Source organism: Ovis canadensis, chromosome 3 (assembly GCF_042477335.2).
Source record: "Ovis canadensis isolate MfBH-ARS-UI-01 breed Bighorn chromosome 3, ARS-UI_OviCan_v2, whole genome shotgun sequence".
NCBI classification, from domain to species: Eukaryota; Metazoa; Chordata; class Mammalia; order Artiodactyla; family Bovidae; genus Ovis; species Ovis canadensis.
Window position 1 is genome coordinate 85,722,411 of NC_091247.1, and position 72,089 is coordinate 85,794,499.

The 72,089-nt window shown below is 38.7% G+C and overlaps 1 protein-coding gene across 3 annotated transcripts; it reads left to right on the plus strand.

The window, feature by feature from the left end:
* Positions 1–3,536: 3,536 nt before the first annotated feature.
* On the plus strand, positions 3,537–42,568 carry HNRNPLL (heterogeneous nuclear ribonucleoprotein L like). 3 transcript variants are annotated; one of them, XM_069583521.1, is made up of 13 exons: positions 3,547–4,393; positions 17,209–17,327; positions 21,213–21,450; positions 22,865–22,945; positions 24,737–24,838; positions 24,928–25,000; positions 29,261–29,332; positions 33,580–33,797; positions 36,592–36,713; positions 37,194–37,395; positions 38,132–38,189; positions 38,280–38,378; positions 40,874–42,568. In XM_069583521.1, the coding sequence occupies exons 1-13, from the start codon at positions 4,205–4,207 to the stop codon at positions 40,927–40,929; spliced, it is 1,629 nt and encodes a 542-aa protein (XP_069439622.1). In that variant the 5' UTR covers positions 3,547–4,204; the 3' UTR covers positions 40,930–42,568. The 3 variants fall into 3 exon arrangements, with proteins under 3 accessions (XP_069439624.1, XP_069439622.1, XP_069439623.1); XM_069583522.1 differs by having other exon boundaries at positions 3,767–4,393; positions 22,865–22,950; positions 24,742–24,838; XM_069583523.1 differs by lacking the exon at positions 29,261–29,332 and having other exon boundaries at positions 3,537–4,393.
* Positions 42,569–72,089: the final 29,521 nt, after the last annotated feature.

The following is a 72,089-nucleotide window of genomic DNA, read 5'->3' on the forward strand; positions in this document are numbered from 1 at the left end:
TTACAATTATACAGTGCAAGGGAGAAACAGATTTAAGGGACTAGATCTGACAGAGTGCCTGATGAACTATGGATGGAGGTTCGCGACATTATACAGGAGACAGGGAGCAAGACCATCCCCAAGAAAAAGACATGCAAAAAAGCAAAATGGCTGTCTGAGGAGGCCTTACAAATAGCTGTGAAAAGAAGAGAAACCCAAAGCAAAGGAGAAAAGGAAAGATATTCATTTGAATGCAGAGTTCCGAAGAATAGCAGAGATAAGAAAGCCTTCCTCAGCGATCAATGCAAAGAAATAGAGGAAAACAATAGAATAGGGAAGACTAGAGATCTCTTCAAGAAAATTAGAGATACCAAGGGAACATTTCATGCAAAGATGGGCTTGATAAAGGACAGAAATGGTATGGACCTAACAGAAGTAGAAGATATTAAGAAGAGGTGGCAAGAATACACAGAAGAATTGTACAAAAAAGTTCTTCATGACCCAGATAATCACAATGGTGTGATCACTCACCTAGGGCCAGACATCCTGGAATGTGAAGTCAAGTGGGCCTTAGAAAGCATCACTACAAACAAAGCTAGATGAGGTGATGGAATTCGAGTTGAGCTATTTCAAATCCTAAAAGATGATGTTGTGAAAATGTCACACTCAATATGCCAGCAAATTTGGAAAACTCAGCAGTGGCCACAGGATGGAAAAGGTCAGTTTTCATTCCAATCCCAAAGAAAGGCAATGCCAAAGAATGCTCAAACTACCACACGATTGCATCTCACACACTAGCAAAGTAATGCTCAAAATTCTCCAAGCTAGGCTTCAACAATACGTGAACTGTGAACTTCCAGATGTTCAAGCTGGTTTTAGAAAAGGCAGAGGAACCAGAGATCAAATTGCCAACATCTGCTGGATCATTAAAAAAGCAAGAGCGTTCCAGAAATACATCTATTTCTGCTTTAGTGACTATGCCAAAGCCTTTGATTGTGTGGATCACAATAAACTGTGGAAAATTCTGAAAGAGATGGGAATACCAGACCACCTGATCTGCCTCCCGAGAAAATCTGTATGCAGGTCAGGAAGCAACAGTTAGAACTGGACATGGAACAGACTGGTTCCAAATAGGAAAAGGAGTATGTCAAGGCTCTATATTGTCACTGTGCTTATTTAACTTATATGCAGATTACATCACGAGAAGCACTGGGCTGGATGAAGCACAAGCTGGAATCAAGATTTCCGGGAGAAATATCAATAACCTCAGACATGCATCGGAGAAGGCAATGGCACCACATTCCAGTACCCTTGCCTGGAAAATCCCATGGATAGCGGAGCCTGGTAGGCTGCAGTCCATGGGGTTGCTAAGAGTCAGACACGGCTGATCGACTTCATTTTCACTTTTTACTTTCATGCACTGGAGAAGGAAATGGCAACCCACTCCAGTGTTCTTGCTTCGAGAATCCCAGGGACGGGGGAGCCTGGTTGGCTTCCATCTATGGGGTTGCACAGAGTCAGACAGAACTGAAGTGACTTAGCAGCAGTAGCAGCAGATATGCAGATAACACCACCCTTAGGGCAGAAAGTGAAGAACTAAAGAGCCTCTTGATGAAAGTGAAAGAGGAGAGTGAAGAAGCTGGCTTAAAACTCAACATTTAGAAAACAAAGATCATGGCATCCAGTTCTATCATTTCATGGCAAGCAGATGGAGAAACAGTAGGATCCAAAATCACTAGAGATGGTGACTGCAGCCATGAAATGAAAAGACGCTTACTCCTTGCAAGAAAAGTTATGACTAACCAAGCAGAGACATTACTTTGCCAACAAAGATCCATCTAGTTAAGGCTATGGTTTTTCCAGAAGTCGTGTATGCATATGAGAGTTGGACTGTAACGAAAGCTGAGTGCCAAAGAATTGATGCTTTTGAACTGTGGTGTTGGAGAAGACTTGAGAGTCCCTTGGACTGCAAAGGGATTCAACCAGTCCATCCTAAAGGAAATCAGTCCTGAATAGGGAAGGACTGATGTTGAAGCTGAAACTCCAATACTTTGGCCACTTCATGTGAAGAGCTGACTACTTTGAAAAGACCCTGATGCTGGAAAAGATTGAAGGCAGGAGGAGAAGGGGACAACAGAGGATGAGATGGTTGGATGGCATTACCGACCTAATGGACATGAGTTTGAGTAAACTCCAGGAGTTGAGTCAGACAAGACTGAGCGACTAATGTCAACTGAATCCATAGGTTGGATGTAGGCTTAGAGAACTTAAATATGTTCACTATCACACAAGATATTTGGAAAGTTTGTACAAGGCCATTGGGCTCTGCTCATTGTTCTCAGTGCTTCGTCAATGTTTCTTTATCTGAGGTTCCTCTTTGATACGTCTATTTTCATTTTATTGTAGTAATTAAAAAAATAAATTCCAATTGTTTTTTGATCAGCGTACACCTGCAGGCGCACATGAATTTGAGTCTAGCTGTACTGTGTTGTGAAAAACTTGCAATTGGATCCTAAAATGACAGCAGTGTAAATTATAAAGTACAAAACACTGTGGTGAAAGCACTGTCAGCAATAAATAAAAATGGCTTTCTTTGGGAGGAAATAACTGGAAAGAGAGAGAATAGGCTGGGGCAGGAAATGATCCACACCATTAGGAAAGGAAGAGCCATATTTAGGAAAGCATCTGAGGGACAAGGACATCTGAAACAAGTGAATTTTGGTCTTAGGCACTCCTCCAAGGGTTCAAGTCACAGAGGCAGTTAGGTTGCCTGAGCTTTGCCATTTCCTCTCCTGAAAGACATTGGACTTTTATTTCCCAAAGCCCGCTCATTCTGTTTTGCTGAGAGCATAACTTCTGTACAGGGGCCTGTTCAGGAACTGGCTTTGCAAAGATGAAAAGAGCCAAGTGCCTGTCTCCAAGCGCTTCTCGGCCTTAAAACAGAATATCCTAATAGGTAGGTATAAAGGGCCCTATTACAAGATGAGAAGCTTGCGGATGCCTCAGGTTTCCACAGAGGAGATGAGCTCTGTGTGGTCCAAAAGGCAGGCAACTCTTGATAGGCTTTCTTATCTCCCCAAAAGAATAAATGATCATGTGAAATATGAAACAAATAGATCGCCCAGAAAGGAAAGGATTGGGATGAAACTTTATATGGAAGTTTGAAATAAGTCCTCAGTATCTTCAGGAAAGAAGGGTCTAGAAGACCCAGGAGTGCTAACTGATCAAAAGGACAGTCTCCCCAGTGGAGCGTCTTCCTCAGACTTGCACCTCAGGAAATGTTGACTGTTCTGGAATATCTAATTAGGGGAGGTGAGAGAGTCCACCCACTTGTATCAGATTTGAACATAACATGGGGAGAAGGCTACTTTCACGATTCTAAGCTCTTTTCTCTCTTCACCCCCTGTAGTTTCAGTGCTGTGTGAGGTGTATCGGCAGGAATGTTCTCTTTTGAAGAGAAGTAATAAAAGCATTTAAATTAGCGGGAGGGTGGTTAACACCCGCAGCTCTGGCCCCACAGCACGCCTCCTCGTCCGCTGGGGTTCACTCCGCACCTCCCCGAGGGCTGGCAATAGCGCTAACGGCCGCGGAGTAGCAACGGTTCCCGCGCAGCGCGCGGCGGGCGTTACGCGGTCAGGACTTGCAGGCCAGCCGCGAGTTCAGAAGGGCTTGGGAGGGGGTAGGGGGACGAGGCTGGTCCGTGGGCAGCTTTTGACGAACAGTCCTTACAGCCAATTGGAAGCCTGGTCGACTTTTCCTTCTGCCAATAGGGAGCGAGGCCCGGACTGGGGAGGGGGGCGCTTCCCGAGGGCTGCGGCTGGATTCGATCCCGGGCTGCTGCCTTGAAGGCGGGGGCGGAGGCTCGGCCTGGGCTGCGAGGAGCGGATTAGGGGAGGAGGGAAGACCGGAAGCCACGGTCGCGTCCCCATCCTTAGATTCGCTCCTCCGGGCTGGGAGCGGAGACGCAGGAGGAAGGAGAGGCTGGATGTCGGCCCCGTGATAAAGGGGAGCGGCTGCTCCGGAGCCTTTTCCCGGGGCGCCTCCTCATCCCGCCAGCCCTCCGCAGCCACCCGGCTCCTGGGCGCGGGGCCCCCGCGGACGATTCGTCCGCGCAGATCTTTGCTGGAGAGGCGCTGCCGGTGACGGGTACTGGCCGGCGGCGTCCGAGGCCCGCGCCCCGCCGCTACCCCCACCGGCCTGCCGGCCGGTCCCTCTGGCCGCCGCCATGTCCTCCTCCTCATCCTCCCCCAGGGAGACGTACGAGGAGGACCGGGATTACGAGAGCCAGGCCAAGCGCCTCAAGACCGAGGAGGGGGAGATCGATTACTCGGCCGAGGAAGGCGAAAACCGCCGGGAAGCGACGTCCCGGGGCGGGGGCGATGGCGGCGGCGGCGGCCGGAGCTTCTCACAGCCGGTAACAAAGCGTGGCGCCCCGTCAGCTGAGTCTGGCGGCTCCCTGGGAAGCAGGGCTCCGCGGCTGGGACTCGGCCTCGGGGCCTCTCTCCCTCCTCGTTTTCCCGTTTTGCGGCGCTGACCGGGTCGGGAAGCGCCGACTCTTCTCTTTCGGGCTTTTATTCTTCGTCCTACCTGTTTCCAGCATCCCGAACGCGAGTCCGGCCCCGGCCTGGCCGCAGGCCCCGCTGCGAGTCCACTGCCGGCCCTGAACTTAGGGAGGGTCGCGAGCGGGGGGCGGCGCGAGGCGTTGCTTCCGCTCTGGGGGGCTCTGATGCGCGAGTAGCCCTTTGTTAGTTTAACTCCTCAGGCGGTTGACGGGCGTCGGACAACCGGTTCCCTTCAGCCCCTAGCCCCCAGCCTGCAGCATCCGCGCGCTGGTCTAGATCGCAGGATGGTGGCGTCGGTTCCGCCCAGGGATCTCTAAGCCTAGATGCTGAGGAGAGCCTCGGCTCAGTGACAGATCACGCTGTGGGGCTCACAACCCAGTTCCCCTCAAGGTTTAATTAAAATTTTTTTATTCCTGCTAGGCCTGGCGCGCATGCTTTGCTCCCCAGTTTCATGGTTATTGCTCAGTACAGTTTTCGGCTCTTCGATTAAAAATAAAATGTGTTGGCAGGTGTTCGCACACCGCTACTTTAAAGTAAAAGGAATCTTAAATCTCAGTTTTTCCTGGGCAGTTTGTTCCCAATTTGTTCCATAAAACTGAAGTCAGAACTGCATCAGACACACGTTCCGAGATTCTTGTTTTTCGCATCAAAAAGCTTAAATAGAGGCAGAAGGAATGTGAAAATCGTTTCATCCGGAGCAAGTGGTAACTCAACTTCAGTTGAATGGAAACTTTAAGGACGCGAAGCAAAGCAAAAGTTTCTTTTGCCATTTTTGGTGGCACGTAAGCTGTCCTTATGACTTAGGTGTTCTTTAAACTTGTAACACATTCTGATTAAAAAAAAAAACTGCCTGAAATTTTCGAAATTGTGCACATATGTTCTAATATCAGATTAAAATGTTTTTCACCTTTTATAAGAGGCAAATTGGAAGTCAGAAGTCTTTCAGCTCTTGTTTGCATTTTAACGTAAAAAATTCTGGTCAGTAGAATGTAGAGTTTACAAAGAGGATAATGTTGCAAGACATTTAAAAAAGGAACTTTGTCTTCCTCTAAATAGTTTTAGTATGGCTAGATACTGCTTTCAACTTCTGTACCTAGCTATTTGGAATATTCAGAGTGTAACTTGAAAGTGTGAATAAAAGTGCATTTCTTCTTAGGAAGTTTCAGTTCAAAATCAACTCCATCGTGGAAACTGAAAACAGAAATGTTGGAATATTATAACTGATATTTAGATGCATTGAATCAGCATATTTCTTTTGCCAAAAGGCTTGGTTGAGTTTTTGTGCGGCGGCGTGAAATGTCTTCCATTGAGAGTCTTCAAGATACTTTAACCAGTTTACGAAAAATTGTTTTTGAAAACAGATTAAATATTAAGCCAATACTATTATTTTAGATGTTGGGAAGAAAATAATGTATAATTAATACATTCAAAGTGAGTTGTATTTAGTAGTGGAAGTAGCTCTGGGCAGGGCTTGGGGAGTCAGAAATCTTAGCTAGTATACAATGTGTGACCTTGGTAAAGTCAGTTAACTACTATTCCGAGTTCTCTTTGTAAAATGTGAAAGTTGAACTTCGTGCTTTCCATACCTGAAGTTGTAATTCAGTCGTTGATCTAATGCAGGCAGGAACTAATGTATGTAGATTGAGTTATAAATTCACATTTTATCTGCTTTTTTTTTTCTTAGGAGAACGTGAATTGCTTTTATTTAATAATAGAGCCAATACTGCACTGTTGAATCTAATGAAGGATTATTTTTCCTGTTTTTAAACATTTTTCTTCATGTAATTTTGGAAACTATTTTGAAATCATTGCAGTTGGGGAAACCTGTACATAATAAAACTTTACTAGGACAGGAATGCCCTGAATAGAAATTTATGGTCTAGTGCATCATCATTCAGAAATATGGTAATTCATCTAACTGAGAAGGGTTTGACTCCACCTCAGCCTAGCCCCAGAAGACTTCGTGATCAAACTGTTTAGATAAATGCAGATTAGGTACGATGATGGGTAACCTCTTCAGCACTAGCTGGAAGATTGTAAAAGTGTGCAGTAAGACTTCAGAGATTTACATTGTTTGGCTTTTCGTGGGTTTTCTTGATTCTTTAATAATAACTAGGTTTTATGAGGATGTATTTAAGAAAAAGTTTATACAAATGCTCCTGATTTAAAGATGAATTAGTCACTGTAAATGATGTTTTTAAGGTGTAAAGAGAAATAAGTTTGTAGTTTGGATATGGGAAATTAAGACACTTCAAATTTGTGTCTTTTGTTGCTCTGAAGAGCAAAAACTCCCAGAGTGTTTTGCATTCTTTGGGTTACATTTTGAATAAAGCTTATGGAGGTTCATGCTGTATATTATACAATTACTTTATCCTTGTAGAATAAATTGTGTTCTTAAATTTAGCAGGTATGACCTTCAAGATCATATTAATAGTAAATATCTTTATCTGCTTCAGTTCAGTTCAGTTGCTCAGTCAGGTCCAACTCTTTGCGACCCCATGAACTGCAGCACGCCAGGCCTCCCTGTCCATCACCAACCCCTGGAGTTTACTCAAGCTCATGTCCATTGAGCCGGTGATGCCATCCAACCATCTAATCCTCTGTTGTCCCCTTCTCTTCCCGCCCTCAGTCTTTCCCAGCATCAGGGTCTTTTCAAATGAGTCAGTTCTTTGCATCTGGTGGCCAAAGTATTGGAGTTTCAGCTTTAGCGTCAGCCCTTCCAATGAATATTCAGGACTGATCTCCTTTAGGATGGACTGGTTGGATCCCTTTGCAGTCCAAGGGACTCTCAAGAGTCTTGTCCAACACCACAGTTCAAAAGCATCAGTTCTTTGGCGCTCAGCTTTCTTTATAGTCCAACTCTCACATCCATACATGACTGCTGGAAAAACCATAGCTTTGACCAGACGGACCCTTGTTGGCAAAGTAATGTCTCTGCTTTTTAAGCTGTCTAGGTTGGTCGTAACTTTTCTTCCAAGAAAAATAGTTAATTTCATGGCTGCAGTCACCATCTCTAGTGATTTGGGAGCCCCCCAAAAAACTTTTCAGAAAGCAGCTAGATTTCAGAATGTTAACTCTTCACTTGACAAAACCAATTGAAGAATTGGGAGGTTACTTAGAAATAATTCTGCTTTTATAAAGATTGGTATCAAAAATTTATGGAGTACTAATTCACTTTAGAGACTTTAAAATTTTTCTTTTACTCCATTCTGCTAGTGACTAAAAAGACAAATCAAAAATTGTTAAAAGTGATTGGTGATGAGGTGAAAGTTAAAGTTTCTCAACTTTAATAAATACACCTGTAAGATGGCAAAATGCCAAGGTAAAAATAAGGATCCAGGATTTCCAAACAGAATATTCTGTCTGCCTTACATAAAGAATCTCATTTGAATTTTAGATGCACTATTATCTTAAGCTTTAATGATCTGAATTACAGTGATGATGCTGTGATGGCTTATTGGGATGAATATAGAATGGGAGATGGGATGAAGCCACTTCGTTAGCTCCCACAGGAAGAGTTTAGGCTGTGACAGTGAGCATAGTAATTACACTCTGGAGAATAAAAAAGTTCACGGATGTGTACCTCCGAGGTAAGTGCCAGAGCCTTGAGGCTTCTGTAGCAGTAATGTCCTGTGTCTTATTTAGCTAAGCTGCTGCAGTACAGTGAGAATTTTAGGTTTAGTTTTGGGAAGTAAATGAAAAGTAGTAGGTTCTGGGACTTCCCTGGCGGTCCAGTGGCTTGTGCTTCCACTGTAGGGAGCTGGGGTTCAATCCTTGGTCAGGGAACTAAAATCCCATGTGTCAGGCAGCAGAGCCAAAAAAAAAAAAACTGGTAGGTTTTACTGCCTTTTGGTTTTAACAAGTGACTGTTTTTTCGTGTTAGTACATAAAAGTGAAAAGTGTTGTGAAGAGAGCTGTAAGCCCAACCAAAGCAGGTGTCTTGGCTCTGCTACCAGCATGCTTTGTGACTTAATCTCTTTGGAACTCAACTTGCTACCTATCACATGAGATGGTTGGATTAGAAATCCAACCAGATGATGATCACTGTGATCTCTTAGCTCATTAAAAAAATAATACTTGAGCCCTATCATGTGCTAGGCGCTGTTCTTGGGGATATACTAGTTAAAAAAATTCCATATTAAAAAATGTATGATTCTGCATCATTTAGCACTTTATTTTCCCTCTGTGAAATTGAATACAACTTTGAAAGCTTGCAGTTGCAGCCACAGCACCAACTCAGGTGAGCTTAAACAAAACAAAAAGGGGTATAGGGAGTTTATTGGTCTATATAACTATGAATGCCAAATTGTGGCATAGTTTTAGGGATTTTGTGATCTAGGGATTTAGATGAAGTCATAGGGACTAGATTCGGTGTCTTTCCATGTTTCAGCTCTGTGACTCTGCGATCCCATAGACTATAGTCTACCAGGGATCCTCCATCAGTGGCATTTTCCAGGCAAGTGTACTGGAGTGGGTTGCCATTTCCTTCTCTAGGGGATCTTCCCGACCCGGGAATCAAACCCAGGTCTCCCATTGCAGGCAGACACTTTTACCCTCTGAGCCACCAGGGAAGCCCCTATTTCCTCTATGTAATGATAAAATTAGACCTACATTGTTTTCGCTAGCAAATAAAGAGAACACTGCCTGTCCCTCAATGTCTGTAACTATCCCCTCTGATAAGCCATTTTTTAAAAAAATATCTCTCTACTCCTGACGAGTCACTGGACTACTTCTAAAGTTGGGAAGTTACGACTGTGTGAGTGAGAATACCAGTGGAATAATGTGGGACCGGGGTGTTTTTATTTGCTTGTTTTTGTGTTTAACCAAAAGGAAAAAGAGTTTTGGGTAGACAAAACCATAGAATTTCTACCATATGAGCAAAAAGATAGATAATTTTTTAAAAAGTTATTTGAATCATATGACTCTTGATTTTTAATCTTTGTTATATGATCAAATGTACCTTAAAACTGAATAGGAAAATTGAAAGACTTCCTGTATTTGGGATCTGCTTTATTGTAAGGAAAGAAAAGACCAAGCGATGTGATTGTTTGACTTGAAGACCATGTACTAATTAACTCTAAGCATAACGTAAGTTAAAAAAAAAATACTTCCAAAAAAAAATACTTGAAACTAGTTGGTCCTTCACCTATGTGAAGTATCCAGAGTAAAGGGGGGGAATAATCTTAAATATCTAGACATCTGCACTCATTTCTTGGTACTACTTTGATAAATTCTAATGTATCCAGAAAACAATTACCAGAATAGAGAAGATACTCAAGATCATAATCATAAGAGGAATGACAAGAATCTGGGGGATATTTAGCCTGAAAGTAAACTTCAGTGTGATTTCAGAAATCATTTCAAATAGAAAGGTTACGTAAAAGAGGGACATGAAGATAAGGATGAGGTGGCAGTGATTAATATGTATTGAGCTTTTGTTCAGTAACTGCATCTGGCACCGTGCTCAGCATTTTGTACTTGTCCTTTTTATTTGTTGTAATTTTAAGTGAAGAGGATTTCGTTTTCTTATTTTTTCACAAGTGAAACTAAGGTTCAGAAGGGTTAAGTAAGTAGTGTAAGATCACAAAGCCTATAAATGTCCAAAGACTCAAACACTGGTCTGACTTCACAGGCCATTTTGTATAGGAAGCTACAGGGAGACAGATTTAGATGCAGATTATGAAGAACTTTCTAAAAATGTTATAGTCCCACAAGGTTTTTCCCTGTCATTGAGGGTGTTTAAGGAGAGGCTTATAATCATCAGTTGCAGTGGTTCTGTGCACATTTGGTTTTGGAGGATGAATTACTCAATTTGAGGTTGTTCATTTTTAATCCTATATAGGAGGACAGAGAATGTTGTTTGGTGTTGCACGTATGTTATGCATGGAAATGTTGGGAAAGCAAAAAAAGCCTGAAGACATTGAGCATTGCCTTTATGAGTTTACAGTTTCACTGTATCGAGAAATGTTAATGGACCCTTCTCATTTCTCTCATTGTAGAAGCTTTATTTGTACTCTATAGAGCTTCCTTTCTCTTTAGTCGAGCCTGGTTTTCAATCAGCAATAGTCAAAATTAGCACTCAAGGTTGATATTATTGGAGTTGTTCTTTGAGGTAGCCTTTGGAGAGGGGCAGGGTGTTTGTAACTGGTCTGTAGCTTGCCGTGAGGACCAAAAAATGCCTCCATTATAGTTCACACAGTTTACCTAAAGAAGGGGTTGAGTGATTAAAAAAGAAAGCAACCACATGTAAATTGAAGGCATGCCTCCATTTGCTGGGTTCTTATTCAGAATATTGTTTTTAGTCTGATAAATAGTAGATATAAATAGACCAGGAGAGAGCCTAGATAACTAAACATTTGAAGTGGACAGAATGAGCTTCTGTATGAGAAACTCTTTAAGCTTTAGAAGACATAGTTAAAATATTAATATGTGGATGGGGTAAACAGTACTGACTTAGCAATTTAAGATTCAGATGCATAGTATGATGCTTAAAGGAAGTATTTTTAGGGTAGCAAAAGAAGGTCTGAAGATGATTTCAGATTTCTTATCACCAGTATATAGTATAAAGTATTGATTTAAGAAAAATGTTAGTATTTGGGGGGGAAATGAGGGGTATAGTGAAAATATAGTTTGAAAAGATATCTTTAATACATCAGTTTTACTTTTGGAAACAACCCTAGGTTTTTGTTTTTGTTTTTTTTTTCTTTTTTAAATAACAGAAAGGATGAGAAAATTTTAAGTTCAAGAAAAGGGTACTAATTTAGAGAAATGTCAAGGTAGGTAAACTCATGAAAGGCAGAGTCATTGAGTGGGAATAAGGGACATATATAGGGGTTATGGGATATGTTCTCAGCCTTGAGGTGAGATATCTCAGATATGATCATATCTGAGATCATATGATATGATCATATGATCATATCAGATATCTTAGAGATGATTATCATATCTGCCTCTAAGTATCATACTGATTGCATTTAACATCATTCATATTTTAAAGAATGACTAAAATTTTGATCTGTTTAACTTCAGTTCAGTTCAGTCGCTCAGTCGTGTCCGACTCTTTGCGACCCCATGAATCGCAGCACGCCAGGCCTCCCTGTCTATCACCAACTCCTAAAGTTCACTCAGATTCACGTCCATCGAGTCAGTGATGCCATCCAACCATCTCATCCTCTGTCGTCCCCTTCTCCTGCCACCAATCCCTCCCAGCATCAGAGTCTTTTCCAGTGAGTCAGCTCTTCGCATGAGGTGGCCAAAGTACTGGAGTTTCAGCTTTAGCATCATTCCTTCCAAAGAAATCCCAGGGTTGATCTCTTTCAGAATGGACTGGTTGGATCTCCTTGCAGTCCAAGGGACTCTCAAGAGTCTTCTCCAACGCCACAGTTCAAAAGCATCAATTCTTCGGCGCTCAGCCTTCTTCACAGTCCAACTCTCACATCCATACATGACCACAGGAAAAACCATAGCCTTAACTAGACGGACCTTAGTTGGCAAAGTAATGTCTCTGCTTTTGAATATGTTATCTAGGTTGGTCATAACTTTTCTTCCAAGGAGTAAGCGTCTTTTAATTTCATGGCTACAGTCACCATCTGCAGTGATTTTGGAGCCCAAGAAAATAAAGTCTGACATTGTTTCCACTGTTTCCCCATCTATTTCCCATGAAGTGATGGGACCAGATGCCATGATCTTCATTTTCTGAATGTTGAGCTTTAAGCCAACCTTTTCACTCTCCTCTTTCACTTTCATCAAGAGGCTTTTTAGTTCCTCTTCACTTTCTGCCATAAGGGTGGTGTCATTTGCATATCTGAGGTTATTGATATTTCTCCTGGCAATCTTGATTCCAGCTTGTGTTTCCTCCAGTCCAGCGTTTCTCTGTTTCACTTAGGAAATGTAAAATCAGATCTTCTGAGAGATTTAAAAAGTGGTCCTATAGTTCATTTCTTTGTAAGAAGACCAGTTTGAAAAATACTCATTTTTTATGAGTTTATTTTCCAGATACTTGTTATCTATGTTGGGAAGGGAGGTAGGAAGAAGAGATGTGTTCAACTGATTTGGCAGTATTATGAAAGTAGGTGTTGAGTTAATGAACATTTTTTATATTGTTCTTCATACTATTTTGTAGGGCTTAAATATTGTTCAGTCACTCAGTCATGTACGACTCTTTTTCAACCCCTTGGACTGGAGCCTAGCAGGCTCCTCTGTCCGTGGGATTTCCTAGGCAATAATATTGGAGTGGGCTGCAATTTCTTTGTCCAGGGGATCTTTCCCACCTAGGGATCGAACCCATGTCTCCTGCAATAGCAGGTGAATTCTTTACCACTGAGCCACCTGGGAATATAAGAATTTCCCAACTTTTAAAAAAGTGTAAAATGTTTAATTACAATGTCCTTCCTCTAGATTCAGTAGTTTTTAACATTTTACCCTTTGAGATTTTATTTCTATATACATACTTTTTCCCGTATACTATTTAAAAGTAAATCGCAGATATCATGATCACTTCAGTCGCTCAGTCTTGTCTGACTTTGCGACCCTATGAACTGCAGCACACCAGGCCTCCCTGTCCATCACCAACTCCCAGAGTCCACCCAAACCCATGTCCATTCAGTCGGTGATGCCATCCAACCATCTTATCCTCTGTTGTCCCCCTTCTCCTGCCCTCAATCTTCCCCAGCATCAGGGTCTTTTCCAGTGAGTCAGCTCTTCACATCAGGTGGCCAAAGTATTGGAGTTTCAGCTTCAGCATCAGCCTTTCCAATGAACACCCAGGACTGATCTCCTTTAGGATGGACTGGTTGAATCTCCTTGCTGTCCAAGGGACTCTCAAGAGTCTTCTCCAACACCACAGTTCAAAAGCATCAATTCTTCGGCGCTCAGCTTTCTTTATAGTCCAACTCTCACATCCATACGTGACCACTGGAAAAACCATAGCCTTGACTAGACTTGGACCTTTGTTGACAAAGTAATGTCTCTGCTTTTCAATATGCTATCTAGGTTGGTCATAACTTTGCTTCCAAGGAGTAAGCGTCTTTTAAGTTCATGGCTGCAATCACCATCTGCAGTGATTTTGGAGCCCAGAAAAATAAAGTCAGCCACTGTTTCCCCATCTATTTGCCATGAGGTGATGGGACCAGATGCCATAATCTTCGTTTTCTGAATGTTCAGCTTTAAGCCAGCTTTTTCACTCTCTTTCACTTTCAACAAGAGGCTTATAAGGGTGGTGTCATCTGCATATCTGAGGTTATTGATATTTCTCCCGGCTGTCTTGATTCCAGCTTGTGCTTCCTCCAGCCCAGCATTTCTCATGATGTACTCTGCATATAAATTAAATAAGCAGGGTGACAATATACAGCCTTGATGTACTCCTTTTCCTATTTGGAACCAGTCTGTTGTTCCATGTCTAGTTCTAACTGGTGCCTCCTGACCTGCATACAGGTTTCTCAAGAGGCAGGTCAGGTGGTCTGGTATTCCCATCTCTTTCAGAATTTCCACAGTTTATTGTGATCCACAGAGTCAAAGGCTTTGGTATAGTCAATTAAGCAGAAATAGATGTTTTTCTGGAACTCTCTTGCTTTTTCCATGATCCAGAGGATGTTGGCAATTTGATCTCTGGTTCCTCTGCCTTTTCTAAAACCAGCTTGAACATCTGGAATTTTATGGTTCACATATTGCTGAAGCCTGGCTTGGAGAATTTTATGATAGTTCATCCTTAAAAACCACAGCTTTCCTAAGAATAAGGATATGCTTTTCATATAGCTATTACCATCATAATGGTACCTTAGATAGTCAGTGGCTTCCCTGATAGCTCAGTTGGTAAAGATTCCTTCTGCAATGCAGGAGACCCCTGTTTGATTCTTGGGTTGGGAAAATCCGCTGGAGAAGGGATAGGCTACCCACTCCAGTATTCTTGGGCTTCCCATGAGGTCAGCTGGTAAAGAATCCTGCAATGCAGGAGACCTGGGTTCGATCCCTGGGTTGGGATGATCCCATGGAGAATGGAAAGGCTACCCACTCCAGTATTCTGGCCTGGAGAATTCCATGGACTGTATAGTCCATGGGGTCAGAGAGTCGGACACGACTGAGCAAGTTCCGCTTTTACTTTTCAGATGGCCAGTACTTCTATTATTTAATATCCTGTCTATAATTCAGTTTCTTCAGTTTTCCCTAAGATGACTTTTATAGCAATTTTTATCTTATAAAATGAAACCTCACATATTGCGTTTGGTTGTCTGTCTTTACTCTTCAATCTGAAGTCTTCCTTCCACTAATTTTTGATACTTTTTGAAGAGCCCAGACCAGTAGAGTTTTATTTTACACTTTCACTTTTGCCAGCTCATTTCTAAGGATCAAAGGAGATAGCTATCTTATTTCTTGTTGTTTAATTATTTTTAGAGTAAAACTTGTTATTTGTATTTTGTGTTGTCTTTAAATTAGATTTTTAGGTATTATTTAGAGCTTTCTTCCTGAATTATTGTCATCCAGTAGTATTTAAGAGCTTAATGATGATAATGTCCATTTGGTTGTTGAGTTTCACCGAAACAGTCTCGTTTCTTTAGGCTGCTAATAGAATGTAGGTATACGTAGGGTGCAGTTAAAATGATTCGTTTCAGACTTAGTGGCATGTAATGAATATCGGTTTTACCTTAGAAAAGACTCAGCATAAGCAATTCAAATGAAATTCCAAGGACTGAATTAATATTTTCAAAGGACTCAATTTTGACAAGAGTGTCAGAGTAATCTCATGGTTACTTATATACTTAAATTAGATCTTTAGATAATTAGTTGGGCACAAGACTGTTACAATATTTTCTAACAGCCTTTATAATAAAGCAAAGTTGGTAGGTCTTTAAAAATAGCCATAAAGGGATTTAATTTTCTTAAAATGATTCTTAAGTTTTAATGGTAAAACGTGCTCTTATAGATTAGAAGGAAAAACCTTTCTTGCCTTTTGTGGGAGAAAAACCTTTTCCTTTAATAGATTTTTTGGTTCTAGATATGAATTGCACATGGGTTTCATTCCTTTCATTTTAAAAACTGTTAATTGGAAGATAGTTTATGTATAGCATTGTGTTAGCTTCAGGTCTACTTCGTAGTGAATTGACTTTGCATACATTGTGAAGTGATCACCGTAATAAATCTAGTAACCATCAGCCCCTTACAAAGTTATTGTAATATTACTGACTATGTTTTTTGTGCTGTATATTATGTCCCATGGCTTATTTATTTTATACCTGGAGGTTTGTACCTTTTAAGCCCCTTCACCTATTTCACATTCCTCCCCTCCCAACATCCATTTGTTCTCTGTAACTGTGAGTCTGTGTTTTTGTTTTGCTTGTAGGTTTGTATTGTTTTTTTAGATTCCACATAATACCCTTGAGCTCCATTCATGTTGTCTCAAATAGCAAGATATTTTTTTTTTGCTGAGCCTTGGGGCATGTGGAATCTTAGTTCCCCGACCAGGGATCCAACCTGCACCCCTTGCAGTGGAATCATTGAGTCTTAACCACTGGATTGGCAGGGAAGTCCCCAAAGTTCATTTTTATGGCTGAATAATATTCTTTATCCATTCATCTGCTGATGGACACTTACGTTGCTTCATTTTTGAAGTGATGTAAGAGTGGTGCCCAGTGGCTATTTGTATATATAAATCTTTGATTTATAGGACTTCAATAAGTAAATGAGAGCTATTTTCATTTTCAAGCTAATTCTCCTACATGGTCCCTTTTAAAATTAAGTATAAGACTGTATATTTTAAAGCTTCTTGCTGGGCATACTCAAAGATACACAGTATTTCACAGAAGCCCAGAGAGGCTTGTGTTTTTTATTTGTTTTTGGCTGTGCCTGTGCAGCTTGTGGGATCTTAATTCCCTGACCAGGCCCTGGCAGTGAAAACACCCAGTTCTAACTATTGGACCAACAGGGAATTTCCAAGGCTTGTATTTTTGAGTACTCCTTGTTCAGCAGGAGATGGTTGTTGTCGTTCAGCTGCTGAGTCGTATCCAACTGTTTGCGACTCCGTGGACTAAAGCCCACCAGGCTTCCCTGTCCTTTACCATCTTCCGGAGCTTGCTCAAACTCATGTCCATTGAGTCGGTGATGCCATCCAACCATCTCATCCATTGTTGTCTCCTCCTCCTGCCTTCAATCTTTCCTAGCATCAGGGTATTTTGTTATGTGTAGGCTCTTTGTATCAGGTAGCCGAAGTATTGACGCTTCAACTTCAGCATCAGTCCTTCCAATGAATATTCAGGGTCGATTTCCTTTAGGATGGACTGGTTGGATCTCCTTGCAGTCAAAGGAACTCTCAAGAGTCTCTCAAAAGCAGCAATTCCTGGGCGCTCAGCCTTCTTTATGGTCCGGTTCTCACATCCATACTGGTACTTCAGCAAAGATGGTACCTTGTATAAATTTAAGTTGTCAAGTGTATAGAGTAACTTCAAATTATGGTGGAACTAGAAAATCAGTTAAACAAGGTCAAAAGATGATAATTAATCTATATTGCAGGAAAAATGGAGTGTATACCCTTATATTAATTGGGACTTTCTGTTCAGTTTTTGTGATTGCAGTTTGATTTGGGATTTTTATATAAGTGTTTGCTTTTTAATGCAGAGTTGGATTTACTAAAAGATGCAATTTAGACTTCTAACTATAAATTATTTTATCTTGCTAGGAGGCTGGTGGAAGTCATCATAAAGTTTCTGTTTCACCCGTTGTCCATGTTCGAGGACTCTGTGAATCTGTGGTGGAAGCAGACCTTGTGGAGGCCCTGGAAAAATTTGGGACAATATGGTAAGGCCAACAGGGACTCGATATAGATGTGGAAACAGTGCAGTAGAGCAGGCTTTGTTTTCTTGCTGCAAGCCTTGATGCTTAGCCATAGAATATATTCTTTGCCTATAACTGTATTTCTTTGAAACCTTCTTAGTCTTTCTGAGATTAATTTTTAATTTTTCTGAGGTGAATTTTTGTGGATCATGATCCCATCTCACTCCTCAACCAGATTGTGTGTAACACTAATTATTGCATCTTTCATCTGATTTTCAAATGAATCCATGATTCCTTCTTAAATACTGTTTTAAGCCATTGAGTTAATTAATCATGCCCTTTATCTTCAGAGTTTCAAATAGTAGTACTTAAATACTGGGTTTTTTTTTGTTTGTTTATTGTAGTTTGTTTTGAACTGTTTATTAATTGGCAGTGAAAAGGGAGTAGACTAAAAGGTAGGCGTGACTTGCTTAGTGTGAGTTGCTGTGATATCATGAGTGGTCAGTGTTTTATCCTAGCTTACCTTCCTTTTGTGTTTTGTAGTCAGTCATGCTCTTCCTTTGCAGCTGTGTATACTTAAGAAGACTGACTTACATGAAAAACGTGATTTGAAAAATGAATCTGCTGCCCAAAATAGACACTTAAAAAAGTGCTTTCTAAATTGAAATATGCTTGGCTGTTCTTTCTTACTATGGATAATATAGAATTTATTACTTTTTTTCTATTTGGGGTTTTTGTTATAGGCAACAGAGACTATACAGACTAAGTCATAATATATAAACAGGAGAGAAATTTCAATATATTTGCTGAGATCATTTGACTGCTTCAATTTTATAAAAATGTATGTGGAGTTTTGAGTATTGAAAGAAGATGGTGAGGGAGAGATCAGAGATTCCAACAGAGAGGAATTGTTTCTTCAAAGGAGTATTAGTAGTGTTAGGTGATACCTTCCATCATGGCATCTTCTTAATTTCTTGGTGACCTCAATGAGAGGTGGATGACTTAGCAAACTTATTACCCTTAACTTATGGACCTCAGAAACCACTGTTAACATTTTGTTTATGGTTGGAGGTACAAATTGGAAAACCTCATGGGCATAAATAGAAGTCCATTTCTTGAAGTATCACTAGGATGACTATATCACTTCTTAGTCATTTGGAGTGGATATTGGAAGTTAAGTTTGTCTGGAGAATTACATAGTATTGAAGCAGACTCCTTACATGATACTTAGACTTGCATGTTGACATTGATTCACCCAGTCACCACTTCCAGGTGGTGTGTAGTCTTATGGAGTTATAAAGAGACTCCATGAGACAATGAGGTTATCTCTGGATTTTTATTTTCTTCTGTTCTTATATATTTAGGGCTTTTTAAGTTATTTTTTTTACAGCCAAGAAATACTGAATATTGTCAGAAAACAAGTTGGTGAGCAAATGAAGTTGGAAACTTTAGGGAAATAATAACTATATTGATATTTTGATGTCAATTATGACCATGAACTAGATGTTGGGGATTAAAGAAATAGAACTGTTTGTTTAAGGCTGTGACTAATTTGAATCACTTTGAGTGGCTCGTCAATTTTTAGACTCTATACTGTTTGATATTTAGTCTGTGGTAATGTGTTCCATATATGAATTTTGTTTGGTTACTTTGCATAGTACCTCATTCTACCCTCAAGATTCATAGTTATGTGGATAGAAAATGGTGAAGTAATTGGAACAAATTAGTGTATAATTAAGAGCTTAATTGGCATAAATACGTACAATAGGAGTTTCAGTTGGTGTGAAATGATCTTGAATAAGAGGTATCTGCTACCAAAGCTGAAAGAAGTTTGAATAGCTTCCTATGAGGAGTAGGTGTTTGCTTCAAAATGTCACACTTATAGAAACTTTCCATATTTTTTTGTTTGTTGATTTATTTGGTGGTATATGTGAGGGCAAATATAAAGATTTTACAGAAACTACTTGTATTAAAAAGATGAGTCACCAAGTTCGATATATAGTAAGTTTATACTTAAAAACTAGATGTATAGGAAAGAAGTTCAGAAGAAACTGTAAGATGTTAAAAATAAGTCAGGATAATTGCTATTTTTTGTCTTTAATCAAAAGAATATTTAAAAATATATCCTTATAAGTCTCTTTTCCTCCCTTCTCTCTTTCATTAAAGGAAAAGATACTAGGTAGTGATTAGCTATACCAGTTTGAATTTTAAAACAAAACTTTGGAGACCTGATTTATGTAGTAAATCTCTTGCTTCCTTTTGTTTTTATTTAAAAATTAGTAAGTATGTTTTAAGCTATAAGCTGAACATACCTATTCTACCATATTTTTGGACTTTTTATTTTTTCTGTCTTTGGTCTTCCAGTCTTTCTTGTATTAGTACTTTGAACTTTTTTTTTAAATTATGTACCCTAGAATTTAAGTGAATTATAAAATGCCTGTGACATTCTGATTTTCCATTCCCTATCTTTATATGATGCTACTTTTCCTGGGTAACCTGTGTAGCATTTAACTCTGTGCTTCTAACTTACTTTTTATTGTATTTATAGAAAGCATTTTTTTTTTTTACTACAAACAGCTAAGTCTATTATAATAGGCCAATAAAGAATTTATTTTTTTGAACCTTTATGATTTTTCTGTGTTTCCAAAGACCCAAAGGACATTATTAACATATTTACTTGGTGATACCACTTAGCTTTAAACCAACTTAGATTTGTGAGAGGGAGAATATTTATTATTCTTAAATTTCTTTAGCATAGACCTAATTCTGGTGTTTTCTGTTTTTTTGTATACAAAACTTTAGAACCTCAACTAGGAGTTTGAGTTTCTAAAAGGAATGTTTCTCTCCTGAAATTTATATCTTGCATTTATAGTTGGGAAAACTAATCCTAGGCGTTACTGTTTCTGTGTTTTATTCTTCAGTTTTGAATGGTGTGGGCTGAAAGCTAATAAACCTCCTAGACCAAAGTATTGATTGAATACCTGTCATGTGCCAGGCTCTTTGTTTCTAGATGCTAAGGATGAGTGAGGCAAGGTAAACAGTTTATATGCAGGAACTGTAATCTTGACAGCCGTGCTCCCAGTTGTATAAACAAGGAAGCTGAAATTCTTAAGAAATTACATAATTTGCCAGGCTACAAAGTGGTCTGTTTCTTACTAAGAAATGGCTTGCCAGTTTTTGAAGTGTAGTTAGTTCCTGGATGCCTGATTGAGAAGCAGTGCTGTCACTGAGTACCTGACCTCATGTTATTTCTCTGGCCTCCTGCTCTTATAAAAAGCACATTGACTGTGTTTAAAAATATTTTTAACGCCCTTGTTTCTGTGAATAGAGGACATGGTTCCCTGTTCCTATCCGCGTGTTCTGATTTCTTGCTAACCTCCCTTCATTTCTAGTTTTTTTTGACATGTATACACTGCTTTATTTATTTTTGACTGCGTTGGATCTTCATTGCTGCGCAGGCTTTCTCTAGTTGCAGTGAGTGGGGGCTGTTCTCTAGTTGCAGTACATGGGCTTCTCATTGCAGTGGCTTCTCTTGTTATGGAGTACAGGCTCTAGGTCCACGGGCTTCAACAGTTGTGACTTCCAGATATTTTTTAATGCTGCTTATAAGTGGCAGCCTGAGGAATAAACTGGATGGGATTATTAGTAACTGATAACAGAATTGTGCTTGAGGAGGGCATGAGGTACATAAAAGCTTTTAATCACAAGAGGACCTTTCAAACATATACCATCTACCCGGTATACCACAGTTTATTTGGATAATTTAAGAGTTTGCTAACATTGGGTGTAGGTAGTGAAGACTACTAGCCTGTATGATTTGAGACATTTTTAATTGAAGTCTGCTTTTACTTGAGAAAAATGTTAATTAAACTTGCTATAGTAAAGTATTCTTTCCCTGTCTTCCTTCAGCTATGTGATGATGATGCCGTTTAAACGGCAGGCTCTGGTGGAATTTGAGAACATAGATAGTGCCAAAGAATGTGTGACGTTTGCTGCAGATGAACCTGTGTACATAGCTGGTCAGCAGGCTTTTTTCAACTATTCTACAAGCAAAAGGATCACTCGGCCAGGAAATACTGATGATCCATCAGGAGGCAACAAAGTTCTTCTGCTCTCGATTCAGAATCCTCTTTATCCAATTACAGTGGTATGTATTTTAGTAAGACAGACTAAATTAAAAGTGATTTTGGAATTTGCCTTGGGTGACTAACCTGTAGTTTTCTTCACTGCCATATAGATGTTTGAAAATATTGGGTTAAAAAAAAAGAATTATTAAAAGTAATCTTAGTTTTGACTATCATGTTTAATGAACAAAGACATGGTAAGCACTGAAGTTGTAAAGAGGTCAGAAACACAGTTGTCATAATTAAATAGGCACATTACTTTTATTTACTACTCTCACTGTTAACTCTCTTTCTGACGATAAACTATAGACAGGCTTATTGGAAATGATCCAAGAAATCTGTCACTCATTTGCCAGCACATAACACTAAGAGCATCTGCTAGGTAGTGACAGAATCCCGTGGTATAGTAAGATGTATTTATCATTATAAACTGTTTAGAGATAGCTTGTTAAAAACTTCTCTTCTTCACTCTTTAAAAAAATAATGTTAAAATTTTGAAAGGATTCATGTCCTGAACCAGTTGAGTTTTCTACTTTATAGTAATAGCATGCTGTTTAGTAATAAACTAGTGATAAGGACACTTGATTTTTGTAATGAATAAAATATCATAATAAGAGGCGCTTCATTTAGTACCATTTCTAGTAAGAGTATATGATATTTGAATATAAACTTTTAAAGCATTAGATACTATTCAAATTTAGATAGATACTATGTATCTATTTATTTTTGTGATCTATATAGACTTATTAATAAACACCATTAATATATTTACAGTATTTGGTGTTTTGTGAAAAAGAATATAACTAGTACAAGTACTCTGATTTGTTTATTATATCCTTAGTTACCTAATGGTGTGGCTCTGTAATGTAGGTACTCAAAAAATTTGAAAGTTGAAGAATTGTTCCTAAGTGGGTATTTAGGGTTCTTTGTTAGATTCAGGCATCTTGTTTGGTGAAATTTAACTCTTTAGAAATGATCCTCCCTGGGTCTTTTTTCTATAGCCATTGTCCTTGAAAAATAAATACTGAGTTGTACTACTCCTCTTTAATAAATATTTTTTATTGTAATTTAAGTGATTATAATATTAAACATTTCAGAGTCATATTTGGGAAAAAATGTAATTGGTTATAGCTTTGGTTTATTAATTGTATTATCAGAGATTCTTTTAGGTACTTAAAAATTTGAGGATTCATTTAGGAGATTATAAGTAATAATGCTTTTCAAATGTTTCATTGGAAGTTCTCTAATGTGAGTATATTGTGTAGGTGAAGAAATAGATGTAGATTTATTAAAGTATAACAGTTTTTAGAAGTTTAATTAGTGCTTAATAGAAATGACATCATAACAGGTTTTTTTGTTGTTAAACAAAACAGAGTTTGGCTTTATTATATTTCTGAATATAAGATGTGATGAAGTCTTATTTTCTTTCCTTCCTAGGATGTTTTATATACTGTATGCAATCCTGTTGGAAAAGTGCAGCGTATTGTAATATTCAAGAGAAATGGGATACAAGCAATGGTTGAATATCCTTTATTTGTAAATTTTTTATTGATGTGTATGAATGCTGTGTAATATAGATGTTACTTTTTCCTGCTTAATAATTTTGAGAACAAGTAGTATTTATTATCCCCCACCATCTAGTTGTCTTAGGTTTAAAAACAAAACTGCAGTACCCACAGAGAATTTTACCATTTTTGATAACTTCTACTGTAAAGTAATCTAGTGCTCCATCTTACAGTTTGCTTTGCCTTTTTAATGGGAAAAAAAAAATAACAGTTTGATTATATGTATACTTGTACCTTTTTGAAATTTGTCTCAAATGGACTTTTCTGAATCTCTTTAAAATAGTTTGGAAGTATCAAAACGTTGGAATCAGTAGAATATTTCTTTCCTTTTTTCACTGAATCTTTTAAATGATCATGGTTTATGTAAGACCTACTTTTCTATGTTAAATTGTTATATACATTGAGTAAAACGAGCAAGCTGTACATATAGTACAATCCCATTAAAAAATAAAAAATAAAACCCTAACCTATGTGTACATGTATATACATAGAAAAAGGTAGGGATATATAATGGTAATATATATATTACTCTGGCAAGGTATTTTTGCTTTTTTTTTATTACCACTTTTGTGGTTTGATTTTTTTTTTTAAAGAAACTTAAAGTAAATTTTTAAAGGCCAGTAAAATGAGGATAAAGATTATAAACTCAACCATCTCAGAAATACATAAAAATCTTTCGTTATTATATTGATTCTTCGTAATATTCTTCCTACTTAATTTTTTTGGCCTTGCTGTGTGGCTTGCAGGATCTTAGTTCTTGAACCAGGAATTGAACTTTCGCCCTTGGCAGTAGAAGTGTGGATTCCTAATCACTGGACTGCCTAACAGGAAATTATCTGTTCTTCTTACTTTGAGAGTACAGTATTTCCTATTTCAAGATAGCGAGCTGTAAAAATAGAGAAAGAAGGGTTCTTGCTCCTGCCCAGTTGGCTCAATCCAGCACAGAGAAGGAAATGGCACCCCACTCCAGTATTCTTGCCTGGAGAATCCTGTGGACAGAGGAGGCTGGAGGGCTGCTGTCCATAGGGTCACACAGACTTAGCAGCAGCAGCAGCACGGTCTGATCCGGAAATACAGCCTCTATATGTGCTGTCAGTGTTTCCACCAGTATGTGAAAGACGCTGGCTTCATTAAGTCGACTGAGTGAACTTCCTTCAGTGGATCATCCAGCACATCTAACTTCAGTTCAGTTGTGTCTGATTCTTTGCAACCCCATGGACTGCAGCATGCAAGGCTTCCCTGTCCATCACCAGTTCCCGGAGCTTGCTCAAACTCACATCCATCAAGTTGATGATGCCATCCAACCAACCATCTCATCCTCAGTCATCCCCTTCTCCTCCTGCCTTCTGTCTTTCCCAACATCAGGGTCTTTCCAATGAGTCAGACATCTAACTTAGGCAGAAATAATACTAGCTCTTTGTATATAAAACAAAAGTTTAAAAGCTTCAAAAATCGAAACAAAAAGAGCAAGCTGGCCTTTGATAGGGAATGCTCCATTTTCCCCCTCCCACTCCCCAATTTATAAAGTATTTCTGATGACCTAGAAGGGTTAATGTAGATACTTTGGTTGCATTATGTTTTCTTTGGTACCCTTGATCTTAAATTCTCGTACTAAAAATTGTTAGAAATTTTGTTTCATAAAGCATTTTCAGAAGTAAGTTATTTCTGACTTTTTTTAGTCCACTTCTTAGGGAGTGAATAATGATAAATTTTGGACACTTTAAACCAAATTTCCTTAATAGAGCTTATGTTTGAATCAGTCCTGTGTGCCCAGAAAGCTAAAGCAGCTCTCAACGGAGCAGATATATATGCTGGATGTTGCACACTAAAAATTGAATATGCAAGGGTAAATATTTTTTTTTCAACACTTTGCCAAAGAAGTTATTTATGCTTTGGATACACATTTTGAACGTCCTTTCTTTTTAATCTTAACAGCCAACTCGTCTAAATGTTATCAGGAATGACAATGACAGTTGGGACTACACTAAACCATATTTGGGAAGACGAGGTAAGTATTTTATGCATTTTAGATGTACTTGACATCTGCTGTCAAATTTTTACATGCAGTTAGATTCCTTTTTCCTGACATGAGCTAGTTCATTCAAATGAAAACCTTTGTTGGTGAAGCTTTTGTTGCAAAAGGCCTTGTAATGCTGGAAAAGAACCTTGAACATTAGTGCCCCCTTCTGGTATGTACTGAGTTAACGTATATTTAGTTCAACAAGGAGCCCACACATACAGGCACGCCCGCAGTTCAAGGACTTGCATTTCTCCAAGCAGCTCTCTCTCTTTGGAGGAGAGGAAACTGATTCAGAATATTCCTTACAAACTTCAAACTTGCACACTGCTTCTCTATGGAAAGGACTTTCCCCCCAAGCTGGACGAGGCATTAAGAAGGATAGAGGACTCCAGCAGGCTGACTCTACACTTCATCATGCACAACATCGGCATCAGCAAAAAGCCCTCTGAAAACTCAGACTTGCAATTCACCTTGACTGCATACTGCATGCACCATCACCCCACGTTTTTAAAGGAGGACACTTAACAGTACTTCAGACTTGCATGGGATGAATACCATGATAGACTGTGCCCATTTATTCAAGTTGTATGTATATATTGGTTTGATTTCCCTTAAGGTTTCAGTTGTAGAATTTAAAACTTTTCACTGACGGATACTACATTTTATCTACAATGTTGTAAATCTTAATGCCCATTGCTGTAACTGTTAGCAGCTTAGATTCAAATTGTTAATTGAATCCTTAATAGAGGATATAATCCTTAATAGAGTTATCTACAGGTCTTGGGAATTATAATGCTCAACCAATCCACACAGATATTAAAGATAAAAGAAATAGATACATACTTGCTGCACCTAAGATTACTTTTTTTGTTTTTGTTTTCCTCAATTGTGGACATTGAATAATATAATAATGAAAAGATGAATTATATGTAAAAGAAGATTTTCTGTGTGGTTTGATTTTTGTAAAGTGGCTGTTTATAAGTTGTCACTTTTTGTAACAGTTTAAGATTATCATTCATGTTAATTTGTGTAACTAGAAATTTTGACCTTTCAAATGTAGGTGAAAGTACCATGTCTGTTCAAGGTAGAATATATTTAAACTTTATAAATCTGAAAATAGGAGCATTTCATCTGAGATGCATTTTCACCTATAACTTATAAATGCTAGATTTCATGAGCATAGATTTGAATGATAAAATTGTTCAACTGACTGTGTGGCAATTCTGGAATATACAAATCAAATGTGGATCTTGTAAAAACAAGGGGGCTGCAGTATTGGCTACATCTCAACTACAATATCAGTGTTTGAACCATGTGTTGGGAAACCTCACCAAGATGAGTATATCTGTAAAAGTCAATAAACTAGGAAAAATTTTTATACATCTGAAATATCTTGGTCAGTAGGAACTCCATAGTGCATGTACTGTTGCCAAAAAAAAAAAAAAGAGACAATGTGATCCTTTGCATGTTCAAATATTTAGGACTTTCGGGTGATTGACCCCTTTAATTTTTAGTTCTCAGGAAATCATCTTGCCTTATGCATGGGGTTGCAAACGAGTTTGTTTCATAATGCAGCTTAGGCTGGACCCCACATTTTTTTACTACTTACAGAAATCTGCTTGGCCTGGGCTTGGTACAGTTGGATACAGTATTGAAAAACAAAGCCTTAGTACTCAAACAACAGAACAAGTGGTTGATGAGAAATCTCTCACTTCTGTCAGGTTACAGTTACTGAACATTCAGTTTTGTTTTTTTCTAAACTCATTTGAAATAGTAAGTTTGGTTATTTTTCTCTTAATGTTTCTTAAAATATTTATGGACATCCTTCTTATTTTAACAGTGTTTATTTCTATTCTTTTTAAAAGAACTGAGTTTTACAAAAGCCAGCTTAGATTAGATTTTTATACAAGAATTATAGTCAGGAAAGTTTAGAAATGTAAGATAGAAATTTAAATAGGGAAATATAATTAAAGGAGGTAGAACAGTTAGCTGTTTATACTTTCAAAGGGAAAAAATCCTTGTTTTCTGATTCCTTACAGATAGATATTTGTCTATACAGCAAAATATCGTATAGCAGTTCATTTTTGTTTTTGTAGTGACTTCAGCTTCCATTCAAGTTGATATTGAATTGTAACTTTTTCTACCAAAAACAAGAGTGACTTTATAAATATAACTTCATTTCAAAAAGTTCTTTTCAGGTCAATTTACATTTTAGTGCAAAGAATTCTTAGCCTAGACTCCGGAGAATCCCTCCAGAAATGTTCAGCAAAACTTGTGTGTGTGTGTGCATCTTTTAGGGGAGAAAAGGTCCACAGCTTCCATCAGATTTCAGACTGAATCCATGAAAGTTTACAAACCACTGTTTATACATTGATAAATTCAGTGTTTGACTCTTCCTCATACTTCTTTATATGACCTTATGTTAGTGCATTCTTCCAGTTATTGAAGAGAAATTATTAAAGAGAAATAATGACAATGTTTGGCTGAAAGATACCTTAGAGATCATCTACTCTTAACTTCTTCATTTTATACATAAAGATTGTTTCTATGATTATATAGCAAATTAGTGGTTACGTTGAAATCTTAATTGATTCCCAATTCAGTGCTCTTTCTTTCATAGCACACAGTTAACTGTCAGTAAAACTAAGCCATGAAGACTTTGTGATGGTTTTGGTTTAAGATTCTTAGATCAGATAAGCACTTACATTTAGCATTTGGTGGCATTCTTGAGCAGAGGAATGTTAGCCGAGTAGAATAGCAGATTGGATTGATAGAGTGAGACTTAAATGATAATACTGGGAAGAAGGAACTGTGAGTGTTTAGATTGGAGGAGAAATAAATGACTTTGTGAATATGGAGAGGACCATAATAATGTCTAAGCGTTTGAAAGAGTTTTTGGAGAAAGACTAAGTATTGAGTAAGGCTGTGAGGCCCTCAATGGAGTAGAATATATTTAGAGGACAAATTTCTATATAATATAGAAATTAATTTTTTCATGATTTAAGGCTAACTGAAAATGTAAGGGAAAGTAATGAGTACCTTGTTACCAGAGTTGGGTCAGCAGAGGCTAGGTGGTCCCAGTTGATAGTCTGAGGGATGATAAAAAGAGAATTTATACACTGAATAAAAGTTGAACTAGATGACCTCCTAGGTCCCTTTCAATGCTGTGATAACTTGAAATAGGTAATTAAAACAATACTTCTGTAGCGTGAAGTGAAAATTAAATTATTTCTCATCTCCCATTAACCTCATTTGTTTAGGTGACTAAGGATATGTAGAAAGCCTTTCTCTTTGAATTTTCAAAGAATGACCAGACTCTTAAGATTCATTAAAAAAAAAAAAAAAAGAAAATCTTACTGAACACCATAATTTGATCAGCAGACTTTCTCAAAATATTACACAATGATTTTTAAAGTTTACTAACATAGGAAGTACTATTTTAGAAACTTAGAATAATTTTTTTATTGTTTTCTTAGATTTGAGGAAATTGGCATGCCTCCCCTAAATATGTAGTTAGCCTAAAAATTATCCTTTAGGAGTATTGTAGTACTCTCGTCCAATAATGTAGCCCCCTTGGTTAGCTTTAACTTGGCGTATTTAAGCTTTGAGGGTGTTCCTAGTTCTGCCTGGTGTTAAGGTCTATAGACAATGGCCAATCCATGATACACAGTATGGGCCAGTGATGTGAAAATTTCCAGCTCTCAAGTCAGTAGGTGTTTGTAAATATGTGTATATACATACAAAATACTCTGTGTTTACTGATTGTGAAACCATGTAATACAGGTTGTTGTTGGCTTATGCTGAACTTCTTGAAAGAAGCCCACTTTGAAAATGTGTTGCTGTTGAAGCTAATAGTATGCATCAGGTACTGTCTTTCAAAAGTACTGCACTTAAAGCTTGTTTTAAAGACATGTATTGGTAAAAAACTTCTGTACAGTGTCAAGCTTTAGCATTGTGTACCTCACTTTCTGAAAAGTATCCATTCTTTCCTTAAATTCGAAAGTGTGATTGTATTTGGCGTTTGCCAAAAAGATATTTTCAAGTTAAGTGGCATTTGTTAGATAGAATTATTTTCTTAAACTTCTGGTGTTTGTATTTAAATTGGATATGAATGGATGTTTAACATTAACCAGGAATCACATTTCTCATGAATTGTAATGGATGTTTTGAATGGGTGTTTCCCATGTGAGAACTCTGTTAAGTACTTGAGTCAAAATTGTTAAAACCATGTTTCTACTTTTGTGTCAGATAGAGGAAAGGGTCGCCAGAGACAAGCCATTCTGGGAGAACACCCTTCTTCGTTTAGACATGATGGCTATGGTAAGTTTGTCAAGGCAGAAGGAAGGTAGTATAGACAAACTCTTAGAATTTTTGCATTTCTGATGAAGAATGGCACAATTCTTGTCTCTCTTTTTTTCTGCTCCCTTGACTTGGTTTATGGGATCAGTCCCTTATTAATATACTCCAAAGGAGTTGTCCAAAGTCCTTTGTTTTCTTAGGCTGTTGTTATATCACATAATCTTTGGGATAAATGAGAGCTCTTGTTTGGGATTGAAAGCTTTTTCACTGTTACATTTTGTTTTATTTTGGTTTTGATTAGTTATGAGCTCCAGACTGTTAGAAGACCAAAAAGAAGTATAGTTCAGTGTATTTTCTTCCATTCCAGCAGTTGATGAGCAAAGAGGAATTTAGAGTAATAAAAGGCAGAGCGAATGGGGTATTTGTTGAAAAGGAAACATGATTTTGGTTAGATCTCTTAATTCTTTTAGTTCTACACTTGGTACTTCACCTTTGGTTAAATTTGTATTTAGTTCTTTTTTTTTTTTAACTTCTTAGTTTTAATGTTTGCTATGTTGATAAATTAAGATTATGAAACCTAGATTGATAATCTTCCCCAGGAAAAAGTTAGGTATCTGGCTGTTGTCTTTATAAGCAGATGTTAAGAATTGTTGATAAAAATTTAAACTGGTTCTAAGTTCTGTGTTTTTAAATATTTTTTTAGTTTTTAGCAGTAGTTATTGACCCCACCTATTCTGTGGTTTAAAGTTGAAGTACAATTAGCATTACTATTAGAAGTGGTAGAAAACAGAAATTGTTATGTTGTGCTCTTGGGATTTATTATTGAAAAGCCACCAGTGTTTCCTGTTGTTTGAAATGTTTTCAAATAGTGTACATATTTGATGACCATTCTTTGCTGTGAGTTTTAGCTTAATCCCTAGTATCTTTTTTTGAACTCCAGGAATTAATTACGTGTATGTGTATGTGTCTAATTGTTCAAGTTTCTATGATAGCCTGTATTACAGAAGAGATTTTGAAACAATATGTTATATCAAAACAGTAAGTGTAGTATAAAGTGAAAATCTTACTACAGTCATTATAGTGTGTTCCTTGATCATTTTTCTTAGTTTCTTTAACAGTAAATATTAATATGGTCATACAAGTAGTTCTGATCCTTCAGTAAAGAAACCCCTATTAGGAATTTACTGTGCATTATATAATGGAGGGTTTCAAAAGAATGGCTCATCGAAGTTTGTAGTATAGTTGCAGATTATATAAATGTGTCGTGGCAGTCAGCTTAAGGCCAAAAATTGGTTAAATATTCTGCCAGAGGGAGTTAGAAAAAAACCTGAGAGCATACAGATGAAGGACAAAGTACTGCAGTAACGATGACACAGACCACCTTCTCAGTGTGACTTTTCAGGCTTGTCTTCACTTAATAGAATGCACGAAAATTACATTAGTAAGAGCATGTTATATGCTCTAGAAGAACTTTATATTTTCTGAAAGCCTGTTGTGAAATTCTCTGTTGGTTTCATGCCCTAAGAGTGTGTGTGTATAAATTTTAAGATGTAAGCTTAAAGAGAGATGCGAAACTCTTTGGAATGACGTTTGTTAGACAGGGGTCATTCCGGTTCTGAAGAGTCCTGCTGAAGAAGGATGGTTGTGGTGGGTTTGTGTAGGGGCACCTGCTCTGAGCTATGTTTATTGAAACATTTGTCTCAGAGGAGAGTTTGCTCTATTTTCCTAGGGAAGTAAGCAGGAGAGGGGATAGGAGATAATGACGAATCAAGACTGACTGAAGAGAGAAGTAGCATGAAGAAACTGGGGTAAAAGCAAAGATGGGAGTCAGTGCTCGTGATGTTGAGCCTTTTTTACAAATGCTTCAAATCATAGCTGTGTCCCTTCAGATCAGCAGTTCAGCAAAGCAGGTTCATTTGCATTTTGGTGTCATACCATAGGTGACTTTTCCTTTATAATAGTATGTGAAAAAATAAAGGAAAAGGTTTATTTAACAGATTTAACTTGTTCACTGGTTTATTATAGCAGTATAAATCTGTGCTTTAAGAATTCTTTATCTTTATTTGAAAGTCCAGCCCTGTGAGATGAACTGATAGTACTTGAAAAGTGGCAAAAAATAATGTACAGATTTTAAAGTGCTGAAGATGGGGAAGGCCTTCAAAGTGTTCAAAATGCCATTTATGTAGCATTTTCCCATATAAATGAATTTTTTTAAAACAGAAGCAGCAATACTTTTTGCATGAATTATTTAGAAAGCTTTTAAGAGACTTGTTTTTAATCTTCTTGATATAGGTAATGATTTAAATAGTGTATATAGCATAATTTAATCCTGCTGGCTCAGTGTCATTACAAACATTAGATAATCTTTTGTACTGAATTTGTTACCTATGACGTTAGATCTGGAGTTTTTGGACCTTGGTCAACTTCAGCAGAGTGGAAGTTTCCATTACCCATCTAACGTACATTTTCCCACTGTCTGTGAAAAAATTTAGTCATAATAGTATAGTGTCATTACTGTACAAGCAAATGGTAGTATTAGGGGAAGGGCTGGGTGGAGTATAATCTATATGTGCATTTTTGCAGTAGGGGTAAGAATAATTGATATTTAACACCACGTTATATATAATAGTCTAAATTAGAGGCTGAAATACAGATAATTACTTAACAAGTAACTCACCATGAGCTATATTGATTGTTTTGATAAACTAGATTATCGACAATAAGAGCAGTTGAAAACCTTGACCAATTTAAGGCAACACTGATGATGATATATTGATAAAGTATGCCTCCATAAAATTGTAGGAATTTACACTATATTTACATGTGCTCAGTGATAGTATTTCTGTGTTGTTATGAATGGCAGCTATATTTAGAATATTGAATGTTGAATCCACATAAGCTATAATAATGTGCTATGATACCAAAATATAGTAGTTTTTAGTAACTCACTCTACATGACAAGTGTTCCTTAGTCTTACATAAAAGTGAAAGCTAGTAGCATTACATATTCTTTATTTCTTGAAAAATGAGGGAAGGACTTGGGTTTTTGGATTGGTTTCTTGCACAGTAGGAAAATCTTTATATGCACCCCAGAGTATGCTTCTATAATGACTGACTCAGCCCAGTCGGTAAAGAATCTGCCTGCAGTGCAGGAGATCAATCCCTGGGTTGGGAAGATCCCCTGGAGAAGGAAATGGCTACCCACTCCAGTATCTTGCCTGGAAAATCCCATGGACAGGGTGGGCTGCAGTCCATGGGGTTGCAAAGAGTCGGGCACGACCGAGTGACTAACACTTCACTTCACTTCACTTCAGGAGCACTACGATGTGTGGGTTTACGTTTTTAAGTTACATTGCTCCATCTTAGTTGCTTGTTCTCAGTTCTTACGCCTCTCTTCTTCCTTCTGTAAATGTGCCCTCTGCCAACTTTTAGTATCAGTTTCTCTGGACTCCTTCATTCCCATCTATTCCATTCACTCTAGCTTTGTTTTTCCTGTTGCTTCTAATCTTTTATGGATGGGAAAACTGAGTAGATTGAGTTACTTAGAGCTACTCTAGAGTTAGCTAGTTGATTCTTAGTAAAGATTCTCAGAATGAGAGACATAGTTTTGTGTGTTTCTGTGACAGCAGATTCAGATATTCAAGTATTATCTTCTTTTGGATTCTTGATGTTTCAAAAAATGGAAGTTGCTGAATAATGATAACCTCTGAGTGTGTTTGTAGGGGGTTATTAACTAAATCTAGGCTTTTTATTTCCTAAATTATAATCAGGAAAATACGATTCTAGCCTGAAAGTACATTAATAGTAAAATATATTCAAGGGGACAACTTCTTAGTGGAACTAAAGGTGTTATCTGTATATAGATTTCACTGAAGATTTTATTGTATTATTCCATCCTCCAAAAGATGTTGGCAGGTTTTTTTGAGTTTGATGTATGATTTATATATAGTGGCCCAAAGTTTTACACTGATTCCTTTTCATCCATCCATAACCTGATCTTTTTCATCCATCCATAGCCTGATTTTTGTTAAAATCACTTTTTAAAAATAAGAACTTAAATCCTGGTGTATGCAGGTGTGTGCAGGTCAGTGTATATTGGATCTGGTGCAAATAAATACAGATTTTTGTTAATTCCCACAGGTTATATTTGAATATTCATACATTTTTTGAGTTTTCCTTGGATATGCATCAACCTAGCTAATAAGAGTTTGTTTTTGTATGTGGTGAAGTGTGTCTGCTAAAGTTTTATTTTTTTTTGTTTTTAATAGGATCCCATGGTCCATTATTACCTTTACCGAGTCGTTACAGAATGGGCTCTCGAGATACACCTGAGCTTGTTGCCTATCCATTACCACAGGCCTCTTCCTCTTACATGCATGGAGGAAATCCCTCTGGTTCAGTTGTAATGGTTAGTGGATTACATCAACTAAAAATGAATTGTTCAAGAGTCTTCAACCTATTCTGCTTATATGGAAATATTGAAAAGGTAAGTTTAATTTTTTAAGAAATTATTTTTAAAAGTTTCATTGTATATTAACTTCTTTTGCTAGGATATATAATAGGAAAATCTGAAAAGGCTGCAGATATATGTGTTTTCTCGTATTTGAGAACATGCAGGTTCTTTCAGTAGTGATCCACATACGTTAAAAATTCATTAGGTAGAAATTTAGAAATTGTTTTCTGTTGGTTAGTGATCAGAGTAGATTGTTGGTACTAAAAATATTTTTCTATTTTTATAGAAGTATAGTTGCTTTACAATGTTGTGTTAGTTTCTGCTGAATAGCAGGGTAAATTATTAATATAAATAGAAGTCTAAAATGGTAAGTAGTTTAATCAATTACTAGCATATTATAGGCATAAAGCCTATACTTTTAAAATTACTTTAGATATATTCTGGTATTTAACATATTGAACTGTGGAATTTTGAAAGAGCAGTTACTTTCTTGGAGCTTAGTCTACATAAACAAGTCTCAGGACTTGGCTGTCTATGAATGAATTTTAGGAGAGTTCTAAATTGATATATCTGCCTCCCAAATGCTAGAGTTCTAGTATCTTCTGTAGGACAACATGCTTTTACCTCAATCAGTATTTGAAACTGACCCACTTTGATAGACTGTGTCCAAAACTTTCTGTCTGGAGGCTTTACACTCAAAAAGTAGTGAAACATTTAAATTTCACATATTTTGAAGATCTTTAAAACTTCATTGAACTTTATTTTCACCAGATAACTCTGTGCTTTCCCCAGATCCGTGATGTTTTATTGATATCTCACACACACTTAGAAGAGTCCCTGTCACAAAGTATGTTCTAAACTATTTTTGAAAGAATCATGGAAAATTTAACTGGGGAAATGATTGGTAGTCTTCTTACCACTTGTTTGATACATTTGCTAATTTGAATTTCAATACTGTAGTATGTTTTTTCCTGTTGTTTTAAGTGATTTTAGTATTGTTTTCACAGCAATAAAAGAAAGTACAGTGTGTGAGTCATAAGTGTGGGTGGGAGGGCAGGGGCATGGAATTGCTACTCTTGAGTTCTTAGTTCATTAATTCTAAAGCCTCCTTGATCTGAGACAGCAACTTGGAACATCTCTGAAAAAAAGAGTTTCCACTACCTATTTGACCACGTGAAAGAGAAAAAGAAAAAAGAAAGTCCATATTTGGTTTAGGGGGTAACATAGGAATATTTCTCCTTGTATAACTAGCCAAGAATACATGGAACAGATTTAGCAGCATTGAGAAAAGTAGTTTAGAGTTTTTCATATACACATTTATCTTATACATCATCTGGGTATTCTGTTAAGGTCCAGAAACTGCATAATTTATAACAACTGATATGCTTTAATGTGTATGTTAACCGTCTTTACATAGTGTTACTTTTCTGTTTGTGCTTTTCACATTTGTAGACAACTGGAATCAGGCAATTTAATCAACATTTTTAGAGCATTGTTTTTTGTATTGTGAACTATTGTCTCATTTAGAAATCCAAATCACTTTCTAATAAAAACAAAATTTTCTGTATGTTATTTGAACAATTCTGGTCTCTCTCCACATCTCAAAAAATTTAAAACTTTTAAATGATATGTTTTAAGCCATCATAGTCCTTTAAAGATCTATTTATGGTTAGTTTCTTCTTTTTTTTTTGAGATTTACCAATTGAACTACATACTTCACATACATATTTGGTCACTGTTACATTTGTTGAAATGTTATTGGATTAAATCAAGGGAGAGAAATTTTGCCCTCAGGAAGACAATTGATTTCAAATAAAACTGAAAAGTCCCACTACAACTGAGTTTTGTCCAAGTACAGGTGTAGTATAAAAATAGTAGGATAGCCTATTAAAATTGACAGTTGCAGTGATAGATAGAAGTGCTACGTTGCAATTTGTTGTGTAAGTGCTGTCACTATTCCTTGAGGTTAACAGGTTAGAACTGTGTTTAATACGTTATTAACATTAGTAATACTTAATAGATATTTAGGGACTTTCCAAGGCATAGGCACTATGCTGAAAGATAGTCATACTTTGTCCCATCTAACCCTTAAAGCATTATATACTGAAACTGGAATAATTTAAGAGGATAAATGTAGCTTCTCTCAAAGATGTCATGAAAACGTGTATTTCCTATTTTTTAAACTGCCCCTACCTTGCCTGAGCCTTCCTACTGGAAATGCTATCTCAAGGTCATTTTGTATTATTTCTCATATAGTATCTTGTTTGTTACTTGTTTGTTACTAAGGCCATAAATAGCATGCTGAATAGTTGGTAATTATTATTTACTTGAACATTTCTGACCTTCCTACTTGAACATAAGCTTTAAGAAGAACATGTCTTAAAAAAAAAAGACCATGTCTATTATGTTTGCCATTAAATCCCCAGTACATAGTACAGTGCATAATTATTAAAACATATTAGGTACTTAATAAATATTTATTGGATTAATAAATATTGATGAGTTCTGCCAAATGTTATCATTATCTCCATTTTAGAAGGAAATCTGTGGCTCAGAGAAGTGAATTGCCCTACATCACACAGTTAATAAATAAGAGTCAGGGTAAGCTTGTGCTCTTCTTCAGGGTGATATACAGTAGAATTGCAGTCTTCTGTTTTAAACTATTGCATTTTGGTAAGAGTTAAGAGTGTCTGATAGAAGAGCAGAAAAAAGTTAAGATTCCAGGTGTTCTTCTTTCTTGACATCAACCACTTATAATGTCTTTTAGAAATTCTGCTACTGTTAAAGATAATTAAATGTTCACCTTTTGGGAATTTTGTACTTACAGGTGAAATTTATGAAGACCATTCCTGGTACAGCACTGGTAGAAATGGGCGATGAGTATGCTGTAGAAAGAGCTGTCACACATCTTAACAATGTCAAATTGTTTGGAAAAAGACTTAATGTTTGGTAATTATTTATCTTAAGTGGTAAATTTAAAAAACATTTATCCTTTTTATTGGAGATATTAATTTTCATTTCAGAATATTTTAATGTAACTGAGGGCACATTTGAAACTAGCAGCTATAAAATGGTGTCATTTTAGACACTTCAGATCACATAATTTAGATTTTGTGTATTACTTATACAGTTTTATAATCAAAGCAAAATGTTAAAATGAGCAATTTTTTATTTGTTTTCTAATATGAAAATATATTCAGTAGGTTTTTCTACGTGTAAGAGCGATTGATTATAACTCAAACTAAATTTAAATATTAAATAAATGTTAAAAATAGCGAATAGTAAATATTTAAATTGTATTTAAATAGCTGCATATGCCTTTTTTATTAGGATTGATGCAGGCATATATGTTAACAGTTTGAGACTGCCAACTTGCTGCTTTTATCTAACAAAGGTATGTTCTGTACCTCTTTGATTTCTAATCTTTAGTGTGTCTAAACAACATTCAGTTGTTCCAAGTCAAATATTTGAGCTGGAGGATGGTACAAGTAGCTACAAGGATTTTGCAATGAGCAAAAATAATCGCTTTACAAGTGCTGGCCAAGCATCTAAGAATATCATCCAACCACCCTCCTGTGTGCTGCACTACTATAATGTTCCATTGTGTGTCACAGAAGAGACCTTCACAAAGGTAGGCACTGAAATGTAAATTGTGTAAAATGTTCCTGTTTCTTATTTTAAAATATGTGATGTTTTAACATCATTTTAAAGTCTCTCACTGTTCATCTTCTGCTTTTGATATTATTGGTATTTTTCTTAACTTGTTTCCCTGGTGGCTCAGAGGTTAAAGCGTCTGCCTCCAATGCAGGAGACTCGGGTTCAATTTGGTACTTAATACAGTTCATTCTTTGACCATTTTACTTTTATGGCCTCCATCCTTCATTGGTCTTCTGTTGTTTTGTGGCTCAATATTTTTGAGAATTGGAATTAGAATGAGGTATGCGTAGTCCTGCATTTATAAAGTTCTTTTATCATGTCCTTAAATCTCACCCATAACAGAACTTCATATATCCCTGCATTTTCTCCCAACTGCAGGAAATGCTACAGAAAAGAATTTATTTTTCCAGAACACCACTCCCCACCTTAGGTACTCAATTAAACCCTGGTTAGCTGTGAGAATATGTATTTCAGTTACAAGTCTTGGCTTTATTGTATAGCACTAAAATTATATACATAGTTTATAGGATATCACCATTTTAATTGATTTTCTCATGTAGCTTATTAATCTAAAAAATTTGGTTTAATTCATTCATGCCATACTCAAAAGTTTAAATGCTACCATAAAGTTTACTTTCTGTGGGAGGGGGCAAAAAAGGTAGGAATATTATTTTGGCCTTTTTTAATGGAGTTTTACATTTCTTTGACAGTTGTGTAATGACCATGAAGTTCTTACATTCATCAAATATAAAGTGTTTGATGCAAAACGTAAGTGCACGTTCCCTTTTTTTAAGTTTCCCGGTTAATTTGATGATAAGCAAATAACAAGTGGATTTGTGTTTCTTTGTATTGTTTTAGCTTCTGCCAAAACACTTTCTGGGCTTTTAGAATGGGAGTGCAAAACTGATGCAGTAGAAGCCCTCACAGCACTAAACCACTATCAGATAAGAGTCCCGAGTAAGTAAAATCGTGTCATAGTCATTCAGTGGGAGTCACTGTCCAAACACTGACGATAATTTAAAGGGATCATTTCTTATTTTTTTAATATAGTATGTATAATATAGAAGTTCAAATTTTATAAAGGCATATAAATTCCACAACCCCTCATAAGTCTTATATTAGTGACCTTTTGCTATGTAACAGATTATCACAATATTTAGCAGCTTAAAACAGCAGGCCTTTATTTATCTTACTGTTTCTGAGAATTGATAATCTGTGTACAGTTTAGCTGGGTGGGTCTGGCTCTGGTCTCATAAGGCTGCAATCATTTTAAGTCTTATGACTGGGGACTGGATAATCCAGTTCTGTGCTCACTCGTGTGTTTCTTTGTAGGGACAGTCAAACCATATTGGCCATTTCGTGGTAGCTCTTTTGCCTTTTTTGAATGAGTGAGAGAGAGATGAAAGCGAAAGACCAACAAAACAGAAGGCACAGTGCCTTTCGTAACCTATTACTGGGAGTCCCATGATAGCACTTACGCTGTGATCTGGTGGTCACACCAACCGACTGTGATACAGTGTAGGCGGAGGCTGTGCAGGGCTGTGAATGCAAGGAGGTACAGAGCATTGGGGCCCGCTGGGAGACTGACTTCCATATATCCTGTTGACCTTTTTAGAAGAAAGCAGTAAATATATATAGTTAAAGAACTCAAATGGTACATACTGGTACAAAATGAAAGATAAAGCTTTCTATAACCCCTAACCTTTCTGTCTTTTCCTTTTATTCTTCCTCTCCAGTATGTATATCTACCTTTTTAAAACTTACACAAAATGCTTCTTCTATACATACTATTATGTGCCTTGCTGTTTTCACTTAATATGTCTTGGAACTGTTTCTGTATCAGCATGTGTAAAAATACCTCCCCCCCTTTTTTTTCCCACCACAGAGTAGCTGTTTTTAGTAGTGATGTACCACAGTTTGATTTATCCATTTCCCCTGTCATGAATACTGCTTGTTTCTAATTGTGTTTTTTCTACTACTACAATAAACATCCTAATAGTTGCATGTTTTATATTTGTAGGGCAGTTTCCTCATAGAGAGCATAAAGGTTTATGTTTTGGTAAATGTTGCTAGATTGTCCTTGGAAAAGGTTACACAAGTTTACTACCTGTGGTGTATGCCTGCTGCCCAACACTCTTACCAATGCTGAGTGTTGTCAGACTTTCGATTTTTACCAGTATAATAGATGAAAAATGGTATCCCACATTATTTTAATTTGTTTCAAATGAAGTGTCACTCTCTTTATGATGGTAAATGGCCTCTTTTTTTACAGTGCAAAGAATACACAAGTATAACTTTTGAAGCTTTATGCTGCATAATTTACTGAGCTCCTGGCTCTATAGGGTGTTGAAATGTTATCTTTCTAAGTAAATAATAATTAATACCAATTTTATTAGGAGTGATGATGAATGGTAGTGGGGGGAAGATGGTAGTTACATCCATCCATTTATGGATGGAGTAACATATCTAGGATTTGCTTTAAAATATTCCAGCACCCCAAAAGCATATGGAGAGTAGGTAGATGAAGTAAGCCTGCCAGATGCTGATGGTTAATGAAGCTTTGTAGGTGTTCATTATACTGATCCATATATTTTTTCATGATTGAAAATTTTCTTAGTAAATAATTAGTAAGTATTAATTAAAAAGTAAGACTTTATATGCATATTTGAGATATATTCAAAATATAGTATATTAATAGTAAACTCCTTGAAGACAGGTACAGTTTTTTTTTTTTTAAATCTTCTGCAGTGTCTTGCTAATGCTTGCTGATGTATGTACTTTTATAGGAATTTTTTAAACACTAAAATTCTGGTACATTAAGATAACATAATTATTTCTTTGTATAATCAGTTGATGAAGAACTATCTCTGCTTGTTCTGAAAAGTTAAAGAAGAATGTATAAAATGAAAGTATTTTTGTAGATTATACCACCCCTTCTTTTCTTTAGCAGTTTAAAAATTTATATGCCCTGTTGATCAGATTTAATACTTAACTCTCTTAGAACTTTTTCAGCTCATTTCTTTTATATTCCAATCTTATTCCATTTCCCAAACTATATTTGAATTAACTTTTATAGAGTGATTACCATTGGTGATATTTTCTGCAACGTGAGTTTTGCAAATGGACTTAGATAAGCCTTATCCTGATACTGTTTATCTGGATTATACTGTTAATTAATCATTAATTAATGATTAATTCACTTAAACATTTATGAGTGCATCCTATGTGTCAAATGATGTTTAGAACAATAGGAATGTAAAATGGACAATATTCCAGCCTTCATTTAGCTCACCTGCTAGTAGGTATGAATGAAAGTAATCTTCTCCTTACCTTACATAGAAATTTTCCTTCTTCAAATACTATAAAAAAGTGAAATAATTTACTCTGCTAATTCAATTTTATCATGAAAGTTTGATGAAGGAAACTGTTAACTTTGTTTTTTAATTTTACAGATGGTTCCAATCCCTATACATTGAAGCTTTGCTTTTCTACATCATCCCATTTATAAGAAGAGACGAGCATGTTAGAATTTATGTTTTACCTTTATTACAATTTTAAAGCTACACTTCATTTAAAAAAGAAAGTAAAATGGTTAATCTAATGTTGCCTTGCTTTGATTTAAGATTTTGTTCTGTAATAAATATTTTGCCTTGAGTAAATTTGTTGTAAACTTAAATATTGCTTTCATTTTAACATAGAATATCATAATGTGGACTATCTACAGCTTTCTTGTAGATTATACAAATATATGATTTCTAATCTTATTTTTCTTCCACAGTGAAAATATATTTGCATTCTTAATGCTAATTATCTGCAAGTATTTTTCCATTGTGTATGAGATTAATGCAGGTGAAAGTATTGCATTTTAATATTATAGAATTCCTATTATATGTTTAGATGTTGAAGTATGTTGCAGTTATTCATATTAAACATGTATTTATTAAGTATTTTAATCAAGTTTGAGAATAACATTGCATATGTTAAATTTTAAGTACTACAGATTTAGCTGATTTTATATTTCTGAAAGGCTAACAGACATGGATACACTTGTACAGTATGCACTCAAACTTATTTAAATTGGTGTATTTTTTTTTTCTTAAGTCATTGTCCATTTGTATTGACATGCCTCTGTTTCTAGTTCCAGTTTGGCAATTTTATAAAGTTACAACAATGAGTTAATGTGTTCATCTTCATTTGTTGCATGTGACTTGATCTTGAAAACACATCTAGTATTTGGCATTGATAGAAGTTATAATTAACAATTCCTCTTCTAGATAATCTGAGATCCATGGATGGGCTTTAGGGAGTCTGTGAACTCCCTAAATTTGTATGTAGAATTTTGGGTACTTGCATTTTTATTTTTTACTCTGAAATCCATCAGTAATATATGTATTTTTCTACATGGTACAAGGTATAAGGATCTAATTTTATTTTTATTCCAAACAGATAGCTATTTGTTTCAATACCATTTATTAAACATTCTTTCTCCCACTGGATCTGTTTTTTTTTTTTTTTTTTTTTTAAGAAACAAAACGTATCTTTTACATAGGCAAGTAAGATGTAAGGACTAAGCATGGTATTGAGAGACTATACTATAACACATCTGTTACCAGGTTCATAGTTTTTTAATAATAGAAAACTGATGCAGGCATTTTATTTTCATCCTTAATAGAAGGGAGAATATGTTTTATCTATCTTGAGTAACTATGAAATCTATAGTTGGCAATAGCCAATCTCTTGCTTCTGAGAGTTTTAAACAAATTTGTATATAGAAGTTCCATTTAGATCTTTTGAAAAAGCTTTATTTTGAATTTTAACAAAAAAGCAGTTTGCCTTAATCCTTTTAGAAATGATGCAGGGGTTTAAAAAAGTTTTAAGAGCTGTTGAATAGAAAGTTTTGATGGAAACTAAGCATACATTAACATTTCTCATTGCATTTTGACAACAGTGGACTAATGTCCCTTTAGCCCTCTAGATCTAGAAATTTTAAATTCAGTCTAGAAGTATTTTAGATCCTTATGGAACCCAGTAAGTTATGTTGAAGGTAACCTGTGAATGAACTTCTGTAAATGTATGGTACTGTGCTGTATACATAAGTTTACCTGACTTTACAATAAATGAAGCTTTTTTTTCCCCTCTTCTATAAATACTTTTCTACATTTGTTGTAAAATTGAGATGTCTTAATTTTAAAAGGTAACTTGTGAGTCTGGGTAATAGTTGTCTCCTTCCCTTGCCCTCTGAAAATTAAGATGGATGTCAGTGTTACAGATTATTTTGTGCCTAAGATTTTAGGAGACAAACCTGTGGATGGTTGACAGGGCTTATTTAATTTACATGTGCTTTAAGTAGTATTGACTTTACCTATGAATTCTTTTTAGTGCTTTCTCCCCACCAAAGTAACAAGTAGACTCTTCAGGTGTAAGTGGGGTGGTAGGCTGGACCTTGCTGATTCATGCCCTGGTATGTCAGTCCTCTTCTGTTGCTGTCAGGAATGATTCTGACAGTTTAGTTGGGTTTCACCACTGTGTACGCTTTGGTGACACACCCTCTTTCCTGAGCCTTAACAACAGTCTTGCCTTTGTGATCTTTCAACTTTTAAGAGAACATGAAAGAGCAGGTTCTACAGCTGCTCTTTTAAGAAATAGTAGCTTGGGGACTTCCCTGGTAGTCCACTGGCTAAGACTCAATGCTCCCAATGCCTGGGTTCAATCCCTGGTCAGGATACTAGATCCCACATGCTGCAACTAAGACCTGACACAGCCAAATAAGTAAATATTTTAAAAAAGAAATGGTAGCTTTGAGTTTATTTTTTTTAATACTGAAATTCCATTCCATAGCCAAATCCCATGAAACATTTGATAATAAATCTGTAGAAGTGGGTTACAGAATATAAGCTGCCTTTTAAAATCCCTACCTTCCTGCTGAGGGATTACCCTACCAAATAAAAACTATTTGCAATTGTAGCTGGCATGAAACTTAGCAGCATCTTAGTGAGTTGATTATCTAAACAGTATGTTTTCTAGGACTGAACTGAGAGATGAGGGTAAGAATGACTAAATGGGGTCAATAACTATATTTCATGTTTTTACATTGTTCTCTGCAGGGATAGGTTGCTGGGTAACTGCTTCTTAGTAATCAGTGATATTCCCTTTCTAGAAGAAAATTTTGAGTGTAGAACATTGTTCCATAGTAATCTAAAGCATAGATTTGCTTCATTTAAAAAGTTCAGGTGAACTAAAGTCACCCTAATTTAAACAGCATAAGGAAACTGCTATGAGCATAGGCTGCTTTGATTATACAGTATTAGCTGTATTAGCCCAAACTATTAATTGTTCTGGTAAATGGTTAAAAGTAGTGGTTACCAGAGACTGGGAATGGGGAGAACAGAGATTAACTGCTAATGTGTATAGGATTTCCTTTGAGATAATGAAAATGTTCTGGAACCAGATAGTGGTACTAGTTAACTACATTGTAAATGTACTAAGTGCCACAGAATTGTACATTTTTAAATTGTTAAAATGGTAGTTTTAAATTATGTGTATTTTACTACAGTGAAAAAGAGAGTCTGGCCCAGCAATTGTTTAGTTTAAACAAGGGCCTACGCAGTACTTCACTTTAACGCAGCTAGTTAGGTATGTTGAGAAAAGGGTGGGGATAATGTGGGTTGGTTTCACCCCACCAGCAGATGTAATTCCAGATCTGGCTTACGGTTTTATTGCTGTGGTGGCTGTCAGCTACTGTTCTCCAGTCACCCTGGGCTGTGGGTCAGGGTGGGTCACGGGCCAGAGAAGAGACGGGTCTTGAGCACCATGAGCAGTTAGGGAAGGATTTGAGATGGGGAAAGGATGATTCCATGAACAGAAACTAGAATTTCTTTGTGTTCCTAAACCAAAATGATGCACTGGCTGCTCAGTTCTGGTTCTGCTGGGACTCTACTATGTTTCGAGCTACCCTGACTTAATGAGTCTCAGCCTTCAGGAAGACATATTAGTGAATGTAGTCAAGTTTCCTTGAGGTGATTTTACTCAATTGACTCAGTTTTATTTAGATTTTCACCTGTATACTAACTATAGCTGTTTCAAAGTCTTGAAGAGGAATTCAGTGAGATTGATATTTATAGAAAACAATAATAGAAGCAAAAGCAAAAAATTTTATGTAGTATATAAATTCTTCAGAGGGCCTTTTATTTAATATTGTTACCATATCAAATTTGGATCCACTCAAACGCACATTAAAACCAATCTACTGACACTGGCCTGTGCTGAGAGAAGGTACATAGTTTATTCCAGGGCACAAAGCAGAGAGTCCAGGCAGCTAATGCTCACAGAGCCCAAACTCCCTAATGACTTTTCAGGGAAAGATTTTGAAAGACAGGGTGAGGGAGAGGGTTGCAGGGTATATGTTCAATTTATGGGCATTCTTCTAATTGGTTGCCGGTGAGGTAATCAAGAGTCAGCATCAGCAACCTTGTGGTTCCAGCCCACCTGGGAATTACATGCTGGTGGATAGCCTACAGTTTTTCCACCTAGTGAGGGTTTCATTATCTGCAGAACAGTTCAAAGGATATGGCTCAGAATATTACCTATAGCTCTTGAGGGGAAGCTAAAGGTCCTTGACATCATTTAATGGCTGAGCTGTCATTATTTTGTCTTGCCTGACCGTTTTCCTTTGTTTCTGTGTTTTCTCACTTCTCTGATTAAATTTATTGTTTGGAACTTGGGGAAGGAAGGCCTAGGACGCTCAAGTTATTCTGCAAATAAGAGGCATTCAGAAGACAGGCAGGGGGGTCTGTCCCAGAAAGGTCTAGTTTGTTGTTTAGTTGCTAAGTCATATATGACTCTTTATGACCCCATGGCCTGTAGCCCTCCAGGGTCCTCTGTCCATGGTTTATAAATTCTTCAGACAAGAATACTGGGGTAGGTTCCATTTCCTTCTCCAGAGGATCTTTCCAACCCGGGGAGTGAACCCATTGCAGGCAGATTGTTTACCACTGAAGCCACCAGAGAAGCCCAGCTGGGTTACAGGATGAGAATGCAAATGCATTTTGTTTTAGGCACTTGTGTGATACAGTAATAAAGCCTGAGCTATTTCTGCCTAATACAGTATAGTAGGACTGATGCAAATGTCAGTGACCTCAATCATGGTAGAGCTGTTCTTGCTAGACTTTTATAAGAATAAGTAATATCTATAGTACTGTTGCCAACACAAAATCAGACTTGTCCTACAAAAGCCTCTCATATGGTTGTTTATTTAATGCTGTATCTTTCAGTAAACTGCTTATATTTGTGCTGAAATTACCACTTGACCAGAAAGACTAAATAGTTCTGTCGCCTGTTGTACTTACTCCTGCTGTGTAATCACCCTTTGCTTCCTACAGTTTCTGTTCAAAACATTTTAGTGTCAGTATCAGTAAAACTTGTTATTTTCCTTAGTTTGTATTTCTGAGGAAGGCAGAACTGCTCTGGGGTAATGTTTCCATTATGTGCGAATGAAGACCACATGGTTTATAAATTCTAGAAAATGTACAGAGATAGCATTTTGGAGCCCCAGCCTCAACATACTTGCCACCAGGTGTGACACATCGGAGGATTGATCTGTAACCTGGAACCCGGTCACGGGCCATGATGTTCTTCCAGTGAGAAGCAGGTGAGCATGTGATTGTGTATAAAGGAAAGGGCAGAGACTGAGGTAGGAGAGACCTGACTCCACATTGATACAATGTAGAGTTTAGGCTAGATGACATGATTTGCTAAAGAATACTATTTTAGGACTTCCCTGGTGGTGCAGTGGATAGGAATCCATCTGCCAACACAGGGGACACAGGTTGGATCCCTGGTCCGGGACGATTTCACATGCCATGGAGCAACTAAGCCTGTGTACCCCAGCTCCTGAGCTCACATACCTAGAGCCTGTGCTCCACCGCAAGAGAAGCCACTGCAATGAGAAGCCTGCACACTGCCACGAAGAGTAGCCACTGCTCGCCACAAGTAGAGAAAGCCTGCGTGCAGCAACAGAGACACAGTATAGCCAAAAATAAAAACAAAAAGGCATTAAAAAAATAGTTTTATTTATTTGTGGTATTTTTTCTGTTTCTTTTTTGACCCAGCAGTTACCACTTTTGGAAAGGGGCTGTTGTAATCAGTAAGGGGATAACATCAAATATACTTCAGTTTAAAAAAAAAGGAAAGATAACAAACAAAAGAGCTGTACTAGCTTTAGAGCTGCTTCTCCCATTGCACACAGGTAGAGAAACTAACAGCCCTGCTGATTGCTCAGTATAGTCTTCACCCTGCTTGACCTGGGAACCTCACCAGAGTACATAGGATGCTATGTAGCCCATCCAGTAGCTCTGCCTACAGTGGGACTTGAACCGAGAGCATAGCCCATGGCTTTCCCGTCTGCAGAGCAAAACTGGTGGCTTCAGGGATCTCAGTGCACACTTGCCGGATTCAGCTTCCCAAACAACCCATGTGGGTCCTGGCTGCTGTCCTGCTGTTCTGCAAGGGCAGGGAAGCTAACTCTAGCGCCATGTAGTACCAAATAAGGTATCCAGTCCCAACCATCTCTTGAGCCTGACCAGAAAATCCAGGCAACAGGTGAGGCCCAACCTACAGCCGCACTTGGGAACTAAGTGAGCAGTTCTACCCAGCTGTTCTCAGGGTACTTCCCATTCCTATCCTCAAAAAAAGTAAAATTGTTGCTGAGTAACAGTTTTATTCTTGCCTGAGTTATCCAGATAGGTTTCTTAAATTGATCAGGTTATTCCCTAGTAATTTTGCTTCTGTAGCTGTCTTAAGTGAATAAAGGAGAGGATTAGGCCACCCAACATTTTATTTTGCATTATGAATTCTCAGGTGATAATCCTTTTTTTAAGGAAAGTTTTTAATTATAATTGACATAATATTGTACAAGGTACACCATGAGTTGTTTGTAAATTCCAGTATGATTATCACCACCATAGTGTTAGATTTGCCTTACATCATGAAGTGAATACCACAGTAAGTTGGTGAATATACATTATATCATAGAAAGTAAAATTAGGAAAAACATTTTCCTAGTGATGGGAACTCTTATGTTTTACTCAACTACTGTATAGTGTACAGCAGTGCTATATTTATTGTGCTATGCTTATTTATCTTATAGCTGGAAATTTGACTTCCTTTATGTTTTGACTGCCTTAATCCATTTCCTCTTCCCTCATCCCCCTCCACATGTGACAGACCTTATTAGGTAAATTGGATTAGGTGAATTTTTCCTCCCAACCTAAAGCTAGCTGAAGAGGCGGTGGTTAAGCAATAGGGGTTCCATTCCATGGGATTCCCAAATGTCACCAATCACCTGTTTAGGTTGGGAGGATGGGCCCTGGATATGGGTTGGGTTGCTATGGTGCAGGGGAGGGGATAATGGTGTTAGTACATCTCAGTATTAGGTTTGGATATCTTAAAAACTGCACTTCCAGGGATCAACCTTTCTTGAGTTTGAGGACATACCATACCAGATCCTAACTTTTGAGACTTGCAAAAAAGCTCAGGAGTTAGAACTTTTTTGTTTTCTTTTCCCTGAAGCTATGTGGCTTTGGGAAAAATCTAGACCTTGTGGTCACACAAAAAATCTCGCTGTCTAGAGGTGAAAAGGATTGAGCATAGGCATTTTGAAGAACAGCTCCATTAAATGAGAGAGACTTTACTAGGAAAACTGTGTCCCTAATGAACTGTGTGACCATGAGCAGGTCATTTTAAGGAACTTAAGTTTTCTTGTGTGTAAAATGAGAACAATCATCTGACCTACTTAGCAAATGAAAAAATACATATGTACTCTCAGTGATGCTCATAAATCTTGAGGAAAGGTGGGGCACTTGCCTTTGAGAATGCCTCGGCATCGTCATGGCATTGACTCTTGGAAAGGACACATAGGCCACCACGACTCAGTCATTGCTGTTTCAAATCCATATTTAGCTGCTCCTTGGAGAATCTTTCAGCAATACAAGTGAATTTTATACAGATAAAAAGTTTTATAGCTCAGGTAATAGAAGATCCAGCAAGTTGGTGATTCAAATTATTTCAACCTGTCTGGACAGTTTTTTAAAGACTTGGCTCACTATACATTGATAAAAGCCTTTACAAGTTCTAGAAGCAGGCAAAGTTAAATTTAACTATTAGTTTAAAAGAAGCATATGATAGAACTTTACTTTTAATATTGGATATATATAAATTATGTATATTTGTATACCTATCATAATAAATTCAGATCTCATAGGCAACCAGGATGTGGTACATATAGACCCTTTTTAGTGAATAGAGAGTTTGGAAGCTGTAATACGGATTTTAATACTATATCTGGTTTATTTATATCTGATGTGAAAAGCTAACTCATTGGAAAAGACCCTGATGCTAGCCAAGATTGAGGATGGGAGGAGATGGGGATGACAGAGGGTGAGATGGTTGGATGGCATCACTGACTCAATGAACATGAGTTTGAACAAGCTCCGGGAGATGGTGAAGGACAGGGAAACCTGGCGTCCTGCAGTCCATGGGGTGGCAGAGTTGGACATGACAGTGACTGAATAACAAATATTATCTTGGTCAAGACCCCTCATCATTCTGTTGGGAAATGGCAAAGGTGGGAAAACAGTTTAGTTCCTAATGACTATGTTTTCAAGAAACTCACTAGTATGAAGACTGCCTGCCTATTTCTGACTACTTCATGAAAGTATAGAGGTTGATACATTTCTACTCTGTAAAGTACTTTTATAGGACTTTGAAAGATGTCAACTAGATCATAGAAAACAGTGCCTTGCAATCTTAGTTCTGTCTGTCTGGATTTGATAGAATCTTTTTTTTTTTTTTTTTTAGCAGATGGACTATTTCTAGGTTGAAGAGTTCCCTTTCTTGTTTTTTAGTTTATTCTAATGAAATGGCTTTTCTTTCACCAAAGTCCCCAAATTTTTTCCATCCTTTAGCTGTCCTTTTTCTTGGACATTTCACATTCTGAGATGTGGTTAGCAGAGCTGTATGCCAGTTGTGTAACCACTCCAGTTCATAGAAAGCTCTTTTCCATTTTGGTTTCCATACCCTTAGATGGAAAAGTGCTGAGGGGGTAGGAGTGGAGGATTGGAGTCAGACATCTTAGGTTCATGGCCTCACTCTGTCCTTCATTAGCTATAGAAGCCCGAGTAAGTCCTTTAACAATGGCCTGAGGGGTTTTACTGACGGTCCAGGGGTTAAGACTCTGCACTTCCATTGCAGGGGGTGTAGGTTCGATCCTGGTTGGGAAACTAAGGTCCCTCGAGTCACACAGTGTGGCCAAAAAATTTTTTAATGGCCTGGTCCTTGTTTGTTTATTCTATAAAATGGAGCAGTTAACATCTCTTCTATGTATCATTTATCCATTTAGAACTAAATTGTCATAGAGTTGGGGGGGCACTTTGTGGTGATCCTGCCTTTTTTTTTTTCATTTGTGAAGAGATTATTAGACTCTGAACTCCACAAGGACAGGAATCTGTATTTTCTGTCCCCTTCCTCTCAGTACCTCATCCAGCAGAGTCAATCTCCCACATGCAGTTATCTTTACAGAGGGTTGTCTCCACTGGTGCCTAAGCCCCAGCTTGACCTTGCCTAACTTTGTGACTGGGAGGAAGGAGCAAACATGCTTATCAAGGGGAAGATAATGGAAATCTAAAAGGAAATTATAATACTAAAGACCACATAAGATGAAAAACTTTCCAACCCAGGCTGTGGCCCTGGGTTGGAAACAATAAGGTGAAGTTAAACAGAAAAAAGTTCCTCATTTAACTTTAAGTGGCTAACATTTGGACTGCAAAGAGATCAAACCAGTCAATCTTAAGGGAAATCAACCCTGAATACTCGTTGGAAGGACTGATGCTGAAGTTCCAGCTTTTTGATCCTCTGATGTGAACAGATGACTCATTGGAAAAGTCCCTGATGCTGGAAAAGACTGAGAGCAGAGGGAGAAGAGGGCATCAGAGGATGAGATGGCTGGATGGCTTCACCGATGAAATGGATATGAACTTAGGCAAACTTCAAGAGATGGTGAGGGACAGGGAGGCTGGCATGCTGCAGCCCATGGAGTTGCAAAGAGTTGGAAATGACTGGGTGACTGAACAACAACAGCAGCTAACTTTTAATTGAGCATTTATGTATGCTAGGACCCCTGTTAAGTACAAGTTATATAATTCTTAGGTAAGGTAGATATAATAAAGACAGGGAAATTCAGTGTAGCTTGTCCAAGGTTGCTCAATCATTAAGTGGTTGAACAAGGATTCCAACCTATGAGAGTTCCAAAGAACAAATCCTTAACTGCTATTGTTCATTTGCTCAGTCGTGTCCAGCTCTTTGTGACCCTGTGGACTGCAGCATGCCAGGCTTCCCTGTCCATCACCAACTCCTGAGAAGCTTGCTCAAACTCATGTCCGTAGAGTCGGTGATGCCATCCAACAATCTCATCCTCTGTTGTCCCCTTCTGCCTTCAATCTTTCCCAGCATCAGGGTCTTTTCTAATGAGTCAGCTGTTTACATCAAGTGGCCAAAATATTGGAGCTTCAGTTTCAGCATCAGGTTTCAATGAATACTCAGGATTGATTTCTTGTAGGATTGACTGGTTTGACCTTGCAGTCCAAAGGACTCTCAAGAGTCTTCTACAACACCACAGTTGGAAAGCATCAGTTCTTTGGTGCTCAGCTTTTTTTAATGGTCCAGCACTCACATCCATACATGACTATTGGAAAAAAACAATAGATCATGACAAACTGGAAAATTCTTCAAGAGATGGGAATACCAGACCACCTGACCTGCCTCCTGAGAACTCTGTATGCAGGTCAAGAAGCAACGGACTAGTTCCAAATAGGGAAAGGAGTATGTCAAGGCTATATATTGTCACCCTGCTTATTTAACTTATATGCAGAGTACATCATGTGAAATGCCAGGCTGGGCAAAGCACAAGCTGGAGTCAAGATTGCTGGGAGAAATATCAGTAACCTCAGATATGCAGATGATAGCACCCTTACAGCAGAAAGTGAAGAGGAACTAAAAAACCTCTTGATGAAAGTGAAAGAGGAGAGTGAAAAGGCTGGCTTAAAATTCAACATTCAAAAAATGAAGAGCATGGCATCCAGTCCCATCACTTCATGACAAATAGATGGGGAAACAATGGAAACAGTAACAGACTTTTTTCTTGGGCTTCAAAACCACTGCAAATGGTAACTGCAGACCTGAAATTAAAATACACTTGCTCCTGGAAGAAAAGCTATGAGCAACCTAGGCAGCATATTAAAAGCAGAGACATTACTTTGCCAACAAACGTCCATCTAGTGAAAGCTGTGGTTTTTCCAGTAGTTATGTATGGATGTGAGAGTTGGACTATACAAAAAGCTGACCGCTGAAGAATTGATGTTTTTGAACTGTGGTGTTGAGAAGACTCTTGAGAGTCCCTTGGACTGCAAGGAGATCCAACCAGTCCATCCTAAAGAAAATCAGTCCTGAATATTCATTGGAAGGATTGATGCTGAAACTGAAGCTCCAATACTTTGGCCACCTCATGTGAAGAACTGACTCATTGGAAAAGACCCTGATGCTGGGAAAGATTGAGGGCAGGAAGAGAAGGGGACAACAGAGGATGACATGGTTGGATGGCATCACCGACTCAATGGACATGAGTTTGAGCAAGCTCTGGGAGTTGATTGACAGGGAAGCCTGGCGTGCTGCAGTCCATGGGGTCTCAAAGAGTCGGACACGACTGAGTAAATGAACTGAACTGAGCAGACTAGACAGACCTTTGTTGGCAAAGTAATGTCTGCTTTCTATTATGCTTGCCTAGGTTTGTCCTAGCTTTTCTTCGAAGGAGCAAGCGTCTTTTAATTTCATGGCTGCAGTCACCATCTGCAGTGATTTTGGAGCCCAAGAAAATCAAGTCTGTTTCTGTTTCCATTGTTTCCCCATCTATTTGCCATGAAGTGATGGGACCGGATGCTATGATCTTAGCTATTTGAATGTTGAGTTTTAAGTCAGCTTTTTCACTCTCCTCTTTCACTTCATCAAGAGGCTCTTTAGTTCCTCTTCTCTTTCTGCCATAAAGATGGTGTCATCTGCCTATCTGAGGTTATTGATATTTCTCCTGGTGATCTTGATTCCAGCTTGTGCTTCATCCAGCTTGTTCTTCATCCAGCCCAGTATTTCGCATGATGTACTCTGCATCTGCATACAAGTTGAATAAGCAGGGTGACAATATACAGCCTTAATGTACCCCTTTCCCAATTTTGAACCAGTCTGTTGTAAATGTTGCTTCTTGACCTGCATACAGGTTTTGTAGGAGGCAGGTAAGGTGGTCTGGTATTCCCATCTCGAAGAATTTTCTACAGTTTGTTGTGATCCACACAGTCAAAGGCTTAGCGTAGTCAGCGAAGCTGAAGTAGATGTTTCTCTGGAATTCTCTTGCTTTTTCTGTGATCCAGCGGATGTTGGCAATTTGGTCTCTGGTTCCTCTGTCTTTTCTAAATCCAGCTTGAACAGCTGGAAGTTCTCAGTTCACGTACTATTGAAGCCTAGCTAGGAGAATTTTGAGCATTACTTTGATAGCATGTGAAATGAGTGCAATTAACTGCTGTGGCCCTCAGAATCTCTTGGGCCTGTCCCAAGATGTCCATGTCATAATCCCCAGAACCTGTAAGTATAAAATTTTCATGGCAAAGGAACTTTGTAGATATGAATAAACTTACTGACATTTAGAAGGGGAGATTACCCAGGTATAATTCAGGTGAATTATACAGGTGGGCTCAATCACATACGTGTTTGAAAGTGAGAAATTTTCCTGTCTGCAGTGAGAGAGGGGACGGGAGAAGGAAAGATTTGGAACATATGAACTCTTGTCTGTTGTTGACATTGATAATGGAGGAAGGAGGCCACAAGCCAAGACCGTGAGTGGCCCCTAGAAGGTGGGAGCGCCCATCAGCTGACAGCCAGCAGGAGGGGGACCTCAGGGCTAGAGCTGCAATGGGCTGAATTCTGCCAACGACCTGAATGAGCAAAAACGTGTAGAAGGGAATGTAACCTTGCCAATGCTTTGATTTTACCCATGTGAGACCAAGGGCAGACATCTGATCTATTGAACTTTATGACAATACACTTGTGTTTAAGCCATAACACTTGTGGTAATTTGTTATGACAGGAGTAGGAAACTAGTACTGTTGCATTTATTTTCCAGCAGAAACCACAGTCTAAATATGAAACCACACTGTAATGAAGCTCAAATAAAACTAGTTAAAATAAGGGTAGAGGAGCATTAGTTTTCAGATCATGTCTTCTTATTTTCTATATTGGCCAGACTATTTCTGGAATATTGGTCAATTCTGAAAGCTGTGTTTTGAAAGTCATTGGCAAGTTAAAAGTGCATCAAGCATAAGAGTGATGAGCCTAGGAGTCACAAAATTTTAACACTTTGGGACATGGAAGCATTTTATAACATCTAGCTTTGTCCTATTCCAGTGTCTTCTGAGTGTATTGATATATCTCATCAGGGTATATAATATAGTTTTTTTGCTGTTTTTTTTCTCCTGACTTCAAAGATAATCAGATAAAATATAAAGTCCATTGTAATCCCTGCTCCTCACCACTCTCATAGCCTAGCAGGATCTTACTCTTTTTGTTTATATGTATATTAACCTATCTACTCATATATTTTTGAGTGAACAATACCACAAGGTTTATAGATTATGAATCTTGAAAGACAAAATTTATTCCAAGATTCTACAGATATCGTTTGTAGTTTAATGGCCTTTTTTTAATTTAGATTTTTTGGTCTGAGAATTTATTTTTGTGTACTGTGTAATATAACAATCTACTTCAGTTTTTTTCTGTAGGCATAACTAATTGTTTTAATATAATTTTATGAATAATCCAGGTGGCGACATTTACTATACCTGAAATCCCTATAGTGTTTGTGTCTGGTTTTGTATTCTCTAATTTGTTCCATTGGTCAGCTGTTCCTAAGCCAGTGCTGTGCTTTTGTTCTGATATCTGGCAGAGTACACCATCCTCATCCATCTTATTTCTCACACTTTTCTTTCAGTCCTATTTCTTCTGTGTTAGTCTCAAGTATTCTTCCAGATTAATTTAAGGATTAACCTGTCAAGTTAAAAAAAAAAAAGTCCATTCTGTAAAGCAATTATCCTTCAATTTTAAAAAAATTTTTAAAAAATAAATTAAAAAAAAGTCCTGTTGGGGGAATTCCCTGGAGGTCCAGCGGTTAGGACTTCAAGCTTTCATTGAGGAGGGCCCAGGTTCAGTCCCTTTTCAGCTAACTAAAATCCCACAAGCTGCTTGTTGGGGCCGAAAAAAAAAGTCCTGCTGGAATTTTCATTAGAATTGTATTAGATTTATATATTAATTTGAGAGGAATCAACATTTTTAACATTATTATAATGTATTTACATTTATTATATAAATGTAATAATATAAAAATGTATTATATATTTATATTATTTTTTACATTGTTCTGTCCAGGATATTCAGGTCTCCTTTTTAGTCTTTCAGAGTATTTTAATGATATTCTTTATGTGGAGCTTATACATTTCTTGTGAAATTTATACCTAAATGTAATATTTTTGTTTTTATAAGTTGAATCTATTTTCTTCTGTTTTCTAACTACTTATTGCTCCTATAGTGTTATGCTATTGAATTCAAAATATTTATTTTTTATTTTTCCATTCTACTGAACTCTCTTATTAATCCTGATTTTTTTTTTTTTTCGGCCTTGCTGTGCAGCTTGTGGGATCTTAGTTCCCTCAACAGGGATTGAACACAGGTCCTTGGCAGTGTGAGTGCCAGATCCCAACCACTGGACCACCAGGGAATTTCAGGCCTAATCATTTTTCAGTTGAGGCTCTTGGATTTTTTTTTTTTTTTTAGGTAGGCAGTTATATCATCTGAAAATAATTACATTTTCTCTCTCACCAACATTTAAACTTATAATTTTGTTCTTGAATTGTACTACTGACTACTGACATTTTGAATCAGCTGTTTTGACATCCAAGACATTTTAACATAACCTTAACACAAATCACTGAGTAATCTTTATTTTTCCAAAATGAAATAGTGATAGCTGATGCTTACTGCATGCCAGGTAGGTTCTAAGCATTTTACTTATATTTATGTATTTAATTCTAACAACAGCCTTACAGTGTGGATATTATTACATTTGGTTCGATGTTGGGCAAATTGAGGAACAGAGACATCAAGCAACTAATTGAAGGTTGAACAAGGAGGTGTGCTAGAATTTGATCCTACTGGTTCCCAAGGGCATACTCTTAAATTGCTTCTAAATGATTTTTAAAAAATGGATTCCTTAAAAAAAGTGGATTTCTTGACTTTTCTGATTATAAAAGTAAGACGTGATTATTACAGAAGGTTCAGTCAAAGTAAAAGGCACAGACAAAAGGAAAACTCATGTCTAGTTCACTGTCATTTTTGATTACTGCAGAGTAATCTATGGGATAGAATGGTAACATCTTATTACTTGGCTTTTCATATAGCTTTTCAGGCATCCATTTATTTGCTCATGATACTCTGAGCTGGCATTTCTTGGTCAAAAAGTATTAACATTTCAGTTTTACAGAGTTACCAAATTGTACCTGTCACCCCAAGAAAGGTTGACCTGTTAAACTTTGTTAATTTGATAGGTAAAAATTAGGTTAATATTATTTAAATTTGATTGCAATATATTTTCAGATATTTTAACCACCTTTATTTCTTTTTCTATTGGCTGTTCATCTTTTTATTGATTTATAAGAGTTCTTTCATTCTTTTTATATTAGGGGAATTCTGGTTTACAAACATGTTACAATTTTTTTTTTACCTGTTTGTCATTATAGAAGGATTATAGAAATAGTGACTTATATTTTCTTATGTATTTTCACAAACTATCAAATATCTTTTTACTTATTTATTTTTTAAAAATTATTAACTTAAAAATTTTGACTGAACTGGGTCTTCATTACTGTGCATGGTTGCAGCGAGCTGGCTCTGCCCTCTAGTTGCGTTCAGTGGACCGGCTTCTTGTGGTGGCTTCTCTTGTTGCAAAGCACAGGCTCTAGGTGCATGGGCTTCAATAGTTGCAGCATGCCGGTTCAGTAGATTTGGCGTGCGGGCTCTAGGCCATGCAGGCTTCAGTAGTTTTGGCACATGAGCTTAGTTGCCCTGTGGCATGTGGGATCTTCCCAGACCAGGGATCGAACTGGTGTCCCCTGCATTGCAAGGCGGATTCTTAACCACTGCACCAGGGAAGCCCCCAAATATTCCTTTTAAGTTACTAATTGAGTGACCCAGACCCCATCTTTCAGCATCACTCCTTCCCTTAGACTTAACCCCCCAGCCTTCTTGGATGGGATGAAGGGTCAGTGCTGCCACTTAAGGAGTTTTTGGTTGGTAATTCAGAACTGTTTGATCATTTTTCTAAATGATGTGAATTGCATATTTGTGCAAAGGATAGTGAACGTGAAAGTGAAGTCGCTCAGTCGTGTCCTACTCTTTGCGACCCCGTGGACTGTAGCCCACCAGGCTCCTCCATCCATGGGATACTCCAGGCAAGGATACTGGAGTGGGTTGCCATTTCCTTCTCCGTGCAAAGGATAAGCATGCTTAAATCCACATAGGACAGAAGTCAGTGAATTAGAGACTCTAGCAAACATTAGGAAATGGGAAGCATACAGATAAATGGTAACTGACCTAGCCTATAGAGGAAAATGTCAACAGTCATACCAGACTGCACAGCAGAACTCTGAAAGGTTCGGGAGTTGGAGGCTCCACGTACCTCAGATAGCCGGAGGGGAGAGGAGCTCATCATGTGATGATTTGTTGAAAGACTTTATAAGGGACAGGGCCCTTCCACCCCTTACCCTGAAAGATGACTACCTCTCCCTTACCCCAGAAGGAGAAAGGAAGTTTATTTTCTTACGAAGTTCAACCTCAGATGGTCCCCAGCTGATGATGTTTTGACTTATGATTTTTCAACATTATGGTAGTGCAAAAGGAAAACTCATTCAGTAGAAACTGTACTTCAGACTTTGATCTTTTCCCAGGCTATCAACATGCCCCATGATATTCTCTCACACATGAACTGCGAAGGACCCAAAAGAGTCAAAACAACTTGGAAGAAGTACAAAGTTGGAGAACAACTACCTTGTTTCAAATTTTATGATACAGCTATAGTAAGCAACATGTATAGTAGCTCCAAATTGGAAACAGCCCCAAATGTCCATCAACAAGTGAATGAATAAACAACTGGTGGTATGTCCAGGCATAGTGTCACTTCTGCCACACCACAAGCCTAAGCAAGTTCAAGGGAAGGGTACACAGACCCCACTTCTCTCCAGCAGGAGGGTAAGTCACCATGTAAGAGCATGTGGGACAAGAGCTACTGCTGAATATGGCATGGTGTCCTTAGAAATACTAACACTTTTTAAAGCCCTACATCATATGTCAAGCTCAGAACACAAAGAACCATTGTCCCATAGCATGGTACAGGGCTTTTGTTTGTTGAAAGCCCATTAACTAGAACAGCTCTGCCTCTGCTTAATGAAAGCTCTTTTCTGAGAGGCAACAGAGTATGTGCTATCATAAACTAAGTGCTCTTCAAGAACTGTCTGAGCTCAAAGAAATGAAGTATAGGATTGTGGCTTGAGGGTCAGGTATGAAAACTGTGATTAGCTTGGGTCAGTACTTACTGTGTTGGACTTCCCTGGTGGTTCAGATGGTTAAGAATCTGCCTGCAATGCAGGAGACCCGGGTTTAATCCTTGGGTTGGGAAGATGCCCCGGAGAAGGGAATGGCAACCCACTCCAGTATTCTTGCCTGGAAAATTCCCATGGACAGAGGAGCCTGACAGACTGCAGTGGATTGTTTAAACCAGATGCATAGGATATTTTAGGGATGACTGAGGAAATCTGAATATGGATTGGTATTAGAAAAGATAAAATTTTATATGAAACAGTAGTAATCGTTAAAAATCCAGGTTATATAATAAGGTCTGATTTTGGTACAGTTCAGTCACTCAGTCGTGTCCACCTCTCTGTGACCCCATGAATCGCAGCATGACAGGCCTCCCTGTCCATCACCAACTCCTGGAGTTCACTCAGATTCATGTCCATCGAGTCAGTGATGCCATCCAGCCATCTCATCCTCAGTCGTCCCCTTCTCCTCCTGCCCCCAATCCCTCCCAGCATCAGAGTCTTTTCCAATGAATCAACTCTTCGCATGAGGTGGCCAAAGTACTAGAGCTTCAGCTTTAGCATCATTCCTTCCAAAGAAATCCCAGGGCTGGTTTTCAGAATGGACTGGTTGGATCTCCTTGCAGTCCAAGGGACTCTCAAGAGTCTTCTCTAACACCACAAGTCAGAAGCATCAATTCTTCGGCACTCAGCCTTCTTCACAGTCCAACTCTCTCATCCATACATGACTACTGGAAAAACCATAGCCTTGACTAGACAAACCTTTGTTGGCAAAGTAATGTCTCTGCTTTTGAACATGCTATCTAGGTTGGTCATAACTTATCTTCCAAGGAGTAAGCGTCTTTTAATTTCATGGCTTAATCACCATCTGCAGTGATTTTGGAGACCCCCAAAATAAAGTCTGATACTGTTTCCACTGTTTCCCCATCTATTTCCCATGAAGTGATGGGACCAGATGCCATGATCTTTGTTTTCTGAATGTTGAGCTTTAAGCCAACTTTTTCACTCTCCTCTTTCACTTTCATCAAGAGGCTTTTTAGTTCCTCTTCACTTTCTGCCATAAGGGTGGTGTCATCTGCATATCTGAGGTTATTGATATTTCTCCTGGCAATCTTGATTCCAGCTTGTGTTTCTTCCAGTCCAGCGTTTCTCATGATGTACTCTGCATATAAGTCAAATAAGCAGGGTGACAGTATACATCCTTGACGTACTCCTTTTCCTGTTTGGAACCAGTTTGTTGTTCCATGTCCAGTTCTAACTGTTGCTTCCTGACCTGCATACAGATTTCTCAAGAGGCAGGTCAGGTGGTCTGGTATTCCCATCTCTTTCAGAATTTTCCAGTTTATTTTGATCCACACAGTCAAAGGCTTTGGCATAGTCAAGAAAGCAGAAATAGATGTTTTTCTGGAACTCTCTTGCTTTTTCGATGATCCAGCGGATGTTGGCAATTTGATCTCTGGTTCCTCTGCCTTTTCTAAAACCAGCTTGAACATCAGGAAGTTCACGGTTCACGTATTGCTGAAGACTGGCTTGGAGAATTTTGAGCATTACTTTACTAGCATGTGAGATGAGTGCAATTGTGCGGTAGTTTGAGCATTCTTTGGCGTTGCCTTTCCTTGGGATTGGAATGAAAACTGACCTTTTCCAGTCCTGTGGCCACTGCTGAGTTCTCCAAATGTGCTGACATATTGAGTGCAGCACTTTCACAGCATCATCTTTCAGGATTTGGAATAGCTCAACTGAAATTCCATCACCTCCACTAGCTTTGTTCGTAGTTATGCTTTCTAAGGCCCACTGGACTTCGCATTCTGGGATGTCTGGCTCTAGATGAGTGATCACACCATCATGATTATCCAGGTTGTGAAGATCTTTTTTGTACAGTTCTTCTGTGTATTCTTGCCACCTCTTCTTAATATCTTCTGCTTCTGTTAGGTCCATACCATTTCTGTCCTTTATTGAGCCCATCTTTGCATGAAATGTTCCCTTGGTATCTCTAATTTTCTTAAAGAGATCTCTAGTCTTTCCCCTTCTGTTCTTTCCCTCTATTTCTTTGCATTGATCACTGAAGAAGGCTTTCTTATCTCTTCTTGCTATTCTTTGGAACGCTGCATTCAGATGCTTATGTCTTTCCTTTCCTCCTTTACTTCTGGTACAAAATAAACAGAAATACATAGTTGTCTCTCAGTATCCCAGAGGGATTGGTTTCAGGATGCCCTCATGCATAACAAAATCCAAGGATGCTCAAGTCCCTTGTATAAAATGATGTAGTGTTTGCATACAACCTATGCATATCCTTCTGTATATTTTAAATCATCTCTAGACTATTTGTAATATGTAATACAATGTAAGGGCTATGTAAGTAGCTGTAAATGCTATGTATATTGTTACCAGCAGAGCAAATTCAAGTCTTGTTTTTTGGAATTTTTCCCCCTAATATTTTTCAGTCTGTGGTTGGTTGAATCCATGAATGTGGAAAGTGAAAGTCGCTCAGTCATGTCCAACTCTTTGTGACCCCATGGACGATAGAGTCCGTGGCATTTTCCAGGCCAGAATACTGGAGTGGGTAGCCATTCCCTTCTCCAGGGTATCTTCCCAACCCAGGGATCAAACCCAGGTCTCCCGCATTGCAGGCAGATACTTTACCAGCTGAGCCCCTAGGAAAGCCCATGTATGTGGAACCCATGGATGAAGAGGGCCAACGGTATATCCAAATTGATTATCTAAACTGGAACACTTGAGAAAATAAAGGAGAGCACTATTGGTAGTTATGCTAGGACAATAGATACAGATTGGTTCTTCCAGGGGAGCCAGGAGACTGGCCATCCTAGAAGCAGCTGTTCTCAAATCTTACTGGGCTGCAGAATTGACTGGGGTGGGTAGGTGGTGGGGTGTGTAAAATAAAGTTTCCTAGCCCCATTCTCAGAGATTCTGACTCAGTAGCCCTAGGGTGGGCACAAGAATTGACCTTTTTCCCTAGAGCCCAGGTGATTTTGATGCTGGGAATGGCACTTGTCCTAAAGCAATTTTTCTGATGACGGTAAACAGGGATTGGCTTACCTTTGTAGACATATTTAACTGAATTCTGCTGGTTTTTTTCCTTCTTGAATTAATGGCTCAGCAATGCATCTGTTGTCTATTAAAAGAGACAGAAATCACAGTGGTTAAATGAATGGCCTCTACAGTCTGATAGAACAGGTTTGAGCACCAGCTTTAGCACGTATTAATTGTAGGAGATGGTATGTTTCTTAACATCTTAGGTTTGTTTTCTTTTAGGTAAAATAAGAATATTGATAAGGTTATGAGAATTAAATGAGATAAGACATTTAAAGCATATAGTAAGTCTCAGTAAACACTACTTATGACTATTTTTATGATCATCATTACTGTTACTGAACCAGCAGGGATTGCACTGGGCTGACCCTGGGAGTGTGCAATGTGTATCACTCCCTCTCAAATACAGGGTGTCTCCTGGAAAGCAAAACAGGCTCCTCTCTCCTGACCCATGTAGATGATTCATCAGTGCTTGGTGAACAGCTTTATCTGCTCCCTGACAGCCTCTGAGAAGTCTGTGGAACAGTTTTCAGCGTCTTTGGCATGGGAGCCTAGCATGGGAGTCCTACACGGCACAGTTGCTTCACTGCTGTGCTTTGAAATCTTGGTTCTGGTTGCTGCAGAATAAAAAGCTGAGCACAGGAACCAGAGGGAAATTTGCCAGCCTTCTGAACTCAGCTTGTCCTTTCTGGGTGTGTTTTATTTCTTATCCAACGAAAGTCTAAGAAGGTGAGATTTTTGTGGCAACATGATGGCTAGCCAGTAAGGGAAGATGATTTCCTAAAAGATTCCTGCTGTTTTCTTAGTAGGTGGAAACTAGTGTTTGCTACAGAGGCTGTGTGCAGTCATTGTCCTTTCTGGGTTTGTTCTTTCTGTTCTTGAGACAGGAAACAAAACATCCAGAGGAAACAATTGGTAGTCTGTCCCTATTTGTACCTGTTGGGGGTGGGGGTTGCTTTTTGTTTTCGTTTTGCTTTGTCTTTTGTATTTCCATTCTGTAACATTATCACCTATATTTTTTGAAAAGTCAAGATACATCATTTGACACATGGCCTGATAAAATATTTGAAATAGGAACTGTCTTGAAAACTCTGGGGCTTCTGGCTGCTGTGAGCTCTTCCTCCTAGAGGACAGCTCTGTGCAAACACTTGTGAGGAATTCGCAAGGGTGCCCTTGGTGTGTCCTACTTCATTTCACATAAGGCCCGGGGGCAATTTTATCCTTAAGTGTTAGGAAATTAAGCTTCTGTACCCATCACTTGCCAGGGTCTGGTTCTTTCTAAGGCACTTGAAGGGGACCTAGTGATATGTTGATATGTTTTTATATAAATAGTAAAAATAAGACATTTTGTATTGTTTTCATTTAAAGATGATCTCAAACATTTTTTAAGCTTTAGGCTGGACAAATCTGCATCCACTCCTGACCAGGTTTTCCTTTCTGGCCACATCTGTTGTATTTCACCTTTTCATAACCAGATGGTTCAGTTCCGTTCAGTTCAGTTCAGTTGCTCAATTGTGTCCGACTCTTTGCGACCCCATGAACTGCAGCATGCCAGGCCTCCCTGTCCATCACCATCACCCGGAGTTCACTCAAACTCATGTCCATCGAGTTGGTGATGCCATCCAGCCATCTCATCCTCTGTCATCCCCTTCTCCTCCTGCCCTCAATCCCTCTCAGCATCAGAGTCTTTTCCAATGAGTCAACTCTTCGCATGAAGTGACCAGAGTACTGGAGTTTCAGCTTTAGCATCATTCCTTCCAAAGAACACCCAGGACTGATCTCCTTTAGAATGGACTGGTTGGATCTCCTTGCAGTCCAAGGGACTCTCAAGAGTCTTCTCTAACACCACAGTTCAGAAGCATCAATTCTTCGGCACTCAGCTTTCTTCACAGTCCAACTCTCGCATCCATACATGACCACTGGAAAAACCATAACCTTGACTAGACAGACCTTTGTTGACAAAGTAATGTCTCTGCTTTTGAACATGCTGTCTAGGTTATTCATAACTTTTCTTCCAAGGAGTAAGCGTCTTTTAATTTCATGGCTGCAGTCACCATCTGCAGTGATTTTGGAGCCCAAGTCTGACACTGTTTCCACTGTTTCCCCATCTATTTCCCATGAAGTGATGGGACCAGATGCCATGATCTTTGTTTTCTGAATGTTGAGCTTTAAGCCAACTTTTTCACTCTCCTCTTTCACTTTCATCAAGAGGCTTTTTAGTTCCTCTTCACTTTCTGCCATAAGGGTGGTGTCATCTGCATATCTGAGGTTATTTCTATTTCTCCCGGCAATCTTGATTCCAGCTCGTGTTTCTTCCAGCCCAGTGTTTCTCATGATGTACTATGCACAGAAGTTAAATAAGCAGGGTGACAATATACAGCCTTGACGTACTAATTTTTCTATTTGGAACTAGTCTGTTGTTCCATGTCTAGTTCTAACTGTTGCTTCCTGACCTGCATATAGGTTTCTCAAGAGGCAGGTCAGGTGGTCTGGTATTCCCATCTCTTTCAGAATTTTCCACTGTTTATTGTGATCCACATAATCAAAGGCTTTGGCATAGTCAAGAAAGCAGAAATAGATGTTTTTCTGGAACTCTCTTGCTTTTTCAATGATCCAGCGGATGTTGGCAATTTGATCTCTGGTTCCTCTGCCTTTTCTAAATCCAACTTGAACATCTGGAAGTTCATGGTTCATGTACTGTTGAAGCCTGGCTTGTAGAATTTTGAGCATTACTTTGCTAGTGTGTGAGATGAGTGCAGTTGTGCGGTAGTTTGAGCATTCTTTGGCATTGCCTTTCCTTGGAATTGGAATGAAAACTGACCTTTTCCAGTCCTGTGGCCACTGCTGAGTTTTCCAAATGTGCTGGCATATTGAGTGCAGCACTTTCACAGCATCATCTTTCAGGATTTGAAGTAGCTCAACTGGAATTCCATCACCTCCACTAGCTTTGTTCGTAGTGATGCTTTCTAAGGCCCACTTGACTTCACATTCCAGGATGTCTGACTCTAGGTGAGTGATCACACCATCGTGATTATCTTGGTCGTGAAGATCTTTTTTGTATAGTTCTTCTGTGTATTCTTGCCACCTTGTCTTAATATCTTCTGCTTCTGTTAGGTCCATACCATTTCTGTTCTTTATCAAGCCCATCTTTGCATGAAATGTTTCCTTGGTATCTCTAATTTTCTTGAAGAGATCTCTAGCAACCTCAATTTCAGTTCAAGTGCGAATGCAAGAACAGAGCAATATTCATCACTCCATTAGCTACTGGAGGACCACCCTGGCAGACCAGTGTTAAGAATCCACTTTGCCATGCAAGGGATGTGACTCTGATCTCTGGTTGGGCACATAACATCCCACATGCCATGGGGCAGCCAAGATCCCCTGTGCCACAACTGAGACCCAATGCAGCCAAATAAGTAAATTATTTAAAAGGTATTAGCTGCTGGATGTTGGAGAAGGAAATGGCAACCCACTCCAGTGTTCTTGGCTGGAGAATCCCAGGGACAGGGGAGCCTGGTGGGCTGCCGTCTATGGGGTCGCACAGAGTCGGACACGACTGAAGCGACTTAGCAGTAGCAGCAGCAGCAGCAGCAGCTGTGGATGCGGGTAAAGCCACAAGCTGAAGCAAGAGCACACCTTTAGAGGGAGGAGAAGTTAAGAGACTCTGGTCTGGGGCGCAGGGTTCTTTCTTCAGAGGAATGGGTGGCTAGTCATTTACTTGTGTAAAAGTCTTTGAGAAAAACTAATGATCTACATTTTAATCCTTTTCATATTAAAATGTCTGGCATGCTGCAGTCCATGGGGTTGCAAAGAATCGGACTTGACTTAGCGACTGAATAACAACAACTTTAAAATGCCATTGCCTACCTGCTGTGTAGCACCCAAAGGCCTTGAGGGTTCCTCTCCTGTAGTGGAGAGAACCCCTAGTGGCTGCTCCTAACCCCAGCTACTTTGCTAAGCCTGTGATTTTGGCCGAATTATTAATCTCCTCCAAGCCTTACTTCGTTCATCCTTATTTATTTTTATTTTTGGTCGCCACTGCCGAGCTTGTGGCGATCTTAGTTCCTTGACTGGGGATTGAACCTGGGCCCTCAGCAGTGAAAGCTTGGAACCCTAATCGCTGGATCACCAGGGAGTTCCCATTTTGTTTATCTTTAATATGAGGTGTAGGATTAGGGAGCCTTCTCCTGAAACTTGAATAATATTATGGTATGCAAGTAGAATTTAGAGGATTTCTATAGTGATACGAGGATACTTCCACTGGGAAATACGATGCACATGTTGGGAGGGGGATGGGCATATGGAGAAAAATTGGAGCATATGGGATTAGGAAATTAAAAATTTTCTCCTCCTGCCAAGTGAATGTGCCAAATATGAGCCTCTCATCCTAAGAACTGTCTTTCTTTTAGCAAGTGAGAAGACATTATGAGCATTTCCAAAATTAAAAAAAAATATTCATGTCATGTCAAATGTGAGATGAGTGTAGGCAGTGATGTGTTAGGTTCTAGGAAGGAAATTTGTATTTAAGATGTGTTCTGGGTTATTTGGGAGACTACAGCTAAAATAAGACTATCCCAGATGAAACAATCAGCAAACAAAGCTGATCAGATATAACCATGAGCCAACATTGATGATTAGCTGATTTAGTAAATCATGGTACAACCATTCTGTGGAAAACTATCTAATTATCAAACAGAATGAATCACGTTTATATGTATTGACTTGGAAAGGTGTAGAAGACATATTGTCAAGTGAACATAAGCAAGTGTTGAACAATATGAAGGGGATGATCATGTTTTTATAAAAAGCAAAACTGAGACTCCACATAGATAATTCTCTGTTTGTATAAGTGTAAAAGAAGCATGGGGGGATACACACCAGCATCCTACCACCAGTTACTTTAAGAGGGTGGGGTTGTCCAGAAGAGGAAGAGAGAATTGTTGTTTCATCTCTAAGTCACATATCTGAGTCTTTTGCCGCCCCATGGACTGAAGCCTGCTGGCTCCTTCTGTCCGTGGGATTTCCCAGGCAAGAATACTGGAGTGGGTTGCTATTTCTTTCTCTAAGGGATCTTCCTGACCCAGGATCGAACCCATGTCTCTTGCATTAGCAGACAGGCTCTACTACTGAGCCACCTTATGTTTTTTCCTAATCTTTCTGTAATCTGAAATATTTAAATTGTTACAATAAGTATTATACTTTTTACAAGTGTTCTTGTAAAGCAAGCAAACAAAAAGCATCGCCTTGCTTCCTCAGGCCTCGCTGGTGTGTGGGTGTATGCTGGTTCACATGGCTCCATCTCTTACTCTGCAGCATCCCCAGCCCTGTGCTGAAACCCACCTGGTGGTTTCAAAGTCAGACTCTCCTGTTTAGCACGGGAGAGATTTTAACACGACCCTGGAGAAGGAAATGGCAACCACTCTAATATTCTTGCCTGGGAGATCCCATGGACAGAGGAGACTGGCAAGCTACAGTTCATGGGTTCCCAGAAAAGCCCGACATTAACTGAGCGACCAAGCAACAACGAAAGGATTTAACACGCCAGGCGGCTCAGATGGCAAAGAATTTATCTGCAAAGCAGGAGGGCTGGCTTCAGTTCCTGGGTCAGGAAGATCCCCTGGAGAAGGGCATGGCAACCCACTCCAGTATTCTTGCCTGGAGAATTCCATGATCAGAGACCATGGAGTCGGAAAGAGACACAACTGAGCAACTATATTTTTACGTTCAAGGCAGATGCCTGCCGCGAGGGGGCGCTGGCGGTGCTCAGCGCTCTGCCAGAGCTCTTTCCCTTTGGGATTCCCGAAGTATCTTTGTTAGGGAAGGAGAAAATGCCTTTCCTCTCGCTTCCCCGTCACCCTTTGCTGGGTGGTCACCAGTGGAGGGCCCACTTGGACTCCTCGAGCAATCAGCCCCTCCAGTCTGGTCCCACTCTTCAGAAATGCCTGGGCCCTCGACGTGGGTTCAGCCTCCGTGGGCATGTCCACACACAATGAAGGCTCAATTGTGAGGGGGAAGCAGAAACTCGGTAAAGGGCAAGATCTAGGGTCCAGATGGGGCTCGAAGGAGGGACGGAGACAGGGGACATCAAATTGTGTACAGTAATGCCAGCAACATAAACAGGGTGGAAGGAGAGTAAGAAAGGGATGAGCGGCCAGGCCAGCACTGTTGGTCAGTGTGGGGCACATTCTCCTTAAACACCATCTCATTGAAGGGTCCATGTCAGACAAGACCGCTTTGTGACCCTGATGGATGGAGACAAAAACAAGACTCCTCTGAAATCATGTCTGACCATAAAATCAAGAAATCGTCTAGACCACAAATATGGCCACCAAGCTCTATCCTGGGTAATGTCAGTGACTTTGGCTTCCTACCAATTACAGCTGTGGGCTTGCTTTGCTCCTTCTGCCTTTTAGATAAAGAATAAGGTACCAAGTGCTTTGTGACAACCTAAAGGGATGGAGTGGGGAGGGAGTTGGGAGGAAGGTTCAGGATGGGGAGACACATGTGCGCCGTGGGTGATTCATGTCGATGTATGGCAAAACCCACAATATTGTAAAGAAATTATCCTCCAGTTAAACTAATAAATTTAAAAAACAGTAATAAGGTACCAATCCTAGAATCATCCCTGCTTCCTGATAACATCCAACCCAGAGCAGAGCCCCACTTCCTTGAACCCTCCCCAGAATCACCAAACACAAGCCCCCCAACCCTATCCTCAGTCCCTTTTAACACTGTCTTAGTCAAAAGAAATGCCATTGTCCCAGCTGGACATGGGAGAGAATGAATGATGGGGGTGGTGATGTCCGATACAGCAAGCCTCCGTGGGATAGGATGGAAGGAAGAAATGCTGTACAGAGGGGCGCTTTGTGAAAGGCAGCCGCACCTTGGGCTGATGGAGACAGCAAGAAAAACAGGTCCCCTCAGAGTGCAGTCGTCAGCAGAGGGATGCCCGCTTCTAAGCCTGAAGGCCATGGACCATAACCCCCTCCACTTGTGTGTTGTTGTCAGGGCTTTGCCATCAATCACACAGAGAAAGGCTCCTTCCAACGGGAAGGACAATGCTGAGCTCTGAAGGTCAGTCCTGGCTTCTTCCACATCTTACTGTAGGTGAGTGACCAAGGTGGACCGTTTCACTTGAGCCCAAGGGCAACTGACCCCAAGGAGGAGAAAATCGATGGTAGGTGTCCAGAGCTACATTTTGCAACCACTCTTTCCTCACCAGCTCTATCTCTAGTGGTTGCTGAATTTTACAGTTAATAGTACCCAGCAGACCTTCAAGCTAGTGCATCTCTCGCCTAGCAGGGAGGTTTTGGATCTGGAGGGTCTTCCCTGGTGGTTCATATGGTAAAGAAACTGCCTGCATGCAGGAGACTGGTTTGATTTCTGGGTCAGGAAGATCCCCTGGAGAAGGGAATGGCTATCCACTCCAGTATTCTTGCCTGGAGAATTCCATGGACAGTGGAGCATGGCAGGCCACAGTCCATGGGGTCACAAAGAGTGGGACATAACTGAGCGACTCACACTTAACTCTTGTATCTGGAGCATTTATATTTCAAAGCAAACAAAATTCATGGTGAGTTGTGAATGACACACACAAAAAATTCCAATGTGTACCATACTGCAGGTGGTGTACAAGAGAGCAAAGTTAAGTCAACAGCAAGTTGCCTCCATGATTAGAATAATCGAATCAACCAGCATTTATTGGGGACCTACTTTCTATGAGGCTGGGCACTGAGGAATTAAAAGATAAATAGCTGATCTTCATTATTTAGTGGGGAAGCTGAAAGTATATCAACAAATCTAATGCAAAGTCATAGGAAATATACCCAGATCACCATGGTGATGAGAAGAAGGAAATGATTACATCTATCAGAATGATCAAGCTTGTAAAGTTTGGATTTTAAAAGAAGAAAAGGATCTTGAGGAGTTCTTAATCTAGGCTTCAGTACATTGGCTAACAGCCAGGGACATAAAGGTCACCTCCATGTCCCTCTCCTGGAAGTGTGTGAGGGTCCTGGTCCCTAAAAGACATCTTTTCTGGCCCTTCGTGTCTCTGCTTTTCCTCTTGGTAGCCTGATAGAAGGATGGACTCAAAAAAGAGTCAACCACTGCTCAGCTCTCTTGATCCCAAAGGAATCTCATCCCCAAGGTACCGAGGCCATAGGAATTGGAGATGTATCATCATCACACTCTCAGCATGCTAATCCAGACACCAGAGAATGATGATCAGAAAAGATGTTGCAAGTGTCGAAAGTGTAGTTGTGATAACTCATGCAGCTTGCTGAAAGACTGGAGGGATTGGGAATTATGTCCCTCGGTCTAAGCAGCCTCTCTGCTAGATTTAATGTGGTCACGATTTTTTTCTGTTTTGAGAATGAGAGGAAGACAGATGCCTACTTTATAAATATAAGAAAAACAACACTAAGATTTGTAGAGCACTGTTGATTCAGGGAGGGAATCCACTTAGCTTATTCAAGCCACAAATCAAAGTGTGTGTGTGTGTGTGTGTACTCCCTTGCATTTTTTGTACAGTGTCCTCCTCTGCAAAATGGGCATAACACCAACTTCACAGGGCTGTGAGGACTAAATATAGTCTTTTTGAAAGTGTCTTGTAATATGAATATCAGAAGGTCTCAGACACCTTGATGCTGGCTACTGGTATTATTACACAGAAAATAAGCTAACCCTTTCCAAAGAAGCTCAAAAACATCCCCAAGTGCTGCCTGATCCCGCCTCCCATCGTGTCAGCATCGTCGGTCAGGCAGTATGTAGTGACATGGCCAGCAGTCGTGCGAATTTCAAACAGTTGAATGAGAACCCTATTATTTGTTTAGTTCCCATCTTCTTGTCTCAAAGGGGTCTTAATGTAAGGAATATTAGGCAGTTCTTGATCTGTAATGTAAGGAATATTGGGCAGGATGTGTGTGTATGTCTTAAGTCAATAATTTAAAATGTTGACACAGTTCCAAGATGCCTTGAGGGGAAAGTTTGGCCACAATTTCAGTGTGAAAGTGACACTGACATTGTAAAAAGAACACGTTAGGGGACAGTGGTTCCAGTGGTGCGACCCTGTTCCACCCGGAAATACTGGGTGTATATCCTAAAATCTTCAAGTGTCTGGAAGAGTGGTTTCCTTCTTAAAATGGATCCTATCCTGCTCTGTGTGCAGGAAACTCACTAGGAGACATCTCTTTCCCCGATGGTGAGAATTCAGCCTGGGGTGGGTCACCATGGATCCCAGAGCTGCCTTTGGATTCGAAAATGTCTCTTGAGAAATGGAAGTACTTTTCCAGCAAAGAAACTGCTACTGATTCAACATTCAGTTCCAGCTTCTATGTCAGATGCTGATGTGGAAAAGATTCTTGTGTTGTGGGAAATCTCGGGACTGATGACTATAACAGATTGCACAGAGACAATATTAAGTAACGCTGAACTTGAAAAAATACTGTGTAATAGTCAAGTATTTGCAGATGAAATGACATGAGATGAGATTTGGGATTTGCAACTGACTGGGGGTAGAGGATGTGGGGTACAGATGAAACAGAACTAGCCATGTGTTGATAATTACTGAAAGCAGGTGATAGGTCCTTGGGGGTTCATTATACTATTTTCTCTACTGTTGTAAACGTTTGAAGATTTTCATATAAAAAGTTAACAAAAAACCCCAAAGGTATGACTTGTTTGAATGAAAGAGCTTTTTTTAAAACAAATAATTCATAGAAGTTGCATACTAAAATATAAAATATAACTAACATTGATGAAAGTGAAAGAGGAGAGTGAAAAAGTTGGCTTAAAGCTCAACATTCAGAAAACTAAGATCATGGCATCTGGTCCCATCACTTCATGGGAAATAGATGGGGAAACAGTGGAAACAGTGTCAGACTTTATTTTGGGGGGGCTCCAAAATCACTGCAGATGGTGATTGCAGCCATGAAATTAAAAGACAGTTACTCCTTGGAAGGCAAAGTTATGACCAACCTAGATAGCATATTGAAAAGCAGAGACATTACTTCGTCAACAAAGGTCCGTCTAGTCAAGGCTATGGTTTTTCCAGTGGTCATGTATGGATGCGAGAGTTGGACTGTGAAGAAAGCTGAGCGCTGAAGAATTGATGCTTCTGAACTGTGGTGTTGAAGACTCTTGAGAGTCCCTTGGACTGCAAGGAGATCCAACCAGTTCATTCTAAAGGAGATCAGTCCTGGGTGTTCTTTGAAAGGACTGATGCTAAAGCTGAAACTCCAGTACTTTTGCCACCTCATGCGAAGAGTTGACTCATTGGAAAAGACTCTGATGCTGGAAGGTATTGGGGGCAGGAGGAGAAAGGGACGACAAAGGATGAGATGGCTGGATGGCATCACTGATGCGATGGACATGAGTTGGAGTGAACTCTGGGAGTTGGTGATGGACAGGGAGGCCTGGCATGCTGCAGTTCATGGGGTTGCAAAGAGTCGGACACGACTGAGCGACTGAACTGAACTGAACATTATTGGTGCTTATTCTGTGCTTGGCAAATAACTTTATATTATGTACATATATTAATATAATGTGTTTTATGTAATGTATAGATATTCATATGTATTTAATATCATATAATTTAACACACGTCTAGGCAGTGTATCAATTCATTTAATTCTTGTCAACAATCCTATGAGGTAAGCTCAATGTAAACTAGTAGGTGATATGCAGGTTAAATACCATACACAAGGTTGTTAACCAGATTTGAACGCTAACTCCATCACCCACGCCCCCTTTTTCTCTGTTTCTGTTTAAATTTATTTATTTTAATTGGAGAATGATTACAATATTGTAATGGCTTTTGCTATACATCGATACGAATTGGCCACAGGCACACACGTGTCCCCTCTTTCTTAAACAGCACCTC

What these genes read in the sequence shown, in the direction of transcription:
- HNRNPLL (XM_069583521.1), top strand. Translation starts at nt 4,205, where the DNA reads ATGTCCTCCTCCTCATCCTCCCCCAGGGAGACGTACGAGGAGGACCGG. An exon ending in ACCATATTTGGGAAGACGAG is followed by an intron (nt 25,001 to 29,260) that starts GTAAGTATTTTA and finishes CTTTTGTGTCAG; the next exon opens with ATAGAGGAAAGGGTCGCCAG. An exon ending in CTATCAGATAAGAGTCCCGA is followed by an intron (nt 38,379 to 40,873) that starts GTAAGTAAAATC and finishes TTAATTTTACAG; the next exon opens with ATGGTTCCAATCCCTATACA.